This window comes from Parambassis ranga, chromosome 14 (assembly GCF_900634625.1).
Source record: "Parambassis ranga chromosome 14, fParRan2.1, whole genome shotgun sequence".
Taxonomy (NCBI): domain Eukaryota; kingdom Metazoa; phylum Chordata; class Actinopteri; family Ambassidae; genus Parambassis; species Parambassis ranga.
This window is the reverse complement of record NC_041034.1, coordinates 18547002-18615534: the sequence shown is the minus strand read 5'-3', so window position 1 is coordinate 18615534 and position 68533 is coordinate 18547002. Positions and strand designations below refer to the sequence as shown.

Below are 68533 nucleotides of genomic sequence, written 5' to 3'. Positions count from 1 at the left end.
GCATCTCCACCAGACTGCAAACTGTCTGGTTGCCTATCCTGCTCCGATCCCTCGCTGTCAGGGTATCTACTGTCCAGTAGGGGTCACTCTGGAAGCAGAAGTAAGGAGAGGCTGAGTACAGAACAACTCATTATTTCAATATTTTTTGCAGTTCTTTCTGCAGTACATGTGTGCTTTTCTTAAACTGATGACATGTATGTGGTGTGGTTTGAAGTGGATCTTTGGTACCTCCAGAAACCACTGGCCTGCGTTTAGAGAGCGGATCTCTGTCCAGTTGAAGAAAGAGGCATCTTCATACTGTCTGCCTGGAAACACCTTACTGACATCTGTGGTCCGCCTCAAGGTGCGGTCCCGCATGAGGAAGGGAATCCCGTCCACACTAGTAGAAAAACATACAAACCTCAATCACTCAAAACACATATTTCACTACACCTACCCAACGACCTGCATCCCCCCCTCAAGATCTATATGTGGAACCACAGAGCAGACTCAATCTATTAATTATCCACATAGATTAAACCATTATTAATGAGTGATTTATGACCTGATGGCAACGTCAGCCTCCAGGGAGCTGGCTCCATGCTGCAGAGCTCTGTTAAAGGACACCATGGTGTTTTCTGGAGCCAGCTGTGGCACAGAGGAGACAGACAGTCAGTCACTGACAGAAGACACACGTCAGGGGGAAGAAGCATTATTAACGAATGATACAGCCTGATGAAAATACAAAAAAAAAACTCGTTATCTCATGTGTATTTGGTCTTAATTGACTTTACTATTTTATTGCTGAATCTATAAATTGCATTTTGTGAATGGAATGATCACCAGTGTGCTAATAGCATCATCCAAAAGCACAGTAAGCAGTAAGTATATTCTCCTGACATCTATTTTTTTTTAAACAATGCTCCTTTATGAAGCAATATTTTTGTTTGGTATATAAAATGACTAATTTAGACAAAAGCTGAATCTCATTTTAGCCACCTGATGACTCTCAGAGTCTATGTGATGGGCCCATGAATAGAGAGAAAGTATAGAAACAAAATATATATATTGACCACATTTACTCATTTAACTAGTACACACAACTGGTGTGAATGTGATGAATGTAGGGTAACTGGGGCAGATTTTGAATTTCTGCCATGTGTAGGCTTCTAACAAAACTGTAATACTGAAGATGTTGATCAGTATTAATAATAGAAACTTGATATTGATGATTTTTTCGTGTATTTTAATACATGATATAATTCCTCAACTTCCTGTTTGAGCCCTGCCCAGTCCATCAAAGAAATAGAATAGAATAGTTTAGTTTTGATACACACATGTTCAATGAATAAATGCATGTTTCTGCTCTTTCATGTGTTGTCAGTGTTGTGTAAGCTTTTTTCAGTATTTCTAATAAATGGTTTATTTCTAATAAACTGCTGCTATGATACACCACAGCAGCACACTCTGTGTGTGAACGTGTATGTGCACACGGTGTGTGTACCTTCAGAGGAGGGGAAAACACTGCTCTCAACATCACTGTACATTTGTTTATAGCTAGTCCTCTGGAACAGTTGTTGCTTGGCCAGCTGTGAAATGACAATGTGTTGTTGACTCTCACGCTCACTGAGCCAGACAACAGTCGGCTCATGTACTGCAGCTATACACCACTCTGCTGCAGATTTATTCAACTGTATGCAATACAGGACTCATCCATCAGTGTGGAACATTTACATACATTAAAAACAAGCTGTTGTTGCATTTCCTTACATTTTAATGTACCAGCAGGAAAGAAGTAAAGACCTGACAGGTCCTGGCAGCACCATACTCTCCCTGCATCGCCAGTTTGTAAAATGAACTGGATCAAACTGTGGCATTTGGAGGAGCACCAACTCACCATAGGAGCTCCCCGTCGGCCAATGATGTCTGGTCGTGGTTTGAGGCTGTGCCGGTCCATGATGCAGGGGCAGGTGAATGACAGCGGTGCCAAATACAGAGCCAGGAGGATTATGATGTACATGACCAGCACAGTCACCTGAAGAGCTAAGAGAGAGGAAAGGAATTATTAATCGTTAACCCAGGTGTGCCAGACGTTCCTTTACAGAGGAAAGCAATCACTGTAACAGGAAAGTTCAGATAATTTGAGGAAATGCTGGAAAATCTATTAAGCTGCTAACATAATAAATGATGCAAGCAGGAGTTAGTCTGTATAACTGAGGACAAGGGATCATTATACTCACTGGATCTCTCTTTGCGGACCACATATCCTGCTACCAACCAGCTCAAAGCTGTGAATGTTGCCAGGGCTCCAATGTGCAGGAAAGGTGCTGTGGACTGGGAACAAAGGACAAATGTAGAACACTTAATGATGGTCATTCACCAGAAGAGGACTTGGTGCCATAGAAAAGCAGCAGTAATAGGGGTTGATCAGTGTGCAGACCTGCAGAGAGACAAGCAGGATGTCCCACTCATCTCCCCATATGTCATCAACAGAAACGACACCGGAGATGGTGGTGAGCAGCGTAGCCAGCACTCCTATCTGCGGAGGCAAGATGAGGAAGTGAATTAATGTGTGTCTGCGGAGACAATACGTGACTTTATTCAAGCTGGTATTTCACAGCACCTTGTGAACCCAGTAAAGATTCAGCTGCTGGCCCAAGGATATGTGGAAAAGAGCTAATATCTGTAAAAGAAATAAGATTCAGTTGTGTCTAAAGAGATCAATGAGAAAGTCTGCTAACATTTGGGGCTTTAATTAAACTGTTACCAGTAAGAATGTGACGTAGCTGAATCCCACGGTGGTGGACGCGAGGATGGGGATGGTCTCATCACTCCACTCTCCAGAGCGATTGTACACCGACCTGAAGAATGAACCAATAAGGGTTGACTCATACGCTCCATGGCAACAACAAACAGCCCCTCTGTAATGCCATTAGGTGTCAGTACATTCTTAAAATACACGCTGCCTCCCTGCTGAGGTAAGGTCACCATCCTGCTGTTCAAGACCTCATCTGTAACAAATCTTTATCAAATGTGTCCATCTTCACTGATTCATGATAAAAAAAAAATAAACGCACCAGTTGAAGTCGTTGAAATCATTTTGAGCCACCAACCAGAAGTAGATCCAGAAGAGAAGCAAGAGGAAAGAACCGCACAGGATGATGAACCATGTGCACTCCCACTGTGAAGAAAACACAACACCATTTACTTGACTTTTACCCGACTCTACTGAACTATGGAGCATTTAAGTGTCTTTCATCCTTTAGAAATACTGAGGTCCAAAAAAAAAGACTTTCCTATGACAAAACTAAATATGCAAAAATCTCCTTTAACTTTCTCCAGATCTGAAAAGTGGTAAAATTGTCAGAATTATAGTTAATACCACGAGGAACAGTAATCCATTCAAAGCTTTTATTGCCACAGTTTAATCATTTAGTGTACAATATATAGCACAGTGTGACCTGACATCAAAAGTTATTAGGATTTTATATGTTTTATATGTTAGTATATGTTGATAAGTTTTTCTGTTTTATTAAAGATGAAAAATAATTAGTGACACCTGGACCTTTCTACAGCTTTCTGGACTGCTCTGAGCACCCGTACCGTAAAGCCTTGTATAAATGCACACCTACAATCTTGACCAAGGTTTTTTAAATACTCTCACCCAAGCAATGACACCAGCTACTTGCAGCAATTATTATATAATTTAATTCTATTCACCTGGAAAACAATGCTGACAGCGATGCTTTTAGCTATTCTTACTCTCTGTTGCGCTGTGGTAGAAAATCCCAAACAAATCTGAAAGGGGCTAAAACAGTGGCCTCTATGCATAGTGGCTGGAGATGTGTTACTTTGTTTCATTTTTTTCAAATTTACATAACTCATACTTCTCAGCTCCTATTATATAAGAGCCCACAGAGACATGTTTACATTCAACTGTTTTACATATTATAATGACTAATATAAATAGATAAGGAGCAAGCAGTGTTTACAGCAGGATGGTTTGATGGTGTTATCTTTGCTTTGAACTCTTGACTCTTGACTCTTTAGTCAGTTCAAATCAAATATTTCTTTTGGTTTTAGATACTTTGGCTTCTCAGTTGCACTATTTTCTCAAAACTATCTGCCTAAATCAGCTCCCTATCATTTTTTGCAGGCTTTAATCTAGATATGTGAATACATAAGGTTTTGTTTTTGCCTGTTACTGTTCAGTCTTCTTTATGTGGGCCAAAGGTATAGAGGATAGCCTGTGCATCACTCAAGGACTCTTCCCTTCAGTAGTTAACAGGATTAGACACTAATACCATGTAAGGGGAGGTGTAGACTATGATAGGCCAGTCAACATATCCTGTTGAGCATTGATCAGCTTTGCAACACGCCGTGCCTGGAATCACCATTTCCAGTGACTTATATAAGAGGATGGGGGATAATTAGAAGTGTGAGCAGGTAAAGAGCAAATGGCCACACTGATGAGTGCACCCTGAAAGGCTTGGAAAGGTACCACGCCGTTAACAGTGTGCGCAGTATCTTCTAACCTGATGTGAATAGTAAAAAGATGACAGTCCAGGTAGAAATATGATGAGTGCCAGAGGCTGTTTTTAATTGGTTTAGCTGCTGCCTGCAGCTCAGTGTGACTAAAAGGCACTGAGCCAGTCACGTTGTCAATTTACCTCAGCGGCAGTCCTCATGTCACTTTTATTGACTTCACTCAATCACACAAATACAGACTTTACCCCGTGCCCCACATGTAAAGTTCTAGATGTGGTTGACTCATGTCAACAGATGTCATGGTGTCTACACAGCAGTGAAATCAATTTATAGCAAAGTATTTCTCAAACGGCAATCATTTATTTTCTAGATGCTTTAAAACCTTCTTTTTCTGTGTCCCCTGTAGAGACTGGTTGCTTGAACAGATTAGGTGAAAAGAGGGTTAACCAGTGATGTTGTGACCAACAGATCAAGTAATCCCAGCCTGAGAAAATGTGCTGGGTGAAGAAAATAGTGATGAAGACAATCCTATCAGAGAACTCCTTTGTATGTGATAAAATATTTGTCAATCAGATAATCCTTTATTAGTCCCAAAGAGGGGAAATTTCTCCATATTTCTTGTCAATAATCCACACAGAAAGACCTTCTAACATTCCATTCCAAACCGATCAATAATTGTTTTCCATCCTTCTATCCCAGATCCTCCACATCACTACTATTAATCAAAAAAAGTTCTCGTAGAAACTGCTGCCTGGTACCCAACTCCTGATACACTCATAAATCATGATCTCTGTGCTGACTTCACCGAATGACAAACCTCTCTCTGCTGATAAATACTGCACAGACAGGTGTGCATCAGACAAGGTCAGTGTCAGCTGAACGTGGACACTGACGAAGCAAGTGCATAGTACTGTATATATGATGAATACAGCACAATAAGACAGAGTCTCTTCAATCACTTCATTTCCCAACCTTTTTATTGATCATGTGATAACAATGTGACGAATGTGAAGCTACTCCCCCCAAGTGGCTATGTGACCTTGAGTTGCCTCGATTTAAACTCTTGGACATGACTATAACCTGGATGAATGAGAGCATCCACAGACATATTCAGCTACTCTGAGATAATGCCAGGCCCGCGGCTAAATTCTAAATGTTCCATCTGTCACGCCAACCAGTTTCTAATATTAGCTTCATTCACATTGCCTGTACTGGAGCTGTACCTAATGCAAAGGCAGAGTGATAAAGTGGAACACTCCATAGAAAACAATGAACACACTGTCTGTGTCAATGAAAGGTTTTTGTTAAACTGACGCTGATGACAACAGTGTGATTAAACCAGAAACCAAAGCCAAAAATGAGAGCTGAAAGACTCAGACAGCTTATGCCCCACAATTTGCTGTGGCCCAGGACCTCTCTGCATTGCTTTTGTGCAGGGTAGTCCTTCCCCATTCTCTACTGCCTGTCTCCACAGACCACTCTGGGTTCCTCCCTACAAAAAAATGGTCATCCATCCATCCATCCATCCATCCATCCATCCATCCATCCATCCATCCATCATGGAGGGGGACCTCCCTCTCCTTGGCCACCTCCTCCAGCTCATACAGAGGGATACTGAAGAGAGATATAATCAACCACATCCTGGGTCCACCTCAGGGTCTCCTCCCAGAGGCGCTCAGGGGGCATCTTAACCAGATGCCTGAACCACCTCAACTGACTCCTCTCAACATAGAGAAGCAGCAACTCTACACCAAGCTCCTGTCAGATCATTGAGCTCCTCACCCTATCACTGAAGCAGAGACCAGCCCTCCTGTGAAGGAAACCCATTTTGGCCACTTGTATTAACAATCTCAGTCTTTCTGTCTCTAACCACAGCTTGTGACCATAAAAAAGAGTAGGAATATAGATCAACTGGCAAAGTACAAACTTTGCCTTTTGGCTCAGCTCTTTCTTTACCTATATTGACCTGAACTAAGCCCCATATAAGTGCAGGCCAGCAGGACCATATCATCTGCAAAAGCAGGCCCCTTCCACCCCCTGGCTTAGCCAAGAAAATCCATCTCTATACCTTATGCACACTATTGGTGACAAACGACGGAGACCTGACAGAGTCTAACCTTCATTGGAAATGAGTCTGACTTACTCCTAGCAATACGAACCTGCATCCTGCTCCGCCTGTATAGGGACTGAATGACCACAATCCCAGTATCCCATACTCCCAGAGCACAGGATACCCAGAGAGACACAGTCAACACAAGAGAGTTTTTTAAAAAACAACTTTTAAGTATAACACCATGACTTTCACTAACACTAAGTGAGAGACAAGAGAACATTGATCCCATTGAATCAAACCTGTGTCGCAGTGTGAACAGGCAGCATTTAACTGCATGAAAGCTAGCCTCTCTGCTTGTGTTTACTGTGTGTGTGTGTTTGTGTGGGTGGGGGTGGGGGGGGGGTGTTATATGCGGCTTTGTAAATGAAACAGAGAAAGGGGAGAGAGAGGCAGCTGTGGGTTTGTATTTTTTTCCTCTTGGTCAGCACATCATCAGTGCCCGGCTCACACATTCAGTAAAAAGGACTAATTTATGGCCGAGCCACTGGCTCTTTGTGATAAAGAAGACATCCAGCAGCAGGAGCTGTGGTGGGCCAGTGGGTATCCAACACAGCTGGGCGTCTGGCTCTGCTTTACACATCCCAACACTGCACTGATTCTATTAATGGCTTTACTGTGAGGATCGTTTTCCTTGGTTACTGGGGCCTGCTCAACAAGTCTCTGGGGAATTTAGGAGGAAAAATGGATGACATCAACATCTAGCCGATTAGTTTTAGATCTCCACAAAGGTGAGGCAGCTTAAAGTCATGCAGCTACATACCATAAAAACACAGAAGAACATAAACTCATTTTTCATCAGTTTCATCCATGCAACACCTTCTATATAAAGACCACACCCATAGATGAGCTCCATTATCATAGCAGCTTAGATATAGATGTTTGCTCTTAACCCCATGAAAAGCACCACTATTTTCTGACAATTACCGCCACCACCTGACAAAAACACTAAGGAGGCTACTATTATGACACAACACTACAATTACTGGATGTGCATTATGTTGCTGTTGTGTCCTTGCCTCTCACAAAGCCTGACCTACATTTTTGGCCTTCAGAATCACAAAATGGAAAATAGTCTGTTTATTTCTGAGGTGCTCTCAGGTTTCAGTGCAGCCTCAGCAGGATGGCGTAGTGTCATTTTCATCCTATTTTGTTCTGCTGCATGCTATGTGCAGTATGAGCCACTGTATACTGTATCTGCCTTTCTTTGTCTAGACATATATCACAGAGCTGCATCTCTACACACAAGTATAATAAACATGGAAAAAGAGACAAGAATCCCTGTTTAGAACACTTTTGTGTAGGACAACAGGATGTATGTACACACACACACACACACACACACACGTTTCTATTATAACAATGTGTATATATATGATATAGCATTTTAGAGTATAATAGCATTACAGTAGCATTAAGCAGCTACTGTAAACATTGTGAAACATGCTCTGAGTATATAAACCTTAATTATCCACCATCACCACTACATGTTCATTCAAGTGAATGAATGAATGAATGAATGAATGAAGCAGACTTGTGAAGACTTGGTCCCTCAGGATAAACATGCCAGACATATCATGGACAAACATACAGTAGATGAATTAGTACAGATAATATAATAAATGAACCTTTGAGTTCATTTTAAAATTACAATTACTAGATTGGACAGTGGTCCTCCCCATGATCAGAACCACAACCATTGTTTGAGTCTGTTCAGTCTGCCTACCCAACCTATGACCCAGGCTGTCAAAACATTCATGCAGTGGGTTGGAAATAATACTTAAAAATGAGGCCTTATTACTTTTGTAGTCTGCCATTTTTACTCAGATGGCTATGAGACATTCAACTTCTATGAGGGTGTAAAAAGAAAACAGTTGGGTAAACTATAAGGATTGCAACATAATGCAATAACACATATTACTGTTAACCTGAGCTAAAAATATAAAGACACCTGTAGCCCAGCCGCATTAAAATGCTTAAAATGCAGCAATAAGTTACTAAAACAACCAAAACTGGGTTATGTTCACCCCCAGATTTTAAAGTGATTATACATAGCAGAGTGCTGCAATAATCCAGCTTAATCAGTGTAAGCTGTAAACACTTACAAAAATCCATCTACATTCAATAGTACTGCAGCAATTCACTAAGGTTGAACTCATAATAGTAACTATTAAGCCTCCAAATTAACCCCTAAACTTAACATTTAGAGGTATCAGCTTACCCTGGAGCTGTCGTCTTGGGAACGCTGGTAGCGTTTCCAGCGGCAACCATAGATCCCAGTGACAAAGGACACAAAGACCTGCTTCTCATAGACCTGTAAGGGTTGGTGTTTCACCATGCTCCTTCAGCCTCAACGCGCCACCAGTCCGTTAACATCCCACACACAACTGGAAACCCTAAAGAAGAACAGCAAAAAAAAAAAAAAAATCTGCTGAGTCGGCGCACAAACAATTACACTCTGCATCAACATGCCATGTCATGTCATATGTTCACAAAACAGCATGAATATGTTGACAGCCCTGGGCCTTGTTTGGATCATCACACAAGTCAATAGTAAGTCTTGTTTAAGGCAGACATAATAACATGGTTTATGTTTTACAGTCTCTTGAGTCAGCCGTGTGAGGATTTACGATAGAGGAAACAACATCTGCACAGAAAGAGAAGGAGACGGCATGCAAGCCTTCAATCTCAATTCTGCATCAGAGAAAAGCTTGTTGCCCTGGTGTCGGGTAAAAATGTCTTGGCAGGCAGACTAATGCTTTTCATGGATCTCTGGAGGAGATGGTGTCTTTTTAAAAACAATTTTACGTCTTTGTTTTGCTTTTCTATTAGCATTTTAGAGGACTTCTGAGTGGAGCCACAAACTGACGTGTGTTGTTGCATAATTTTAACACAGTCCTGGTACTAGGAACAGGCTGACCTTCAGGGCCCTCTGTTTATTAAACACATTGTTGTTTGATTCCATGATTCAGTTTCCAATGAAGACATGGGCCTGTTTGTTCTGCACACACCAGAAATACATAGTAAATTTTGTTATGCTTACATCAACAGCTAAAATGGTAAACCCGCTATATGTTAGACATTTTAGCATTGTCTTTAATTACATTGTAGGATGCTAGCCCCTTTCACACTGGACAAAAAAAACAGCTCAGATCCACAATATTTGTCTGTTATGCGCAGTGACAAAGATTGGAAATCAACATTTGTTTCCAGGTCACATGACTCACCAACAGTCATGGGTATTTATTAGCTCCATATCACATCAGCAGTGTGCCCCCATTTCCAGCATGACGCTATTCAGTTCAAAGCTGTGGACAAACACAATTCCAGCCTTGGTGCTTGAATATTTTGATTGTTTGAAGAGACTGAAACTAAAACATATCAAAAAAATTCCCATAACTCAACGTGGCGTGCTGTTTACAATGTGTTCTGGCATTGTCCTGGCAGTGAACATCACACACCTGTAGAGGCCTGAGTAACCTAATAGTGCCTTGAGATAAACTGCGTTTCAAAGCTTCCATTTATCTCAGTTCTTCATGATGTAATAATTTAATGCAATATAATCTCCCAATTGAAGCAGCATTTCAGCACATATTAAACTAGAATTACCACACATGTATTATTTACTTCCACCGTCCACTTTGGCAGTTTTATATTTGGCCATAGTGCATGAATTATTGCCACAAATTTGTAGTTTGTTTTTGGTCAACCTTGGTCTTATCACCTCACCCTGAATGTTTGTGCCAAATATGAGGAAATTCTTTCAAGGTGTTACTGAGATATTGATCATTTTCGGCAGATAGGGATGAACAACAACTCACAGTAATCCTAACCTTTGAGCACTAAAATATAATCAGGTCGCAGCTATCTGACAGACAGATCCTTGACTGTCATGTCATTGTAACAGTTAGCAGTGTTGCTGGCCTATTAGGATTATGTTTTCTAGATTAATATAACCCCCCCTAACCCCACTGACATGTGAGCTGAAATGCTTTCTTGTATTACATTGCTTATCTTATTTTTTTTTTGTTTTTTTTTAAAAAAGAAAGTGATAGTAAACGGCAACTCTCTACAGATAAGGACCTGTTTCCTGGTCACCAATCCTCAACAAAACAAACTGCTCCTTTGTCCTTATCTCTGACAAGAGACAACATGGCAGAGGACCAGTCAAAATCTGTCTGGCTGTCCAGCCCCTTTCAGACGTGGACACAGCTGGGGATTTTTCCAGGCATCACCTAGAGATTTTGCATTTGAGAAAGCAAAGCCAATGCAAATATTTGATACAGTCTACACATGGTGTGAGACAGAACAACTGTAGTACCACAGGTTTTTCAGGTTGAGATGTTGTTGAGATGCAAGTTAAAAAGTAAGGAGATAACCATCAACATCGGGCTTCTTTACTCACTTTTTTACACACTATGGTATCACTCTGTGTGAATGTTAGTGTAGGATTCAAACAGGATCCACCTTACAGATCGCTGTCCTTCCACTGCTGGCTGGTTATTATATGTGAACTCCCAAGCCTGAGAGAGGAGAGACCTGGCAAATTCCCAGCATTCACATTCTGACCCCGTCCTCAAACAAGGGCCAACTGGAGCTGAAATCACAGGGGCCTTATTCCAGCCAGGTTGTCCTATTGTCTCTCTCTTTCACCATGGTGCTATTCATGGCAGAGCTGTGGTCGTCATGAGGTAAGCTAGGGATGGTCACAGACGAGACACTTTGATTGCTGGGTGACTTTGACTTAAGCAGCAACTTCTAGGGCTGAGGACCAAAAGCCTATGTAGGGTTAAAAACTGCAGTTTACCTCGTAGCCTCTAGGTGCTGGCTTTAAAAACAAGTCTATCCCCATTGACTGTCATGTTAATATGTCTTGACTTTACAGCAGAAATCAGCCGTTTACAGCCTGAAGCTTGTGCTGACTCACAGCACAAACTTCCTGCTTCTGCAACTACCCACCCACCCTCTACACTCACCCCGCCTCTTTGCCTGTATTGGGAGTTTAGGCAGACTGTGATGGAGTTGGAGCCTCCCACCAAGACTCAAAGCGGCTCTTCAGAAACCTATGGGTGTTACTTCCTCATCACGTAACAGCCCATCTCTATAGCAAAGCATGTTGGTGGTGGTTCACTAGCAAATCAACCTGTAGCACTGTGCCACAGATCAGGGTCGTTGTGTTCGATGGAGCTAAAGAACAAAAGAAATGTCTGTCGCAACTCAAAACACTGTAAAGATCTCAGACAGAGGTTCCAGGAAAATGAGAGCTGTATCTCTGATCGAGTGCGACCATAGTGATTCTGAGAAGACTTGACAGTAAAGAGGCCTCAGAAGCTTAAATGAAAATAGCATGTATGTAGGAAATGTGCAGGAGTCAGCTGTAATCAGTCAGCGGGGTTGGCTGACTTGATGGTGTACTTACAGCAGCAGGAGCTCTGCTGTTGATTGAACTCCCAGGTCTAACATGCTTTGAATTTTTAATGTATTTTCTATTGTTTCTTTTAGTGTCTGTTACATACTGTCTGCTGGTTGTTTTAGGACAACCTGAAGGTTCCTCATTCAGAATCTATTTTGTTATATTTACAGCTGGCACAAGAGATATCCAAATATTCCTCAATCACCTGTCCTCTGCCAGAAACAAAGCTCTGTCTCATGAGCTTTCAGTTAGCTTCTCATTCAGCTGGCTGCAGGCCAGCTTCCTCTCATGAACCTGTAATTTACCTGGGAGGACTTACTACACTCCTCACTTCCCTGCCAGCTTCTATAGAAGTAACCTGGTTACTGTCAGCAGGCCTCTGAGGCTGCAGGAAGCTGCGTGTGAAGATAGAAGCATGTTCTCAAGGAACAATAACAAAATAATCCAGTAAGTCTCAGCCAGCCAACTGCCAGTGAGCCGCTGCCATATCTGTCTATTATTAGCCTTTTATCTCGGTCACTGTCGCCTCTTTCCAGGCTTTCATCATTCACTCCTTCATAAAATTTATATATGCATGCATTAATAATATCCCTAATCATTCAGTGGATTTAACCTAAAATAGACTTTCCATTAAGGCCACGTGCTCATCATCCACACACTGTGGGGCTTGAAACAAAGCTGCTCCAGGGGCCAAGAAGTGTACAGAAAGCTCATCAGGTGGTCAGCAGGCATGAGACCATCTCCTGCAGGTTAGAGCGAGGCCCTGTTCTCCCATCAGCCAAGCAGCACCTGCCAGTCTCTGACTCATTAAAGATGATTTAAGCCTGACAGATAATGGAGGCCATAAGGCAGGAAGGCCACATAGAGATGAAAATAGGTGGTCAGATGTGTCCTTTACTAATTACATTTGGGAGGACAAAAAGACAGAGCAATGCAATTAAAGGTTGATTTATTCTCTCTGCGGTGATAATGATGACATCACCAATCAGATATCATCTACAGTTAATCATCACATTAACCTCTAAGCATTCATTTATAAACCAGAAGTGTACTGTTGTTTTATATAATACCAACTTTGCCCTCATTTGCAAGGACTGAATGCTTCATGGGAAATGGAGTCCATACTGAGGTCGCAATTGAATATTTCTTAGATTTTCATTCACATTCCATTCATCATTTTACTCATATCAACTAATCTGTCAATTTCCTTTTAGCTATGAAAGGTCAAATGAAAACGTGTGATGCCTTTCAGTGTTTTTGTGCAAACATACACAAAAAATCAAGCATCAAATCATTTTATCTGAGTAGATGGAATCATTATTTTTAACTGGATGGTGATTATCCAACTATCCAAATCGTGACTGATTGATTTTCTTTGGATTAAAAACGTCCACACTGTTCTAGCCTGTTGAATTCAAGGTTCAATTTCTTATTTTGAGTGTACTTCCAGATCTGCTGAGTCTTACGTCTTCACTTTAATCTGTCATATTGTGACATTAAATTGACCATGAGATCGCTGAAATGTGGCCAGATCACTCAGCTCAATTCCACCATCTCATCTAATGACACAACAAACACACCGCGGGCCAAGTGACAGTTCCTCAGATTATGATAATCCGATAAAGTGCGCACAATCACTTACCTCCGCTACACTGCAGCCTTTTTTTATGCCGGACAGTCTTGAAAAATCCAGAAGCTCCACGTTAATCACTGCTTTTTCATAAATGTTAACATAACGACCCTTTCTACGCAGTTTACAGAATTATACAGGACTTTAAAGTTACTTTGAGACGAAGCAGCGGCGCACATCAGCCGACTCTGCGCACTCACAGTGGACACCTGCTGTGACGCTGCGCCCGACGCCTGAAAACTGCGAGACAAGTAATAAATTGTAGAAGTGTTTCTCCTTGAAATAAAGAGGCACCCACACCAGCGTTCATACAAGAGTTACAAACTGTAATCCGTGGGACACGGTGTGGGAGGAGCTGCAGGCCACACTGCAAAAAATATCCTCTCTCAGTAGTTTAAAGACAACCACAGCACACAAGGACGCGCTGGGCTGGATATTTTTTATAGTGTAGAGCATTTCTCTGTCAGGTAAATAGACCTGCTGTGGACTGGGACACTACACTACAAAGAGGCCACAACAAGACGCAAAAGACACAAAACGACAACAAAAAGACACAAAACATTTAGAAAGTGACACATATTTGCTGGTCAGAAGAATTGTGTTGTAACTCATTGTATGTGTCTTGACACATAATGTGTACATTCAGTGGTTTTAACACGCACCTGGTAGCAGGCAATCCTAACTACCAAAAAAAAAACTGAGAATAGTACCACAAAGTCACAAAAATACAACAACTAGACATGTTACAGAGAGACAAAAGTACCACAACACACACAAAACAACCACAGACAGACAGGTGTCTGATGCTCAGAGGACAAAATGCAGCAAAAATAGTTTAGTGGTTTGAATGCACATCTGCCAGTAGTGGTCAAACAAAAGAAACACTTCACTCTGTACCTATATTATATAGGAAAAACTCAGTGTCTCTTATTCAGAGGACGGAGCACAGCACATTTACTGTGTGTCATGCCTGTGAAACAGGTGACTGTAGGTTCAATCATGTTCTTTATGACAAATTTCAAATGATACATCTATTCTTGCATAAATAAATACATTACATTACATTTTAATTCTAAATGTGACCTCTTGAAACACAAATCCACCACAGAAAGATGAAAGTATCAAAAACCACAAATACACATACAAATGCGAACAGACACAAAGAGGCACAAAACAACCACAAAGAAATGTCACCAACCCTAGAGACATAAAATGACCAAACACACACACACACAACCACCACGAAGAGACATCAGACACTAAGGAGACGCAACATTCACACTGACAAAACTAACCAAAAAGAGACACAAAAACAACAGACACAAAACAACCAGACCTAAAAAACATTAGACACACAAAACAACCACAAAGACACACAAAACCAGTAGCTTTAAAAGCAGTGATAATTCTACGCATAATGCTGTATAAGTCAACAAAGGCCACAAACATCAACCTCCTTATTTCTACAGACAAACTTCATATCTATCCTGAACTTAATTGTAAAAAATGTCATAAATTTGGAAATAAAAGTGCAAAGGATGACACGCAGAGGAGAGGAGAGGTCATCAGGAGTCAGTAATCTGTCTCTTCTCCCTCTCTTAGCGCTCTCTGACCTTTGTCTGCCTCATTTTTATAACTCAGACACATGTGTATAGGGATTCTGAGGAGCTCAGACATGAGTGCTCAGTGACTTGGTTGACATTTTCAGGGCTGAGTCAGATATGTTGCAGCTCTTCAGTGTGGGTGGAGGTGTCAGGATGGAGACATCAAAGGGGTTTAAGAGGGAAATAATTTCATTAAAGCTCTCTGTGGGGGGTGGACTGAAGTCGCCAAGGCGGAAGGGACGGACGGGAGCACTGGGCCCCATCTCTAGGAAATGTTTCCATGGAGCAGGCATGAGCTGGAAGACTTACAGGAGTAATTACTTTTTGGTAAAAAGATAAGAAGAATATTTAGATTGTACAGTTACATTTGTGTTATTTTAATAGCTACTCTGTTCCTGCTTGTAACCTTGTGTGTGTCTTTACATGTTACTCAATTTTCAAGGCTTTTATAAGTCAGAAACTGCTCTCAGCACACACACACACACACACACACACACACACACACATTCTCTGCTTATTTGCTTCACTACAGTGGCATCTGGCCACTCAGACCTTTACCTGAGTGTTGTATAAATTATATATTACTCCATGAGGCTGTGTGCTGCACCAACCCCTGGCACAGAGTTAAAGCAGAGGAGCACCGTCTTGTTAGAGATCTATTCCAGGTCCAGCAGTCAGAGATTAAGCCTTGGCTTGGGATAATTACGTCACATCCCTTTTAATCCCAAACAATTTAGCAGCAGCAGTGACTGTCCCTTACCTAGATCTCCTCATGCAGATGACATGCAACTACTGCTCCACAGTCTAAAAGCAAAATAATGGCTGTCATTGATATGTGGAAACATTACAGGTTGTTTCAGTGAAACCACATTTTTAAAAAAAAAATGTAACTAACATTCACTATGTGATGCAGAATGGCATATATATATGGCATATATCTGTGTTAAGTGCATATATGGGTGTTGAAGATGTAGCAAGGGTCCTCCCTATGTGTGTTATACGTGACGTGTCCTTTTGACCTAAGTCTAAAGAAAGATGGAGCTTGTGCTCCTGTGACCTCTGACATGAATATGTAATGCATGTTCCTTAGTTAAGGATGGAACAAGAGGCCTCACTATGTGCATGTGACACATGCTCCTATGACCTAACATATGACATGTTACCTTGATATACGATTATGTTCATGTCTATTCTAAGGAGAAAGCATCTGTTAGATAACAGAGGGTATGAGAAGTGAACTGATCATGAGAGACCTTGAGCATTCCTTCAGAGACTTCTGAGTGAATAACAGTTGTTATCTTGAGTTTACTCCGAACACAGAGCTTTGTGTATTTATAGCTGGCTGCTTGTTGGCCTCTAGTGGTCACAGGAAGTACTTCACTTGAAGGTTACAATTGTGCCACCAGATGGCACCTACATCCCTTGCACTGTGGTATAATTTGTCTCTGTCCCCTCCATGCACTCCATTTGGAGGTGTTCCCAATAAAATGCTTGTTGGGGCAGTTTCAGAATCATTTTCCTGTCTGTATTTAAAGAAGCACGAGACAGAGACAGAGACAGACAATGAGACAGACAATAGACAATATTATTAGCCTGCTATGAATATGTCATTCATTTTTAAGTATTGTTTAATGGAGCAAAAAGGACATTTGAACACATTTTATTATAATATTTCCCTTAATTAAGTTGCACAGAAAATCTGTGGAGTGTACTTAAAACTAGGGTCCATGCCAGGAAACCAGAAAAGGACTCAGATCCTTCTTCAGGTTCAACACTATAATTAGACTTCCTGCTACCTTACCTTCTATGTTTATTATTATCATGCTCACTTATGCGGTATATTATATTTAGTGATCTGAAGGCTCTGTTATAAGTGTCAACAATTTACTGACAGAGGCACCAGGGGGATTAAGCCTGGGTTTAAAATGAGGGTGGTTCTGCCTATAATAATCAGGCAGTTCCAATATTTTAAAGTGGAAATAAGAGGCAAGAGGTTTTTTTTTAAATCATAATAAATATCACTTTATGCTAATCATATTTACCAGAATGAACCTTTAGTGTCTCTTTAAATCTTCTCCATGCACATTATGAATGGATGTTTTCCCCACTGAATGAAAAATGTATAAAAACAGCTGCTGAGAACAGGGGCCGGACATACATCCGCCTCTCCTGTAACTTCCTGCAGCTTGATCCACTTTCAAACACAGAGGGACTCTCAAACAGGGGGAGGGAACAAATGACATCAGGGGGAAGAGTGGGAGGCATTCATGGGAAAAATGCAGCCAGAGATTCACAGACAGATATATTCTGTGATCTTATTTATCTTTTGAAGCTTTCTTCAATGTTCATGTATCTGATCAGAAAACTAAAAATCTACCAGCATTTATATGTATGTATCAGTATCAGTATCTGTAGCATTTGCTCCTGCTTGTTGTGTAATGCATAGCCCGAGGTTATGTCTAGCTTTACATTCCACTGATCACAGAGTTGTGTAGCATAAAGTCCCAGGGCCCCAGAGGTCCCTTATTTAAAGTGCCATTGTCATTAGCAGGATCCAGTGGTTGGGCTCATTGTAGAGTCAAAACTAAAAACTAAAAACAACTTCAAGATTTATAATTCTGTTTAATCTTGTTCTATACAGTCTTGTGGGTTTATCATAAATATTGTGACTGTTACTGGCTAACAAGTGGAGCCACCATGGCTGTACCCAAAGTGTCATCATCAACAGTGACTCTAAGACAAGGAAGAACCAGCAAGAAATAAAACTCCTTCAGCTTTAAAAGGCCTCCAGTAGCCTCCTGTTGAGTTTCAGATCAGGCAATGGAAGCACAATTAAAGGATGAGGGAGGAAGGGATAGAGGAAGTCAAAGCACTGAGGCAACAATAAGGATCATGTATTAACACCATGTGTGAGGAGCGCCTTTTGGTGCAGGTCTAAAATAAAAGTACCCCAAAGGATAGGCTGAGTAGCTAATGGTTAATTCCATGCATTTTTCATGCCCCGGTGACCTTAGAAAACTTGTTTTGTTGTGCATGATTGAAGCCATCATAAAGTGGAATTCTTTGTGAAGAATGTACAGTATGATGGTTTCAGATAACACATACTGAGCAGCAGCAGAAGCTGTTATCGTGCTAAGTAAAGATGAAAACTGGTGTTTTATGTTGAGAATGGGAGGTTCCAATGAGACAATAATCAGTAGGTAATGAGGGCCAACTTTATTATGGGTCACTGGATGGAAAGTTCCCACCCAGGTTCAGGCTTTAGGACCTGGGGGGCGAGCTAGGATTCTTCTCCTTGCTGCCCATGGATTCCAGGGCGGGACTGGCCAGAAATAAGATTCCAGGGCAGAGATTTTCCCACTCTGGCAATTGTCTCATACATTTCTGTCTGCTATTTGATACACTGACTTCACACAGAGCTGACGGATCTATTTGTTTGCAGGCTGAAGACAAACTTGCTGAATTATTAATAGGGCCTAATAAGGTAAGATAAAAGTGCTGCATGAGAGCAGGGGGGGAGGGGAGGGAGAGAATCCTGAGCTGCAGTCAACTGGTGGAAAATGCCCAGGCATGTGTGAAAGGGCCATAAAGTCTGTTTACCTCTGCTATGCAGTTAAAGATTCCAATGTAGATCTGAAATGTGTGGTTCATACAAGTTTGTGGAGAGATTAAACAAAGCTGTATGTGGACTGGGACGTGAACTACACGAGAGGGGGGTGGCTGTTAACTTTTGACCTGATTTCATCTGTGACAAAGGATGTCTGTCATTCCTTTGTCTGCACATTACACTGTCTGTCATAGAGTTATTTCCACAGATGATCAAATGATATTGATGATCTGGACATGTATGCAATTTGCTGTAAAACTGCACACGACAGCCTTCCATTCATTCAAAGTTGAGTCTCATGTCCAATGTGATGAGTATTATTAGGATCTAAACACTGATAGAAATCTAAGCACAAACAGCACGATCACTGAGTCACTGGACATTTAAAGAACAGTTTAGTTTCAGTGCTATTTTTCGTAGACTCACACTATGTTGAGGAAAAAAAGACTGAACTTTAACAGTGACCTGTTGTAGTCATTCAGGAGTCGTGCTATCGCTCCATCTCTGTGTGTTGGCTCTGTGGTTTAGGGAATCTGCACAAACATGTCTGGGAGGCTACTGAAAGAAAACCCTGAATATATAATCCTTAAGTGTCTGTTCTTTACTTTGTGTGAATGATGTATCTTCAGTTTATTTACCTCAATGTTTTATTATTACAGCAGATGAATATATCTGTCCACATGCACAAAGCCACGGCGTGTACGTGGACTGACCCTGGCTGCATGTTTGTCAGCACATGCACACTTTTCTTACTTTAAGGCAATAATCTGAATCCATTTCACTCTTTACTCTTTAAGAAAATTCCAAATCTCTGAACACAGATCAAGTATACCACTGTCTTGGCTTAGAATACATCCAAACGCTGCCTACGTGGCTGTTATGTAAGTCTTGCCCTGAGATCTGCTCTACATGGTTAACCTCCCATCCTGCGATAGGCTGCAGAGGAAACCCGTAAATGTGCCACAATGTGTGCTTCCTGAGTGAAGATATAACTATTGATGTTCATCTTCATGTCCTCTCGCAGCTTTTTATCTCACTAACACCATGTGGGTAACAAACCTGGTATCCCTGCTCTTTCTGGCCACAGCAGCCTCAGCTGCCACCTCTGCATCAGCTGACAAAGTCCTCAGTAACCATGCCACCATCCTGGCTGACAACAGCGCCAACTTAGCCTTCACTCTCTACCAAAACATGGCAAAGGAGAAAAATGTTGAGAACATCCTCATTTCCCCAGTTGTAGTGGCCTCCTCTCTTGGTCTGGTGGCTCTTGGTGGAAAGGACTCCACTGCCTCTCAGGTAAAAACCCTCTTGAAAGCAGATAAAGTTAAAGATGAGCAGCTGCATTCTGGTCTGGCTGAACTCCTAACGGAGGTGAGCGACCCCAAGACTCGCAACGTCACCTGGAAGATAAGCAACCGCCTGTACGGACCCAGCTCTGTTACCTTTGTGGATGATTTTGTTAAGAGGAGCAAGAAGCACTACAACTGTGACCACTCCAAGATAAACTTCAGAGACAAGAAGACCGCTCTGAACTCCATCAACGAGTGGGCGGCAAAGTCTACCGATGGCAAACTGCCCGAGGTCCTCAAGGATGTGGAGAACACAGACGGGGCAATGATCATAAATGCAATGTTTTTCAAACGTGAGTGTGATGCATTAATATGTGTAGTATCATTCAAATTCATCCCACATGAACTGAATGTTTTCTCACAGCTCATTGGGACGAGCAGTTCCATCATCAGATGGTGGACAGCCGTGGATTCATGGTGTCCCACAGCTACACTGTTTCAGTGCAGATGATGCACCGCACAGGTAGGTGGAGATGGATGGAGGATTTAATATTCTTGGAGATATAACTGTTACAACAACGTTTATAGTTTATGGTTGTGAGTAATGAACATCATTTCCCATAAGCCCCAGACCAATATAGGTAAGACACAAACTCCAGACAGACAAATAAAGCCAATGTGACAAAAGTACAGTTCCTTGACTGGCCACATGAGGCTGTCAATCCCCATGTTTACAGCAGAAATAACATTTACACCGTGATACCAAGAACAGTTTTGATCTCTCAGAATTCCATTCATGACAACCGTGAATCAGGTAGATTTAAACTCAGTTTAAACAGTTTAGATCAAAGTTAGGATGTAGATGTGGCCATTTTAGGCGGCTGTCAAGTTTCCATCCATCCATCATCTGAACCCGCTTTGTCCTGCACTGCAGGGTCACAAGAGGCTGGAGCCTATCCCAGCTATCTACGGGTGAGAGGCAGTCCATCACAGGGCAACATACACAGACAAACTACCATTCACACTCACACACACACCTACAGGCAATTTAGAGTTACCAATTGACCTAACAAGCACATCTTTCTGGAATGTGAGAGGAAGCCAGAGTACCCGGACACAATATCAGATGAAAAGGTTACTTTTGAGTTTTGGTAACAATGTAATATCCTCATGCATAAATAGCTGTTTGGATCAATTAACTTCACTTTACTTCCAGGTTGAGGCCCTCATAGGCCTATTACTGAATACAATACTACTTCTAGGGTTAATGCAACAAAACTTGGTTAGGTTAAGGTAAGCAAAGCTAGGGCATATCCATTCAAAACGTTATATTTCTTTAAATGTTGTTTATGTTCATGTGTGGCACAATTTTACATAATTTAAAGTTTAAAGGCTAACCTTTGAAATCATATGTGTACTCAGGTCTGTTTGGCTTCTATGAGGACGCCAGCAATAAGCTGACCATCCTAAGCATGCCCCTGGCTCATAAGAAGTCTACTGTGGTGTTCCTGATGCCCTACCATGTGGAGCCTCTTGAAAGAGTGGAGAAGATGCTGACCAAGACGCAACTGAACACATGGATGGGCAAGCTGAAGCAGACAGCAGTAGCTGTGTCTCTGCCCAAAGTCAGCATGGAAGTTAGTCACAACCTGCAGGTAAAAGACGACTAAAGTGGTTCTAAATGACCAGAACTCAGTCAGTATTTTGCCTTACGAGCATCGTTCTGCTCCTCCTCCTCAGAAACACCTCCAGGAGCTGGGCCTGACCGAGGCAGTGGACAAATCCAAAGCCGACTTGTCCAACATCTCTGGTAAGAAGGACCTGTACCTGTCCAGTGTGTTCCACGCCTCTGCTATAGAATGGGACACTGAAGGAAATGAAATGGACACCAGCGTCTTTGGCACTGACAAGCTGAAAAACCCCAAACTCTTCTACGCTGACCATCCTTTCATCTTCCTCGTGAAGGACCAGAAAACAAACTCCATCCTGTTCATTGGCAGGATGGTCAGGCCAAAGGGTGAAAAGATGAGAGATGAATTGTAACCACATGCTGACCTGGATTTCTGACTTATATGTCTGTGAGTGTGGATTTTCTACTGCAATATGCTGAGAAAAAAAAAGATTTTGACGTGCATTCCTTCACATGTCCACAGCATTCCACAATATGAGATGTGTTTAAGCATTTTGGCCTGTGTCTGTGTGGATTTAAAAAAAATGTTACTAAAATGTGTTCAACAGTCTTACTTTTGGAGAGATTTTAAGTCACACACTTTATTTTTGTCTTGGATGTTTTTTTGTGCTCATCCTCTGCACTGCTACTTTGCTATTTGTCTTGGTATTGATGTTCCCTGAATGCACTGGTCCACACAGACTAAACTAAGGTGGAATTTATAAGAATATATATGTGTGCACATGTGGTTTTATCATACAAATTCACAAATTTACTGTTACAAATTTTCAGTTTTTGCATTAAAAGTGTGAAAAAAACACCTTGACTTTAGGTGCTGGTCCTTTCCTTTGTGTACAGAAGACCCTAAATGTGCCTGTTTGGCTTGAGCAGGGGGGCTGCAATCAGGCCTCTTCTGAGAGTTCCAGCTGAGAGAGTTCCGGCTGTTTGTTCATGGTATGTAGAACTGCAGACGCATACATTGTGTCTTGTCTATAAATATACTACTCTAAAAACAGAATTCAAATTAAATAGTAACTGAATTGGCTGTCATTTTTTTAAACTTCTCCTTTGTTTGAGTGGGGGCTTTTCTTTGAGTGTATCACCACCACAGGGCATTTGCATGAGAACAATTTTTTAATTTGACACATTTCTCAAATTATTGCTGAGGTAGTGATTAAATATTGAACTGAAACTTCTTATTTGTTGCTAAAATCTAAATTCTGTAATTTATGTGTGACTCAGTAAGGATGTATGGGGATGTGATGAGCATCCTCCCTGCAGGAGATGATGTCATTTAGCAGTTTAGCTCCCCTCCGCCTTAAAAAAAAAACAAAAAACAAAACAATTGCTATGGTTTTGTGGATTGCAGAAGTGCCCCCAGAAGAGGGCGCTGTGCATCTTGTGGTTGCAATGTCCATACTGTTAGACTTTTGATACACAGATTCCCTTATAAAAAATGTCACGCACTATTGCATGCAATTTGCATACACTTGAGACACTGTGACGTCACTGCACAACGCCTAGACCTTCTTGCTTACATAATTTACAAAAGTTTGAATAAAATGTGGTCTATTGAATAATATTAAATAAGTATGGCTTAAAATGTTGGGAGTATGTCATAAAAATGTTGTTACGACCCTGGCTCAGGGGGTAGAAACATAATAATAATAATAATAATAATGAAGAACAATAGTTTGATTGCCTAGTAACGGCAATCAAACTAATAATAATAATATAAGAGGCATTTAAATTCAGCACGATATTCGTTTAATAACTTAATGATTAAACAAGCATTTAATATTTACTTTTGCTGATATCTCGCGCTCCATCGCGCGTGAGGAGGAGGAGGAGGAGGAGGAGGGCTCGCGCTGTGATGGGACTACAAACCCGTTAGCACCCACAGCCTCCTCCTTTTCCATCATGGCTCCCTCGTTAGACAGGCAAGGATACTGGGGGCGGCCGACCTCAACGCTGGACTGGTGTGAAGAAAATTATGTGGTGTCTTACTACATCGCGGAATTTTGTAAGTAACACGTAACTGCGTGGTTTACTGTGGAAACGGAGCGTTTGTGTTGTGTGTGTGTGTGTGTAAGGAAGCGTTCGGGTTGTGTACGTACAGTCGCCCCTGTCACGTAAACGTGAAGTAGAGACAGAGGCTGTGTCCACGGAGGGTTTGTGTTGTTGTTTTATTTTAACTACTGAACCAAACGTAGGTTCAATACAGTGTTTCACAGCAGCAGCGCTGTGAGTTGATGAATAGACGCCGTTGGTCGCGGAGATACTGTCACACTGTCGAGCTGCTTTGCATGAAGCTTCACTGTAGGGTGCTTTGCAGCGAGTGTTAGCTAACGTCATCAGAAAACACTCAACTCTCAGTTCCACATTGTTCCTCGCTGCACATAACACTTCTGTCTGTGGGATGTAGTTTTCCGTGTAGGACTACATGGTGCGTTCAAGGGCAATACCTGGAAGTTAAAATGCATTTTCTTCATACTGTCAGGGCGCCTCAGTGTTTTGTCTAACGATAGGAAACTGGTTCCTCAAGAACCACCATCTGAGATGTAAACGATATTTTCTGAGCTGCTGTGTCTGCTGACCCAGTGCAGACATGACAGCTTCACTCACGTGCAGTGACACCACGATGGAAGAAAAAATAAAACTTATTATTGTGCAAGATTCAGCTAGATTCTGCATGTAATGATTAGTCAGACAAGGAAAGCTTCTGTTCTAGTGTCTATGTGTCGTTTAACTTTATTTTAGACTTATTAGATCATTAAAGGGTGCTCATCACATTTGTGTGGGAATCAGTCCAGTTCCAGTCCGGAGTACTAAGTGATGCAACAGTTAGTCCAAAGTGAAGACAAGCCAAGTGTGTCAGAGTTTAATCAGACTCCTGCTTTACGATCTTTAGCAGTGATACTTTTATCGTTATTCTCCTGAAAGGTCTACCTGTAGGCTATATTTCATCAATATTTATGTTTTGGTGGCCTAGCTCGGTAGTTGTTTTGAGCTGCAGATGAATTGTTTGGCATTTAAACTTTTATTCAGGTTACAAAGGCTGGAATGTGGCATTGTTCTTTCAGTAAAGCGACACCGCTGCAACTTTAATCCTCATTTGATGTGTGCTTTTGTGCGATATCATGCCAGTTTTTTGTTGTTTTTTTTTTAACATCAGCACATGGTGACAGAGGAAAGCAAATAGTGTCACCCACAGACTCACTTTCAAATATTTGCAGTTAATACACCCAAAACACATCACCCATGCACTCATGCTGTTTTATTCTTGGCATGTGTGCATTTATTATCAGTATCCAAAGTCCACACGTTCTAAAATGGTCACTCTTAAGGCCTGCAGGGAAACTCCTTGGCTTTTATCAGACACCTGTAGAAAAAGGGAAAAAGTGACGTGCTGGTCGTGAGGATCAGTTTACTCTAGTGCAGTATTAGTTTTCAAACTAGTTAACATCCTGGTGAACCTCATTGTTTTCCACGCCTGAATTTGTACATTACCACACCCAGAAAGAGCAAGGTTGTGATCAGTGTTAAGGCAAGTTCCCTGTGGGAATTCAAGCGGTACAGTAAGTACACAAATGCGGCCTAGGGGAGGGATTTCATTAATTAAACCAACATTGGGCAGTATTCTACTGCAGCACTGCACTAACTACCTTCTGAAACCTCTTTCAGGGCTGTTTACAGTTATAGTCCTGCTACATTCTAACCATTGATCTGTAATAAAGGCCATGTAGCTTAGGCACGCCTGCTTTACTCTACCACTTCAGTCCTGTAATAAGACACCATTCATGTTAGTGTTACAGTATATGATCACAGCTGTCTCCCTGAACTTTCGCTGCTGTCACAGAGCTAATCAAAGATATTCAGAAAGGTCGTTCTGTGTGGCAGAAAACATACCTCCATTGTCTTTTTTTGAACAGGGAACACCGTCAGCAACCTGATTATGATTCTTCCTCCCATTTGTGGGGCCATCCAGACGTTTCGTGATGGTCTTGAGACCCGCTACATCTGCTCCTTCATTGGGCTGGCAGGTGGGCGCATTGTAGCAGTGACACAACTGTAGCAAACAGTTAAAGTTGCACGGTTTTTACTGTATGTGTGAGATTTATTTTTATTTGTCTTCTAGCGGTTGGTGTCGGCTCCTGGTGCTTCCACATGACGCTGCTATATGAGATGCAGGTGGGTCACAGTGACTCTGAATGTATTCATACATGAATGAGACTCATTATGATTATTACTAAACCTCTGCAGCGTAATAAAATGCTTCTTTATGCTGATGCATTGCAGTGACGTACAAAATGTTTGTTTCTTTATATTGTCATTTTCAGTTACTGGACGAGTTGCCAATGATTTACAGTACCTGTGTGTTTGTCTACTGTCTGTAAGTAGCTCAGCATTTGGGGTGTGTTACTTTTAAAGCGCTCTGTGGTTGTAAAATGAACCAGTGGATTCAATGATAACTTGATCCAATCCAGGAAGCACAGTGAGGCATGGTTTTTTTGGTTGTAGCATTGATTCTGAACTAGACTTGTGTTTCTTTGATTTTAGCTCAGCCTGTTGTCTGCTCTTCATTATTCGATCCCAAAATAAAAGCATCCATGTCCTTTTTCAGATATGAGTGCTTCAAGCAAGAGAACAACATCAGTTTTTTTCCTATTATATTATTATTAATCTTCAGTGTGTCAGTCACTGTGGTGAGTGTCCACGTCCATTAACTTTGAATTGTAAAAGAGGCATAACATCAGTCTTTTCCCTTTGACTAGTTGACTTTGCATTTATGTTGCACAGGTGTACTTACAGTGGAAGGAGCCGGTGTTTCACCAGGTAAGGCAGTGCTCACCCTCACATTCACCTGGCTCATATTGGCCATTGTTTGCTGTTAGTGCTCAGTGTGTCTAAGGTCATCTTTACCTTGTGTAAACAATGAGCTTGCCAACAGCACACAAACTCAGTACTGGTAGCATTTTGTATCAAAGGAGATTGATGGAGTGTTGAAAAAATGAAAGGTATTAAGTCACAAAACTCTTTGCTGAATCTTAATATGGGATCACACCACTGTTACTAAGTGTTTCCTCTTCTTGGTCTTAACTAAACAAACCTTTAAAGATAAGCTTCAGTTATACCCAGAGTTTGTCTGTGCCGCAGAGTCGTACATTGTGTGTATTCCATTACAACGGTAAGGACACTGTGACAAGCTGCCTTTGTTTAGTCTTGGGAGCTGACTTTGTTTACTAATCACACTGCTCCATAGTGGTTATGATAACGCTGTCCCTGCAGTGATCCAGCAACAACACTGTTGTGAATGTTGCATTCAGCAGGTTTTGAGAAGAAAAAAGAAAACACGTTGGCAGAGAGAAGTTAAATGATGTTGTTTGGTTCTGTACTATTCTTGGGAATGCGATGTCTCAGTTGCTTCAGATTTCGTACAAACTTTGACACAGACTTACAGATGGACTGATTAGAATTTTGATGGTCAAAGGTCATGCTAACTCCGACCACACCTGTAGCTTGATACACATCAGTTGAACAAACTGTATGAACACTAACATTAAAATTAGTGGCACCAGATATTAAGCAGACTTTAACCCAGCAGCTCTTTAGTACAAAGTCTGTGTAATGTTAGATTGACTTCACATGGGAGTAGAACTGCTACTTAGCAAGCAAAGGTGTGCTGATGTGCATGTCCTGTCCATGCTCTAACTCTAAAGCTAAAGAATAGCAAGTACTTCAGTAGTGAAAGTCAGAATCAAAATTCCTGTATTTATCCCTAAGGGGAAATTGTTTCTGTTCAAACATGCAGGTTTCCTGACCAAGAAAATAAAGATAGGTATAGAATTAAAATATAACAAATATATAAACTTATATGAAACATACTTACATATGTATACACAGTAACATGGTAAAAAAGCATGATATACTAAGAATAACTTTGTATATAGGTATTTAGGCAGTTGGACAGTTAAAGTACAGAGTTCAGAAGTCAGATGGGGACAGCAGGAATGATTTCCTGTGTGTCTCTGTGGTGCAGGGCGGGAGTAAGAGTAAAATGTGTCTGACAATCTTCTGTGAGTGGATACTTATCATACAGCCAAAAACAAAAGGAAAGTTGTTAATGTTCATTACATATGTGTTCCTTTGTCATATGTGTTACAATCACATACCTGCCCCTTTCTTCAGGTCATGTATGGTGCTCTAGTGGCTTGCCTGGTGATGCGTTCCATCTTCATTGTTACATGGTAAGTTTGAAAATGCGAAAGTTGTAAAATTAGATATACTATCCTATCAAAAGTATAATATCCAGTAAGGTATCAACATGCTGAAGCATCTTTTACGTGTTTGTTTTAGGGTGTACCCATGGCTCAGGCCATTGTGTTACACCTCCTTAGGTATCTTTATGTTAGGGTTCCTGCTGTGGAACATTGACAATATCTTCTGTGACTCTTTAAGGTAAGTAAGTTGAAAAATACTAAAGATTTTTGTTCGGATGTAAGCGCAGAAATGTTTTGAAGTGTTGGCTCCTCACTCTCTCATCTCAGAGCCAGTAGACAAACGCTGCCCCCTGGTGTTGGAGTGGTAACACAGTTCCACGCCTGGTGGCACATCTTCACAGGCCTGGGATCCTACCTGCACATACTTCTCAGGTAAGCTGTCCCAGGATACAGCTGGGGGAGGTTATATTGTGATATCACTAGTTCATATGTAAATTCAAGAAATATTTTTGTTCTTTTCAGCTTGCAGATCAGATCAACCTACCTCAAGTACAGACCAAAAGTTAAGGTATTTATATTGCTTCTTATCTTTCTCAGCCTTTGCTTGTTTTTTTTTATTATCGGCTGTATTATCCCTTCTGACTCATTGTCATCCTAACTTTGCTCAGTTTCTCTGTGGAGTCTGGCCCACACTGCACATTGAACCACAGAAGATGAGCTGAAGTGAAGGGATGGGGACCAGCTGACAGATGGTGACACATCCAGACACCATCAGCACAGGGACCGGTGCCCCCTCCTTGCCACTGCTGGGAATCGCAGCTTACAGCTAGGCGGCATGTGGACCCCAAGGCACCACCCCAGGAACCCTTTGGTTCTCATTGCGGGGACAGTACAGTATAGCATTAAATCCTAAGAAATTGATTTTTTTTATCAATCATAATTTATTAGATTAGCTTTCCTGTAATTTTATTGACATCTAGATTTTTAATTTACTCATACGTTTTTGATTTGATGAGTAAATGATGCAGTTGTAAAATGCAGATGTTAGCTTGAATAGGGTCTGGGAAAGGAATTTCACTCCACATTATGTGTGTATATTTAGTCCTGTGAATATTTGAATCACCTCAGCCTAAATATACATTTAAATAGACCTTCATTATCAATAAGTATCGATAAGACTATTAGTGGTAGATTTAAAAATTGAGGGAGCTCTATGTACAACAGTGAGGCAGCATCATACCGAGTCTGGTGTAGAAGGTGAATGTGATACCGTTACTGTGGCTCAGCTTTCACTTTCAATTCATCAGAACATACCACAATTAGATTTATTACTTTAAATCATGGTTATTTTATGTTGCCAAAGTTACACCTGAATTTTAATTAGTTGTGTAACATGGGTCATGTAATGGTTTACCTGGTTATACACAAGCAAGAAATGCCTCTTTCTTAAAGTTTTGTTAACAGAGTTAAAATGTTCCCATAGCAAAGTGAGCTACACCTCAAGCTTCTGTGGACAAAGTGATACTCCAAAACACTACTCCCACAGGGAGAGAGGGGAGAAAAAGAGTCTTGCTCAGGGTGTGTTATGTTAGCAAACACCTTTGTTGGAGTTTGATTAGCAACTAGAGGGTCCAGTCAGGCAGACATAATGCAAGCAATGCAGGAACGTCACTGGGAATGCCCATCATCTATCTCAAGCTGTTATTACTCACTAGATCAATGTGGCTTCAGCGGACTGAGTGTAAATGCTGATATTAAAACCAGCTAAGTCTGTTATAAACAACATTTCATAACTGTAATAGTTAAACTCAAAGGACCAAGGAATGAATGGAACATGTCTAAATGTTTGTGTCTTCATTAGCTGCAGGAACCTGAGTACCAGACACAGCCAGTTCTGGGAAGCTTCATTACATCATCCTAACACAAAATTCCCTCCACAGTCATGCTAAAGATCAATAATGCAGTTGAGTGCAGAAAAATGCTTTTAAAGGTACTTGAGACATCTCTTACTACACTAGTTCATTTTATTTAACCTTTATTTATTAGTCCTTTATCCTCATTTATTAATGCCATGGCATCATGGTGATGAGTCAAAAGGCTCATATGTTAGTGACCACTAGATGGCGCCTATTTCTAGCGTTTTTCAGACATTGCCAATCATTCCACAGTGCATCGAAAAACTACCTACGTCTCCACTTCTGGATTTGTGTTATGAAAGGGCTTTTTATTTACAACGTTTATTTGGCTACTGTGAAACAGTGAATAGAGCTGGAGCTTGAAGTAACTGAAACTGGAACATACACTACGTGATGATCACGTAGAGATATTTGTATTTGTGTGGCCTCCTAAAGTGTTGGATTATCTCCTGAGACAACATTCATTTCTCATGATGCTTAAACGCTTTGTCTCATGCTTGGGTATGTGAGTTCATAAACCCAGTGTTACAAACAGTCATAAGCACAATGTATGAAAGATAAGTATTACTTTGGCTGTTTGTTATTATCTTGAAATCGCTGCTCATTAGTAGTGGTGAGCAGAGGGTGCCTTATCATAATCCTTGCGGTGTAATCCAAGTTGCCTTGTGATAAACCATTCAATTTGTCCCTTGTGTTTTGCAGTGTGACCTGATAATTAGGAGAACAAACAGTAACAGCTTCTAATGTGGTCTGTGCCTGATTCTCTGGCCTTTCACTCATTTCATGTGTCCAACAAGTAGTTACAGTGATATTAACTGTAGATGTAAGAGATAATACACTGAGGCCAGAAGAAAAAACTTCTGCCACCGTTTTTTTGTTGAATTTAAATCGTGTGCCAGTCTTTTATGATGTCCTAAATTGTCAAATAAAATGTGTCAAAGTCACTTGAATGTGTGTCAGATGTCATTTGAATAGGCTTCACAACCTCTTATCACCATCATCTGACCGATTCTAGAGAGGTTGACCCACTCAAAACACTGCAATCCATCTGAAGCTGTGCAGGCAAGTTTTGACATGATTTTTTTGTATCAGTGAAGATTGTAAAGGAAACCACACTGTGTACAGAAGGCTGGTTTATTTATGTTGAACACAACTCCGAACTATGTGTCAGGGTGATTACCCAAAGATTCAGTCCTTCCACACACACAAATCTGTCAAACAGCTGCCCACAGGTTCCACAAAATTAAGGCGTGTATGTGTGTGCTTCAACCTTGATGCTGTGGGGACCCAAAATGACAAAGGTCACATTATGGGGACATGTAAATGTCTGAATTGGAAGGTAACTACAAGTTAATGTAATGAGTGTTGCAACTGTACATGCTGGCAGCTGCGGTTTTTAAAATAAAGTTTGAGGTTCGAGTCTCCTGGGCAACCATGAATGACCGTGAGTAACTTTTTTTTTCTATTTTGAGTCATATCCTGTATAATACAAATGCACTGTACATATTGTGAAGTCACCGACGAGGAGGTTTGTAGCTCAGTGTGGGAAGATGTGAACATCGCCATCTTGGCAGCTTTGAGACGTGCAGCTATCATAACTATTATTTACTGCAACAAGGCAGAGTCAAAAATATGTTTAATAGCCAGAGCTGAAGGTCCCTCTTGTTTGTGTTTACAGCTGTTACACTGCTTCCTCTGCTTTGCCCCCAGCACATCCGAACCCAACTTTTTAACCATTTGACATTCCACCAAATCATTAAGTATGATTAAAACAAATAAGTTACATAAAAATGTACAGCTTGTTCAGAACAGTGGTCTTTTCAGGCTGCTGAAGTTAGGCATTTTAACATGGAGGTTTATGGGGATTGACTCACTGTAGAAGCCAGTAGCTGGGGCTACTGAGGTCATACATGGAAAAAAGTTATTTTTTGTGTTTCCTCATGTTCATGTTTTGTGTATGTTGATCTTATGATGCTGCAAACACTGACTGGTGCAACCCATTATTAGCAGTCCTGCTTCTCACGTGCATGTATAGAGTATGAATTGTTTCTTTACATCATTCAGCGCACTGTCAGGGGGGCAAGTTTCAACACAGAATAATTATAACATCCATATCTTACACTGCATTCCTCTTTGTGTGTCATACTGTAAAAGTAGCCTGTGTGTACAGTATGTTCCTGCCGGTCCACTCACTGCTCATTCACATAACGTTGTTTCTCCTGCACATGTCAAGCTTAGCAGGAAAACGCAGCGTGAATGTTACAGATTTTATTGGAAACATCAGATCCAGTTTTTTTGGCCTGCGGGGACAGCATTATGAATTATGAATCACTGTGTTGAGTGTGTAATACAGTCCTAATGACTCTATTACTACGCACTAACATGTACAGGTTTTTCCCGATGCCCACTTCCTTTGACTCAGGATAGTGTTTGCTGAGAAAAGCACAGGTGGGTGTCACAGCCTCTCAAACACAGCGCACTGGGTGAGGCCACAGATGACTCATGCTGGGATTGCCTGAGTTACTGAAGAGGCTGATCAGCTAAATGCAAACACCTGTGAAAGGTTTCACATCATCATTTTTTGGCACATGGTGTTTCTGTGGACGTTTTTTTCCTGACATATTTTTTTTTGTAATTGAGGAATTGTTGAACTATTTGTCTGCGGTCTTTCATGGTGGTCAAACACTCCACTTTTTAACTTCTGAAAGACTCGGCCTCTATGAATCTCGTTTATGTTGCTGCCATGTTGGAAACAGACTTGTGATAAATATCAACATGTCAGTGTGACAAAGACAAAAGAAGCAGCATCAGTGGTAATGTGGACATTGCAGACACACATTACAAGTCCCTGGGTGTCCACATTGACAACGCTCGGTGGTTTCCAGCATCATCTTGTATGCTGTTGTGTGCTGGGGCAGCAGGATGGAGGCGGCCGACACCAACAGACTAGACAAGCTCATCAGGGAGGCTGGCTCAGTCGAGCTTGAGGTGACAGAGAGAATACTGAGGTACCTCCTCAGTATTCTTAACACCCTTTCACCCTCTGCATGGCACACTGCTGTCCTACAGAAGCACATTCACTGGTAGACTGAGACTTCCAAAGATGTGGACCCCTTGAGCAGCAGGTAACAGACTCAGGTCAAACACATGTGAGTGGTTTTTGAATCATTTAGAATTTTGAATCAATTACATCAATGGGAAAGTTATTGGACTGCACTGTTTTATAGAGAGTGGAAACCAACCAAGCCAACATGGTCGCATACACATGATCCCATGTCCTCTCGACAATGTCGAGAGGACATGGGATATCCGAGGACATGAAGAAGAGGGTAGTGATAGCCCATCAGCCTGGGGAGGGATATAAGACCATCGCAAAAAGATTCCAGCTCCATCCATCAACTGTAAGACAAATCATTTACAAATGGAGGGCCTTCAACATGACAGCAACACTGCCTAGAAGTGGGCGCCCATCAAAACTATCACCCAGAGCCACCAGACAAATAACAAGTCAGGTAAAGGCCAACCCACACATCACCTCTACAGAGTTGCAGACCTCTCTGGCAGCATCTGGGACCAATGTGCATGCGTCTATGATCACACGAAAATTGAACACCCATGGCATTCATATGAGGGTTGCTAGAAGGAAGCCTCTGCTCTCAAAAAAAAAACAAAGCTGCCTGTTTCAACTTTGCCAGAGAGCAGCTCAGATCTGAGATTTTATACATAAAAACTGGTGATGATAAAATGAGAAAATCATGGTAAAACAACAGAAACATCCAAACATCCTCTATGATTGTGTTGTTTCTGTAAAACTGCAGGACAATGAGCCCACACTTTCTTTGCTGCATCACAACGATGTATTACTGCATCCTGGTGCCCTCCAGTTCATCTGCTTTGTTATCTTTATCCTTGACATCATTAATAATTCTTTAAAGAAAGTTTTCATTTTGCTGGATTATTGCCTGAGAGGATGCTGTGAAATAAATCAGACATTTGATCTCAAGATAAACACTGTAATTAATGTATGTCTGCCGGCAAGAGTGCTCAGCTCAGCAGTTAACCCTTCAATTATCCGCCAACATGCACTACAAGGCACTTGGCCAATTTGCAAATCCATGAAATAACAGAGTTTGTTTTGAGCAGTGGTGGATGACACACATGTAGGTCTTTGTCAGACCCTGTGCAGAGCTGTTTACTACACACAGTTTGGTAGATTCAATAATAAGATTATCCCTGACGGCATCATTCAAAAGAAATCTGAATTTCATCTTTGTAGCACTCTTGTCTTCCATCTTTCTCATTGAGCACTGACACATCGGCCTGCTGGTTAGAGCTATGATACAGTTCCCATGAATCACAGATATGGTCTGTTAAAGGAATGTTGATAAAACATCTAAAAGCATCAGTGAAAATATTTCACAGAATTTTGGGCTAAGTTTGGACTAACTTCCTGCTTCCTGCATGAGATGCTTTATATAAATACTGGGTCTGGCATCTCTTTGAAGAGACATTAAAGCAGACCCTGTTATGCACTGAGACACCTTGCAGTTCTTGTTGGGACAGGAGCACTTGCACATAATTAACAGGTGGTCCCTGCTGCAGCTCTGCATACAGCTCCGTGTCAGCAGCAGCAGCAGACACAGACAGCCTGTGGGGACTCAAAGATGCTCTGGTTCAGTCTTGTGACCCTGCTGATGCCCATCCGCATGCTTGTGACAGCCATACCTGTGCGAACACCACGCCAGCCTGCCGAACGTGCTGCTGGACCGTCTGAAGCTGACACGGAGTTTGCAGAGGTGAGCTATTGATCACTTTATTCGTAGGGTTCCATAGTGTTAGTTTATTCATGGGGCTGGACAGCTTTATAGCTAGAACAGAACAGTGATGTACTGCTAAATTTGCCTAAAATCTTCTTTGATAATGTCACTGATAGCAAAATAATAATAATAATAATAATAATAATAATAATAATGCATGTGGCCTGTTCCAAATTTATGGCTACATAAAAGTGTTCATCTGAAAAGGCAGCAATAATAATTTCACATTTTTTGTCTTTGTCGTTTTCTATGATTATTTTTGGTTTTTAATTAGTTTTGCATTGTGTACCCTCTCTTTTAGAACTACTCCATCGGGGCAGTCTTTGTTTATTCAGTCAAAATCAGGAGTATGCTTTTCAAAATAAAAGTGGTTCGCTCTGTAAAATGAACCCCCCCTAAGCCTATCATGGTTTCACCTTCTGCATCACAGGTCAACTTAATTATCCTGTTGTCCTAAAATGCGAACGCTGCACAGATACAATCTTGATGCCACAGCGTAATTGGATAACGAATTTCTTTCTGAACTGAAGCATCGCCTGCAGCAAAAAAAGTGGTTTGCTGATAAAGCCTTTTAATGAGCTTTGCCACTGGTTCCACTTTCAATCTGACTCGACTTGCTTCTGGAGAATGCAGGGAGAGCGATGTGTGATGTGATATGATGTGAGGCGCTGCTTTGAAAGTGGTGTTATCTTGTGGTGTTGACAAAATGCACTTGGGGGATTGCATAATCAAAACTGTCAGAGCCACATGCAGCATCACAATAGTATCAGTATAATTCATTGTTCTTTAAGGATTTCTTTTTCTTAATCATGAGGCCCCTGATGTTATGATAATAATAATGCTGTATAAATATATAACTTAACATGTACTCAGCTGCAGTGATCCCGTTAGTCTGAGGCTCATGTGTGGCTGTTGTTGACACCTGCAATTACACGAGTGCAGTGCTGTGCTATCATTACAGCTTAGGGAAAATGTTTGGAGTGTTTCCTCTAGCTTGTGTTGCTGTTAGTAGTCACACAAAACAAATGTTACCTACAAGAACATTGCTTGCAGTTATTTTAAGAATAAATTGTCTTCTTCAGGAATATCTACAGCACTACTATGGCTTCAAACCCAAGTCAGAAAGACAGAAGAGGGACGCAAACTCAGGCGTAGACGATGCCTGGACGACTGGCCTCTGTAAAGAGCTGAAAAAGATGCAGCGCTTCTTGGGTTTGCCTCCGAGTGGAGAACTCACCAAGGAGACGCTGGCGGTTATGAAGAGGCCGCGCTGTGGTCTGTCGGATGTGGAGATGGTTAAAAACAGAATTCGCTGGAAGAGGAACAAGCTCAGCTACAGGTCAGAAATCTGGGGGCGGAGCAGTGAACAAAACACCATAAGACTACATCATAATGAGAATTAGAGTTAGAATTAGCGGTGAAAGGAGAACAGCATGCACACATGGTGCAGTCACGCTGAAAAAATGTGTAATAGCTACCTTGGTCCACAGCTCCAAACATAAGATTGGAACCCTACACTTTGGGGCGCCTAATGTTTCTGCAGGGCTCGTGACCCTAACAACCTAAAATAAACATTTCGGTGCTCGATGTTGTGTCATCTCCTCCTAAAAACAAAAATAAACATACCAAAAGTCTCCAAAGTCATGTGGCCACATAGCTGAAGTACATGTGTAAACAGATCACCAAAATGTTTCATCCAATAAATCTGTATCTTCAGGATCATCTACAACAAACTGTCCATCCCAAAATCAAAGATTTACAAAGTCTTCAAAGAGGCTTGGAGGATCTGGTCCACTGTTGCGCCTATTAAAGTGGAAAAACGAAAACGGGGAGAAGCTGACATTGCCATCTCCTTCCACAGCGGTGGTGAGCTCTAAAGCGACTACATCTCCCCAGTCGAATTCCACTTATGCATGTGGCATGAAGGGTTTACTGTACATACTGCTATTATTAATTACAGATCACAAGGACGGCTCACCTTTTGACGGCAAAGGAGGAATCCTGGCTCACGCCTTCCAGCCTGGGCTTGGCATTGGTGGAGATGTGCACTTCGATGCTGATGAAGAATGGACCTTTAACAGTACTGGTACTGGAGCTGTAATATAATCTTTTGCTTCCCTGACAGTGCTCACTACTCCTTCTGCGCTGTAATGTGGTTTGCTTACGTTTTTGCTGCAGGGTTCAACTTATATGCTGTGGCAGTCCACGAGTTTGGCCATGCGCTGGGCCTGCACCACTCATCTGACCCCGGAGCGATCATGTACCCAACATACAACCCCCCCCCCAATTTTGAGCTCCAGCTTTCTTTCAGAGATGTCAAAGATATTCAGCATCTTTATGGTGAGATAAAATTGGTAGCATTAAAACCCAAACATCCAGTAAATTTGATGTTTCACACACATATATCGTAGTTCTTGTAGGCATGATTCTTTGCAGATGATAGGTTTTTCTCCGTCTGAACCATTTTGTTTGGTTCTTTTTGTTGTCTGCAGGAATCAGTCATGACTACCCTTCACTGTATTCCAAAAACCCTCCTCCAAGAACGCCTGACAAATGTGATGTAGATCTGTCCTTTGATGCTGTTACAGAGTTACAACAGGAGGTAGTGTTTTTCAAAGACAGGTTTGTACAGTAAATAATAAACAATGACAGATGCTGTTTGGTGTCTGTGGGTCCCACTGAAATGGTCTTTCTGCCTTTGCAGATTCATGTGGCGCAAACACCCTCAGTTTACAGAAACAGGGATCACCCTGATCAGCAGTCTGTGGCCAGACAGTGTACCCTCATACCTGGATGCTGTGTATCAGAATGTAGAGAAGAATGTCCTTCTGTTTTTTAAAGGTAAAATAAATACCATCAAAGAAAATGAATGGGGAAAATGCAGCTATCACTGAATGGGCAGTGGATGTGAAATATATGTGCGATTTTGGTTTCAGGTGATCAGTACTGGATGCTTAGTCAGTTGAAAGTAGAAGAAGGTTATCCGAAAAACATCTCGGCCCTGGGATTCCCCCCCAGAATCCAATCTGTGGATGCTGCTCTTCACTTTAAAAAGGACCGCTACACTGTGTTCTTCACTGGACATGAGTGCTGGAGGTAAATGAGGTCTTATTATGGACATTATGTTCCGTTAGCAGTGTCGATCTGGTGGGTGTATTATCAATTGCATGTTTTTTCTTTTCTGAGGACGTGCTGGTACACACTGTAGCTTCTCATCTAACACAAAACAAATAAGAACATTTTTTTTAAACAGAGGCTGAATGTGGCATCACACAAATGCAATAAATGGCACAATAGTCTTTTGCAACTCACTGCAATACTCTGTGGTAAAAGAGTAATTGCCTTATACCTGAGGCGATACATGACATGTACATTGTTTTAATCAGATATAGAAACAAGTCTCCAGTATGATCTATGAATGGCAAAAATAACAAAACATCTATAATGACAAAACACATTTTTGGCTTATCATTGTGTGCCTTCAGTGCAGGTTTGAGATTACAGAGATGTCTGAAGAATGTTTAAAGGCAGGGTTCCACAGAAGACTGATATAAATAAGGATATATATGGACAGATGTGTGGCACACAACAAGAGGACCAAGAGCAGAACGCTGTGGTACCCTGTCAGACAATATGTACGTCCATAAGTGTTGCAGGACCTACATTAAATGAAGCACTAGATTTAGCTTGTATCCTGTTAATCGTTTTATTCAACATTTCATCATGCAAACACAGACAGATGCAGTTTCATCATTTTCTATGAAGGATGTCACTGCATCCTTTTCTGAGACAATGCCACAGTTCTTCAATGCTCTTGCAATTGTTGCATCAGCACCATGACTAACTCTGTCACTGTGTACAGTGTAAACCAGTCTTAACCAGACAGACTGCCTCAATCCAGGTTTTGATGTAATACTGGTTTAAATTTCCTACAGGTACACAGCACTGCATACTGCCATCAGCCTGATGTTTCTCACCTGAAGGGAATTTCTTCCAATTTATCATAGATAAATAGAAAACTTTATTCATCTTAAACTGGGAAATTTTGCAGCAGCAATGTACAATAATACATTAATATACATAGATCTAAAGGTACAAATTATTTACAAAAATAAAGATATAGGTATAAGGTATGTACAAAATACATTAACTTTTGCAAGCACTGTAATGTTCAAGTGTCTGTCATGTTTTCACTCAGGTATGATGAGAATCTGAAAACGATGGAATCACCAGTGCTTATAGAGGAGCAGTGGCCAGGAGTCCCATTTCCCATAGATGCAGCCATCTTCTATGAGGGTAGGTATACATCTGTTTTCTGGTTTTGCTTTTCAGGGTGAACAATTTATCCCAACCAACAGCTTTACTCTGGATGTTTGGCCATAAAATAAATGTGAGAAAACAAAACTCATTTGTTTTAATATATAATATTTAATATATTAACTCAGCACGTCTGCTACCTGGATGTTGACGACATTCCAGTTTTAAAGATGTTTGAAGTCTGTCTTGCACCACAGCTGTGTGTGAAAGGAATGTAATATGACCTGTGTATCAGATTGGTATGAAATATATCCAGATAATTGTCAAGAAGCTCAGAACCCTGAGGTGCCACTGACCCTGGAAATGTGCCTGTATAAAACATTCAAAATGTTTTAACATTCACACATTATAATAATGAATCGTGATTCTCCCACAGGGTTAGTGCACTTCTTCAAGAATAACCTCCACTTTGAATATGATGCAGACCTGAGACGCCTGGTCTCCGTCGGTCATGCCAACCAGATGCTTGACTGTGAGAAACAGAAAGATAATGAAACACTTGCAGAGAACAGATGATAAAAAAATTCTTTCCCTGGACTGTGATGATGTTAGAGTGTGTGTGTGTGTAGGTGTGTGTGTGTGTGTGTGTGTGTGTGTGTGGGCACTTGATCATACACTCTTACAAAACTGGACATTTGGCAATAACCACAATGTATCAAATACAAAACTGGGAAGTGAATGATGATGCAAGGAAGTGGTTAAAAGTGTTACCTCAATGCTTAATACAGTGTTGTAATAACGGCATTTGTACCTTGTATCAAAGTACTGTTTGTAAATGTGTTTTTAATTTGTATTTTTATCTATTTTGCCTACTGTTTTTAATGTACTGCATTATATCTATGTTTGAACTGTTTTCTATTCTGTTCTGTATTCTAACTAAAAACAAAATGAGAAACACATGTCAGGATTCTGGCTTTGCATCACTGCTTGCATCCTGAAAATTCATTGGGCGTGTGTGTCTGCATTTACTGCTGTTGATCCATTTATGTGAGACAATACATTGCACAACAAAGTCTCTACTGTGTCCTGAATAAGCTAACGGTGGCCAAAATGTAGCTTTCCATTGATTACTAAAGAGCCTGTAAATCATAATATACACATAGAAATGGAAAAAATACAACCTGCACTCAACTTCCAATGAAGTTGTCAGTTGTTCGTTATTGTGACTCAGATGTGTTCATAGCTTTTTAAAATGTTTCGCTTTATGTTTTTTGACATCTTCCTATGACACATCCTGCATTAAACTTCTCCCTTATCTATTATTTGGAATCTAGAGTTGCAGCAGGTAACTTATTTTATTAATAAAAGATTTTTGTTCTAATGTCTTCTTTATTTTTAATCTCAACTCTCATAGCCTAACTCTTTACAACTCTTTACAATTTACCCAAGGGAATAATGTAGCAAGTAAGTAAGTAAGTAAGTAAGTAGCCTATATCTATCTATAAATCTAATAACTCAGACCTTTTGTTGAACTGATGATAAATGTAAAAAACTATATGACATAAAATAATATACATAATTATTCAATCAGGGTTAAAAATGCAACTGACTCATTCCCAGTAACCAGCATTTTGCCCATGGCCACAAACAAGTAACATATTAAATTATTAAATATTTTTCTGTAAGTTAGGTTATTCAAAACTATATACATCTTTTATCCAAATAATTAACACACACCCACAGTAAACACTGCTGTAACTCAGTAACTTGTGATGGGAGCGGTCAGCAGTGTGTTTTTTTTTTTTGGGGGGGGGGGGGGGGGGGGGGGGGGCACCACTGCCTATAGGGCACCACAATGGCTAGAGCTGCCTCTGCATGTACTCACTTCACACACTCATCCTCAACATTGTCAATCATTGCTAGATCCATGTATATCCTTAATGGTTTAAGTTGCACAGGGATGTAGATATACATTAAGAAAATGAAAAAATATATCTCAATGCTATGTAATGTTCTATCACTGTTTTATCTAAACTTTTACTTAATAAATGTCAGTTTTTCCCCACGCCCTGTTAACTGCAACATAAAACACTGAAGTCACACAAAAGACACATCAGTTTGTTTTATATTTTAAACATGATTGTTAAGATTGTTTTAGTTATTTGTTTTTAAAAAAAACTTCCCATCCATATTCTCATTACATTTAACAACTCCAAACGTGTCATATTTGGGGAAACTTTTCCGCTGGATGAGCAATCACAGCTAGACTTCCTTTCAGCTCCATAAAAGGACTTGTCCTGCGTCATTGACTCAGACAGGTAATTTCTCAACACACCCAGTCCCCAGCATATAAACACTGCCTGCAGTGCACATAGACATTGCAGCATTCAGCAAGGAAACATGAAGACTTTGAATCTGAGCATTGTCCTGAGCCTAGCAGTTGCAGTTTACTGCCTGCCCATAGCACAGGTCACTGAGCAAGATGAAAGTTTTGCAGAGGTATGTTTGTTTTTGATTTCTTTGCCTATTTATCTGCTCTCTGTGTGGAATCTTACATGTTATCTATTAAACACCCTTTGGCATCTACAGACTATATATATATATCTTTTTCTCTCCTGCAGAGCTACCTGAAGAAGTTTTTCAACCTCACAGAGGAGACCGGTCCAACTGTCAGACGTGGGATCAGCCCAGTGACCAGGAAGCTGATGGAGATGCAGAAATTCTTCGGCCTCCAGATCACTGGAAACCTGGATGTCGATACCCTGGCTATGATGAAGAAGCCACGCTGTGGTGTTCCAGACACACCAGTTGGCGACTATTCCACTTTTGGAAACAACCTCAAGTGGGACAAAAACAGCCTCACATTCAGGATTGAGAACTACACACCTGACATGTCTGTGCCAGAGGTGGACGACTCCATCGAGAAAGCCCTGCAGGTCTGGGCCAAGGTCACTCCTCTGAGGTTCACAAGAATCTACAGCGGCACTGCTGACATCATGATCTCCTTTGGTCGCCAGGGTGAGTATGCTTTTGGAGCAGTCCTTTGAGAGTCATAAATCAGAATGATTTATTTTAGCACAGTGCTAGGTGTCATTTTTTTCTTTTAAATCTAACACGAACATGTTCCTGCTGACAGCACATGGGGATTACTACCCCTTTGATGGTCCTGATGGCACACTGGCCCATGCCTTTGCTCCATCTCCCGGCATTGGAGGAGATGCTCATTTTGATGATGATGAGACCTTCACTTTCCGCAGAGGAGCAGGTACTTCTTTTTTCCCCACATGCATCTTTTGACCTGACGAAGCTGTAGCTCACCTGTCACTCTGTGTCTTCCTCATCAGGCTACGTCCTCTTCCTGGTCGCTGCCCATGAGTTTGGTCACTCTCTGGGCTTGTCCCACTCTGATGATCCCGGTGCTCTCATGTACCCTGTGTACTCATACAGTAACCCAGAAACCTTCGCTCTGCACCGTGATGACATCGCTGGCATCCAGTCTCTCTATGGTTAGTACCAATTCTGGCAATTTGAACAGAACATCTGTACACATGCTGAAATCTGACATGCATTTTTCTTTATTTGCAGGTCCAAACCCAGACCCTGTGCAGCCTGGACCCACAGCTCCCACCACCCCTGATGCCTGCGATTCAACCATGGTCCTAGATGCTGTGGCCACCCTGCGAGGAGAGATGCTCTTCTTCAAGAATAGGTATTTTAAATGCTGAATTTTTATGTTTTACTTTCACTGTAGAGATGGTTCTTTAACTAATTCACCTTCTTCTGCAGCTTCTTCTGGCGCAGCTACCCTCAGAGCAACACACCTCAGCAGACTCTCATCACAAACTTCTGGCCTAATGCCCCCGTCAACATTGATGCTGCCTATGAGAGCCAGCAGTCCGACCATGTCTTACTCTTTAAAGGTGTGTGCTCTTGTGTTGTTACACCATTTTCTGCCTTATATGCCTTCACATAGATTCACTGCATCTCTTCATTTCTCCACAGACCGCAGCGTGTATGCTTTCAGCGGCTATGACCTGGTGCGTGGTTATCCTAAATCCATTTCCAGTTTTGGTCTGCCCAAATCTGTGAAGAAGGTGGATGCAGCCCTCTATGACCCTGAATCTGGCAAGACCCTGTTCTTTGTAGACAGCAGCTACTACAGGTGTGTTGAAGTGAGGCCATGTGTCTGATTTTGCTGGTCTATGGGATGTATTATGTGTGATCTAACCCTTGTATCTTTCTTTAGTTATGATGAGGCCAGAAAGACAATGGATGCAGGATTCCCCAAACGGGTGGATGAGAAATTCAATGGAATGACCGGCAAGGTGACGGCAGCTCTGCACTACAGAGGTAAGGAAAAGTCCAGGAGTACAAATGAGGACATTTACATCCAAGCAGCATGTAACATTGTCTGTCCTCTGTGCAGGTTATACTTACCTCTACAGTGGACCTTACATGTTTGAGTACAGCCTGCAGAGTGGAAGGATGTTGCGTGTGCTGAGGAACAGCTACTTCCTGCAATGCACCAACTTCTAAAGCAGCCGGCCTGTTTGTGTCATGATCTACGTTTTAATGTCTAACTGCCTTGTTACACAGGCATATACTGGATATATGCCTTGTTAGCACCTTATAGAACGTTTTACAGTATTTTTGCGATGTCAGCGGTGTCTTATTAAATTAATTAACTTAAACTTTTATTGTGTTTTGTTTATACTGTTATAATTTAAACTTTAATTATTATGGCTTCTATTTAATGTTTGTCTTTTTAATGAAGTGAAGTTGTTTCATTTTTATTGATAGAACTGTGATTCATCATCTGAATGTATGTATCACAAATGTGATTGATAATAAAGACATGAATAAGTACATTTTGAGTATCTGTCTTGTGTTACAATTTTACAGCTGGTAATGTAACAGGTTGATGAAGATTCTCAGTCATCCAGGTCATCATACGTAGATCCATCCATTCCCAGGAAGTTTGCACATACTCACAGCAAGAGGGCTGTCAACCAGTCCCCCTCATTAGCCAGTCGTTAGACACACCTGGCCCAGTCAGCCAGATCATCACAGGTAAGTATGGAAACATTTAGTACTATTGTTTTTTAAGTTTTACCCAGACCCACCCACTGAGGTCTGTAACCACATATAAACCATGTTTCCCCACCAAACAGTTAGAACTGATGAAGCTGCCTGGATGAGCAGTGAAATGTCTTCAAGAAAACTCTACAAGTCCAGATGCCTTGCTTCAATCTTGTCTACGTAATGTAACAGTAAAAACAGCTGAAAGACTATACTATTACACAAATGGCATGCAGTGGTTGATACAATTGGATTCAATTCCATTTTATTGATATAGTGCTTTTTTACAATCAGAATTGTCTCAAAGCGCATCACAGATACCCAGAGCCTGAACCCCTTTAAGAGCAACAGTAGCAAGAAAAACTTCCTTTTCACAGGAAGAAACCATGATTAGGACCCGCCTCATAGGGAGAACCTTTCTGCTGACTGGGTAGAGGAGGAGAAGAAGAGGACAGAGAGGATGAAGGAGAGAGAGGAACAAACATCATACATGACAGGCTGTTGATGTCATGCTATTGTGTTTATATTATAGCTGATGTATATGTCATAAGTTAAGTAGTTCAATCATGAGAGACTCAGCGAACTGAATGAGAAATATTTATTAAGTACAAAGTCTGAATGTGCATTGGCGTCCTAGACCCCGTTTTGAAGACCACATCCGAAAAGGGGGAAAAACACAAGAGGAGAGGCCGCTGGATGAGAAGATCCCCCCGGGGTCTAGACCTGGTGGTGGTGGAGAGCTGGAGGGCAGGAGATAGGAGGCCTGAACTGGCGTGGATCTGGTGGTGCTTGGGGTGGAGGAGGGTTGCCGGGTTCGATCAGAAGACAGCTGGAGAGGAGATGGAGACTTTTAAATTTCATGCTAAGCTGTGATTGATCAGGAGAGGGATGGAAAGTGACAGCTGATTGGTGAGGGAGGTGCTTTCTATTAAGCACCTGACTAAGAGAGCGGAAGAGAGGGGGAGCAGAGGAGTGAGGGATAGAAGGAGAGAGATTAGGAAGTGGATAGGGATAAATGGTGGATGATGGGAAACAGAGTCTTCCTGATTGAACTTACGCTAAGAGCTACATAACTGGAACACCACAGCAAGGCTTCTTCATCTTAGCCAGGGTATCGACATCCACCTATCCAGTGACCTTGAGGCCAAAGAATTTCTGCATCTCCTTCAGCTTCCTGGTCACTGGGCTGATCCCACGTCTGACAGTTGGACCGGTCTCCTCTGTGAGGTTAAAAAACTTCTTCAGATAGCTCTGCAGGAGAGAAAAAGATATATATATATACATATATTCTGTAGACGCCAAAGGGTGTTTAATAGATAACATGTAAGATTCCACACAGAAGGCAGATAAATAGGCAAAGAAATCAAAAACAAACATACCTCTGCAAAACTTTCATCTTGCTCAGTGACCTGTGCTATGGGCAGGCAGTAAACTGCAACTGCTAGGCTCAGGACAATGCTCAGATTCAAAGTCTTCATGTTTCCTTGCTGAATGCTGCAATGTCTATGTGCACTGCAGGCAGTGTTTATATGCTGGGGACTGGGTGTGTTGAGAAATTACCTGTCTGAGTCAATGACGCAGGACAATTCCTTTTATGGAGCTGAAAGGAAGTCTAGCTGTGATTGCTCATCCAGCGAAAAAGTTCACACATTTGGAGTTGTTATATGTAATGAGAATATAGATGGGAAGATTTTTAAAAACAAATAACTAAAATAATCAGCTGAAAGATGCGAAAACTCCATGGAGATGGAGATTAGAATTTGTACATGAGCCTAACGTAGGTCACAGTTTGTGACAACAGCTGACAGACAGCTGTGGCTGATGGGAACAGAATTCCCCCAAAAACATATGATAAAAAAACAACTAAATGTAGTAGTTGTACTATGTCTTCTCTTATTATGCTGCATTCTTTACAGTTTAGAGATTTAATAATGAAATTTGTTTTTCTTGTTGCTATTGACAAATGAGGAAGTGACTTTATTGACTTGGATTTGTTTATGGTGTATTGCAGTGATAATGGAATAACTGATTTTCCTGCCTGTAATGACAGCATATCCCAATGCATTTGTAGCATGGTTCAATCACTGTTAACCCTTTTGAAAGGCACACCTTGACCCAATTCTTTGCACTAACGAGAAACTAGCTCAGAGAGAGCCACATTGTCAGTGTTGTTGGAAACTTTTGACTGTAGTGTCCTGAGCCAACAATACTGTCTGCTAACATATAATAATGGTCTGGATTCATCATGTTGATGAAGATTCTTAGTCATCCAGGTCAACATACGTAGACAAGATTGAAGCAAGGCGTCTGGACTTGTAGAGTTTTCTTGAAGACGTTTCTCTGCTCCTCCAAGCAGCTTCATCAGTTCTAACTGTTTGGTGGGGAAACATGGTTTATCAGAATCAGAATCAGAATTACTTTATTGATCCCAGGGGGAAATTGCTTTCATTCCAGGTGCTCCATGTATGCTCAAAAAAGACAGTTTAGAAATATAAATAAGGTAAGTAATAAGCGTCAAATAAAAATAAAACCTAATAAATTTTAAACATTAATAAACATTCAAGTTAAATCCAGGCAAGTGAAGACTGAAGTCATATATAATACAACACAACTTGTACTGTGTGCAGTAAGATCTTGTCTAAATAAATCCAATATGGATATGATTACAAGACAGTGTGTTAGATCTGATATGTGGTTGTAGCAGCTTCATCAGTTCTAACTGTTTGGTGGGGAAACATGGTTTATATGTGGTTACAGACCTATGTGGGTGGGTCTGGGTAAAACACTCCTTTGAGGACAACAATGTTCACATTTTAGACAGGGAGGAAAGGTGGTATGAAAGAGGAGTCAGGGAAGTCATCTATGTTAAGCTGGAAAAACCTTCCCTTAACAGAGGTGGTGGCCTCAGACATCATCTTTCTACCACATACAATGCAGTGATTCCATCCATTCCCAGGAAGTTTGCACATACTCACAGCAAGAACAAAGGGCTGTCAACCAGTCCCCCTCCGCCAGTTTCATAGTCGTTAGCCAGTCGTTAGACACACCTAGCCCAGTCAGCCAGAACATCACAGGTAAGTATGGAAACATTTAGTGCTATTGTTTTTAAGTTTTACCCAGACCCACCCACATAGGTCTGTAACCACATATAAACCATGTTTCCCCACCAAACAGAACTGATGAAGCTGCTTGGATGAGCAGTGAAACGTCTCCAAGAAAACTCTACAAGTCCAGACGCCTTGCTTCAATCTTCTCTACGTATGATGACCTGGATGACTGAGAATCTTCATCAACAGACTGACTAACGCCGGAGGTGGACTGGTGCCCTTTGTTTTTGCTGTATGTGCAAACTTCCTGGGAATGGATGGAATCACTGCATTGTATGTGGTAGAAAGATGATGTCTGAGGCCACCACCTCTGTTAAGGGAAGGTTTTTCCAGCTTAACATAGATGCTTCCTTGACTCCTCTTTCATACCACCTTTCCTCTCTGTCTAAAATGTAAACATTGTTGTCCTCAAAGGAGTGTCCTTTGTCTTTGAGGTGGAGGTGAACAGCTGAGTCTTGTCCTGGGGAGGTGGCTCTCCTGTGCTGAGCCATTCTTCTGTGGAGTGGTTGTTTAGTTTCTCCACATTTTAGACAGGGAGGAAAGGTGGTTTGAAAGAGGAGTCAAGGAAGCCATCTATGTGTCAGGGATTGTGCAGGGTGAGTGGACACAGGTGCAAACACTGAGCGGTTCAAAAATCAAAAGTCTTTATTTTAAGCCAGGAGGGCAAACAGTCCAAAACTGAAAATCACGCTAATAGTGGAAAAACCTCATGGCAAAGCAAAACCCAGAAAAACTAGGCAAGGCAAGGTCCAAAGTTCAACACAAGCCAAAACAAGGTCAAAACACATGGCAAGGTAAAAACCTGGGTTACGTGGCTGTGGCAAGGCAGAGGCGAAGACGAGAGACACACACACACACACACACAGTCCCCATGGGTGACGACAAGACAAACTGGCAGAGAGTGCGGGGAAGACAAAGACTAAATACACAAGGGTCAGGGAAGACAACGAGACACAGGTGACACACATGAGGGCAGGGCAGGTAATCAACAAGGCGAGAAAACACAGGAAGTAAAACACAAGACTGTCATGGTTTCAGCCAGGTCTTTTATTTTGTAGTTCATTTTCTGTTTGTATTAGTTCTAGTTTTACTAGTCACTTCCTGTTTTATTTTGAAACTCGATCTTCCCCCTGTGTTTCAGTTCTGTTTTCCTCATGTGTGCTCCCTTCCCCCACCTGTGATTACCTGCTCCGCCCTAATGTGCTTCACCTGTGTCCAATTGTCTTCCCGCCCTCCTGTGTATAAAGCCTGTGTGTTTCCTGCCCCTTGTTGCCAGTTCGTTTTGTGAGTTATCCTGCGACACAGCCGTCCAAGTAGCCTTCCGCTCTTGTGATTTCCCCAGTGAGTTTTCCGAGTGAGTTTTGGAGTTTCTGAGTGAGTTTTGGAGTCCCTTGTGAATGAACTATTTTGGATCTGACTACTGTTCGTTGCCTTCGCCCCTTTGTGATACCTTTGCCTCATGGACTGTACTCCTGTGTACTGATTACTGCTTTGGACTTTGACCACTGGTTTTTGCCTGTGCCCTTTTGGATACCTCTGCCTCGCGGACTGAACTTCTGTGTACCGAACCTTGCCTGTATTAAAACACTGAGAATTGCCTGATACCTCCGGCTCAGCTGCATTTGTGTCCTCCACCTTATATTAACCCTGACATTACGAACTGGCCATAACTGGACGCAGCAGACTGAGCAGCTATGGAGGATCCAGTGGAGGTAATATTTTTATGGGAAGGAATTTCTGAAGAGAAAGCCCAGCTCCAACAGGCTGTGGACTGCATAGACCACATGTCCTCTCCTCCTCTGGAAAAGACAGAGGTTCGGCGGTTGTGTTCCCACCGCGTCTCACTGCTGCAAAAGCTAGGGGCCCTTTGGAACACGACACAGAAGCTACAGGCTCGTATGAAGGAAATTCTGGTCGAAGAGCCGTGGATGAGAATTGACTATGAACCCGTGTTCGAAGAGATGGACAATTTCCATTCTCCGGTGGCTCCGGTGCTCCCTGCCTGGGCCGTTCGTACCGCACCAGCTCCGTTCACGGCTTCACCACGGTTATCACCACTCACTTCCGGTCCCGCCGGGAGGCGGGCTCCCGACGACGTCGCCACTTCCGGTTCCGCCCGGAGGCGGGCTTCCGGTTCCGCCCGGAGGCGGGCTCCCGACGACGTCACCACTTCCGGTTCCGCCCGGAGGCGGGCTCCCGACGACGTCGCCACTTCCGGTTCCGCCCGGAGGCGGGATCCCGACGACGTCGCTCCTCCCGTTTCGGCCAGAAGGCGGGCTCCAGACGGCGTCCCTTTTCCTCCCAAGAACACGCCCCAGACTACACCACCTGTTCTGGGGCCTGCCTGTGTTACTCCTGATGGAATATCTGTCATGGCGAAGGACTTGATATCTGTTGGGACCAAAGAAACGCAGACTGAGACTTTGGGGAAAGCCTGTTTGGACTATGGGGGGTCTTCTGTTCTGGGCTCCAGTCCTGACCCAGATGGACCCTCAGCTCTAGTGACCAGCTCTGTCACTAGAGAATATCTGGCTCCGGGTTCCAGCCCTGATCCCGCAGAGTTGGCTACCCGTTCTGACCCAGAAGGACCCTTAACCATAGTGACTGAGCCTGACACTGAAGGGTCCTCAGTTCTGGGTTCCAGTTTTGGCCCTGGAGGGCTTCCGCTTCCTGTTTCGAGTTTTGGCCCTGGAGGGCTTCCGTTTCCTGTTTCGAGTTTTGGCCCTGGAGGGCTTCCGTCTCCTGTCTCCTGTTCCGACTCCGGTGGTCCACCGCTCCCGAGCCCCTGTTCCGACCACGGTGGTCCACCGCTCCCGAGCCCCAGTCCCGACGCTGGTGGTCCATCCCCTACTGTGATCTTCAGTCCTGACCCCAGTGGTCCTTCGCCTCTGGTCTCCAGCCCCGACACCAGGGGCGGACTCCAGACGACGTCACTCCTCCCCGCTCCGTCAGAGGGCGGACTCCAGATGACGTCGCCTTCTCCTGCACCACCCGAGGGTGGGTGTTTCTGTGCTGCCTCCAAGGATTTATCTGCTGAGCTTGTGGATTTTTTATTCTTTGGTGTGTTTGCGGCACTGACACTGACTGTGGGGGTGCCTTTCCTCAACACTAGAGGGTCTTCGACCCTGGGTTCCAGCCCAGGCCCTGATGAACCCTCAGCTCCGGGTCCCAGTCCTGATCCTAGTGGGGTTCCGTCTCCGAGTTCCACTCCTCATGGGGTTCCGTCCCCAGTCTCCTGTCCTAGTCCTGGTGGGGTTCCGTCCCCAGCTTCCTGTCCTGACCTTAGGGGTCCACCGCTCCCAAGCCTCTGCTCCGGTCCTGGTGGGCCTCCTCTCTTGAGCCCTCGTCCTGACCCCGGTGGTCCACCGCTCCCGAGTCCCTGTTCCGACCCCGGTGGTCCACCGCTCCCGAGTCCCTGTTCCGACCCCGGTGGTCCACCGCTCCCGAGTCCCTGTTCCGACCCCGGTGGTCCACCGCTCCCGAGTCCCTGTTCCGACCCCGGTGGTCCACCGCTCCCGAGTCCCAGTCCTGACGCCGGTGGTCCTTCGCCTCTGGTCTTCAGTTCCGACGCCGGTGGTCCTTCGCCTCTGGTCTTCAGTTCCGACGCCGGTGGTCCTTCACCTCTGGTCTTAAGTTCCAACGCCGGTGGTCCTTCGCCTCTGGTCTTCAGTCCCGACGCCGGTGGTCCTCCCTCAGTTCTGGCTTCCTGTCCGGTCCCCGGAGGGTCCTCGGCTCTGGTTTCCTGTCGGGACCCCGGAGGGTCCCCTGCTCTGGTTTCCTGTCCGGACCCCGGAGGGTCCCCTGCTATGGTTTCCTGTCTGGACCCTGGAGGGTCTTGTGCCTCGTCTTCGGCTATGGCTTCCTGTCTGGACCCTGGAGGGTCTTCTGCTCCAGCGCCGGTCTCCAGTCTGGACCCTGGAGGGTCTTCTGCCTCGTCTTCGGCTCTGGCTTCCTGTCCGGACCATGGAGGGTCCTCTGCCTCGTCTTCGGCTCTGGCTTCCTGTCCGGACCCTGGAGGGTCCGCAGCCTCGTCTCCGCCGACCTTCTGCCCTGACCCTGGTGGGTCATCCTCATCGTCTCCGCCGACCTTCTGCCCTGACCCTGGTGGGTCAGCCTCATCGTCTCCGCTGACCTTCTGCCCGGACCCGGGAGGGTCCACAGCCTCGTCTCCACCAACCTTCTGCCCTGACCCTGGAGGGTCAGCCTCCTCGTCTGGTGGGTCAGCCTCCTCATCTCCGCCGACCTTCTGCCCTGATCCTGGTGGGTCAGTCCCATCGTCTTCGCTGGTCTTCTGCCCGGACCCAGGAGGGTCCGCCTCGCCTTCCTCGCTGGTCTTCAGCCCGGACCCAGGAGGGTCCGTCGTCTCGTCCTCGCTGGTCTTCTGCCCGGACCCAGGAGGGTCCGCCTCGCCTTCCTCGCTGGTCTTCAGCCCGGACCCAGGAGGGTCCGTCGTCTCGTCCTCGCTGGTCTTCTGCCCGGACCCAGGAGGGTCCGCCTCGCCTTCCTCGCTGGTCTTCTGCCCGGACCCAGGAGGGTCCGCCTCGCCTTCCTCGCTGGTCTTCAGCCCGGACCCAGGAGGGTCCGTCATCTCGTCCTCGCTGGTCTTCTGCCCGGACCCAGGAGGGTCCGCCTCGCCTTCCTCGCTGGTCTTCAGCCCGGACCCAGGAGGGTCCGTCGTCTCGTCCTCGCTGGTCTTCAGCCCGGACCCAGGAGGGTCCGTCGTCTCGTCCTCGTTGGTCTTCCGCCCGGACCCAGGAGGGTCCGCGTCTCCATCGCTGGTGGTCTTCCGCCCGGACCCAGGAGGGTCCGTCGTCTCGTCATCGCTGGTGGTCTTCCGCCCGGACCCAGGAGGGTCCGTCGTCTCGTCATCGCTGGTGGTCTTCCGCCCGGACCCTGGAGGGTCCGCGTCTCCATCGCTGGTGGTCTTCCGCCCGGACTCTGGAGGGTCCGCGTCTCCATCTCTGTTGTTTTTCCGCCCGGACCCTGGAGGGTCCGCGTCTCCATCTCTGTTGTTTTTCCGCCCGGACCCTGGAGGGGCCGCGTCTCTATCTCTGTTGTTCTTCCGCCCAGACCCTGGAGGGTCTGCAACCTCGTCTCTGGTGTTCCCCCGCCGTTTCTCTCGACCCTGGGAAATCTCGGCCTTCTCAGCCTCTGGCCTTGCTCTCTGAGCCCCCCCAGACTTCGTCACGCTGGGTCTCTACCCAGTTTTCTGAGTTTTTGTTTTCTGGACCCTTATTAGACTGATTTTTTGCTCCCTGTATTTTTGTTCAGACTCATGGTTTCTAGTGGAACGTCTGGGAGCCGTTCCTTGAGGGGGGGGTACTGTCATGGTTTCAGCCAGGTCTTTTATTTTGTAGTTCATTTTCTGTTTGTATTAGTTCTAGTTTTACTAGTCACTTCCTGTTTTATTTTGAAACTCGATCTTCCCCCTGTGTTTCAGTTCTGTTTTCCTCATGTGTGCTCCCTTCCCCCACCTGTGATTACCTGCTCCGCCCTAATGTGCTTCACCTGTGTCCAATTGTCTTCCCGCCCTCCTGTGTATAAAGCCTGTGTGTTTCCTGCCCCTTGTTGCCAGTTCGTTTTGTGAGTTATCCTGCGACACAGCCGTCCAAGTAGCCTTCCGCTCTTGTGATTTCCCCAGTGAGTTTTCCGAGTGAGTTTTGGAGTTTCTGAGTGAGTTTTGGAGTCCCTTGTGAATGAACTATTTTGGATCTGACTACTGTTCGTTGCCTTCGCCCCTTTGTGATACCTTTGCCTCATGGACTGTACTCCTGTGTACTGATTACTGCTTTGGACTTTGACCACTGGTTTTTGCCTGTGCCCTTTTGGATACCTCTGCCTCGCGGACTGAACTTCTGTGTACCGAACCTTGCCTGTATTAAAACACTGAGAATTGCCTGATACCTCCGGCTCAGCTGCATTTGTGTCCTCCACCTTATATTAACCCTGACAAAGACAATACACAAGGAGGGCATGACTATCAAAATAAAACAGGAAGCACAAGACAAGACACAAGAACTAAACAAAAAACCCAGAGAAACAAAACACTAGAACTACAGGAAAATAACAATAACTAAACAGAAACAGAAAGCTAAAAACCCAAAACAATGAAAACAAAACCATAAATGAACACCAGGTCGTGACACTATGTTAAGCTGGAAAAACCTTCCCTTAACAGAGGTGGTGGCCTCAGACATCATCTTTCTACCACATACAATGCAGTGATTCCATCCATTCCCAGGAAGTTTGCACATAATCACAGTAAGAACAAAGGGCTGTCAACCAGTCCTCCTCTGGCAGTTTCATAGTCGTTAGCCAGTCGTTAGACACACCTGGCCCAGTCAGCCAGATCATCACAGGTAAGTATGGAAACATTTAGTGCTATTGTTTTTTTAAGTTTTACCCAGACCCACCCACTGAGGTCTGTAACCACATATAAACCATGTTTCCCCACCAAACAGTTAGAACCGATGAAGCTGCTTGGATGAGCAGCGAAACGTCTTCAAGAAAACTCTACAAGTCCAGACGCCTTGCTTCAATCTTCTCTATGTCACGATTCATCGTGCCGCATCAGTTTCAGGGTGTGGACCATTGTTTATCATTATCTTTTATTAATGCTGCTGACTCACTGACTTGTAGCACACATGACACATCTGTCCACATGTCATATTTGTCTTTGTCATGTGAGTAACCTAATTACTCAGCAAGAGCTTAAAACATTATTCTCTTAGTCTGAAAATAATAAGTGATTTCACAACTTATACAGAGGCGCTGTAGAGAGCATCCTGTCCAGCTGCATCAGTGTGTGGTACTGTTCCTGCACCGCCACCTGCAGGCAGACACTTCATCGCCTACTACCACCCTCCCTCCAAAACCCATCTCACACGCCCTTGCATTGCAGGAGACCCCACCCACCCTTTACACCGCTTCTTCAGTCTGCTGCCATCAGGAAAGAGACTACGAAGCCTCCGGGCCAGTGTTAATTTTGGCAGCAATTTCGGATTTAGTTTTTATTTTAGTCTTGTGACTAAAATGTCATTTGATTTTAGTCACATTTTAGTCATCAACATTTTTTAACTTTTAGTCTAGTTTTAGTCGACTAAATATCAAAGAGTTTTAGTCGACTAAATCTGCCGTGGATTTAGTCGACTAAAATTCTGATATATATTTTTTCATTAAATATTTAAAGTTTGAAGTGCAATAAAAACAGGCACAGCTTTAACTTTTGTTGTTTTAATCAAACACCTCTTTATTTAATTGCTATGACCTTTTCATTAAAGAACCGTGAACAGTGAGCTGCTCTCCCTGAACACACTGTTCAGTCATGACCTTCTTCATGAATACTCCATAACTACAGCAAAACACTTCAGTGACAACTTAGAAACAGGTCGCATGCTGTAAAACCATCAGCAGCGGGGTCTTCATTTATAGATTTTGTCACGTGTATGAGCGGAAGTTAAGATGATTCGTCTGCAAATGTCGCTTCAGGTTTATTGTGTTTTTACCGCTGATAGTCGCTCCACACGGTTTGCAAACCGTCTTGTTTGTCTTGACATCAAACGTGTCCGTGTGTGTGTTCTTCTCCTGTGTTGTTACCATGCATGAGGACGCCTTCTTCCAGCATCGCGGGGTAACGTCCTTACGCAGAGAGAGCACTTCTGATTGGCTCTCTGCCGCCGTCTCCTGATTCGTCCCTCCCTTTCCACAAACAAATTTTGCTCTGATTGGATCTCGTCTCCATCAATAATTTCGTCTCGTTTTTATTCGTTGACGAAAGTGTCAATACATTTCGTCTTCGTTTTTGGCACCGTGCGTTAGTTTTTATTTAATTATCATCTCATTTTTATCAGCAAAAAAAGGTCGTTAACGAAAACTATGACGAAAATGATTCGTCAAGCAGGACCAGCAGAAGGAGGGACAGCTTCATTCATCATTCATCTGCCAGCACTTTACCATTATTTTACAGTACTCATGTGTTATAATATTTAACAGTCTGTTACAGTGAAATGCAGTATAATACACCTAATAAACTGCATTTTTCCTCTCCCTGCACCTTTGTCCTCTCATCCACAAATGCTGAAACCAGCCCATGTATACCTATTAAACACCTTCAAAGAGCCAATACACCTCTTGAACTGCATTTTCCACCTGCCAAAGGATTAAGGCCTCTACAGAGTGCCTAAAAATGACTTGAGCCTTGATTTTTGACTCTAAATGACATCTTTCTCTGTGTCTTTTGTTTCTTGTCATGTACCTTGTCTTCAGCCCCTTCATCTAATTCTTTATCAGCTGGATTAAACTGCCTTTTTGGATGGGATAGATTGTCCATGGCAGAGAGCCGCTGTTTAGTGACTTCCTGTCTCTCACTGACTGAAATTAAATTTAAAAAAAAAATCATGTAGTTTGTAACATTAGCATACTGTTGTTGGCTGTGTGCTGTAGCTTCACGTTAAACATCCCATAATACATTGCAAACTACAATACAAAACCATATTATATTAATACAGTATACTGCTGTTGGATTATGGCCATAAATGAACCATAAATGAATTTTTCTTTATGTTATTATAATTATATGTTGAGGGTAATGCAGTTTTGATTCTCTGTATGTCCAGTGCATACCGCAGTTTTGACAATAAAGCTGACTTTGACTTTTGTCTCAGGAGTCTGGGGAGTTCCAGCAGTGTCATCTCCTGTGTGAGATGTTTTTTCCTGCCAGTAACAGCTGAAGTGATTCATGTGCAATCAAACTGTCCCAACATAACATTAGTGATGGTTTTATTTGTATTGACATGCATGGAGAGCCGGAGTCATAACACTGAAGTCATGTGCAGGCAGGACTTTGAACCAGCATTTCTTGTAATAAATGTGAAACTCTCGGTCAGTAGGAATAACCAGAGCTGGGAGATCTGTCTGTGATATGCAGCGTAGCGTGTGATGAGGCTCCGACCTAAATAAATAGTGCCGTGGGAGGTAAAAAGTGTCAACATCATCATTACGTTGTATTATAAAGTGTTGTAACACTGACCTAAATAGACTTCCCTAAAATAGATGGAGACACATCGGAAGTGCTCATCACACATTGTGTGATTGTTTTGCAGTGATTTGTTTTACAGGATTGCATAAAATGATATTTAAAGTGAATTAAGTGAATTAAGTGCTCCTTTTCCATTGCCGTACTGCAGCTACTCGCATGTCAGGTGTTAGGAAACAGCAACCACAGTGTAACCTGCTACAAACAATAATGTACAAATGATCTGGATAGTGATGCACAAATACATACCTGAACAGATTCATATAAGTGTAAGGATGGAAAACATGTGCCACTCTGACATGAGGGAACACTCATCATCACCTATACAGTGTGGACGTTTGACTGAAGCCAGTGAAGTGTAGAGTGGTCCTGACAGAAGGAGTTTGTCTCAGATATATATGTTGACGTCTGGTTGCAGATGTGGCATGGCCTGACTTGTTTGCTCACAAAGCTGCATTGTTCTCTTATCAGTGTAGAAACAGTAGCCTGAGGCTTGAGGAGTCAGCTAAGTGCAGATGTTTGGATGTCACACAATGACAACACAGCCTTAAAATCCTGCACAGATAACCTCTTACTGGAACATTGAGCAACACAATCTTACATAAGTTAACTCAAATTATACGTTTTATGATGGATGATTTTAATACTTTATGTACAGCGTGTGTTCAGTGTCACTACATCTATGTATCAGTGTATGCAAAACAATCATGTTTCTATATATAGTATCATACATCTTGTCATCATAATTACACAATTGTTTTGGGAATTTTTTCTTGTCTGACCCTCATCTCCTGTCATCCATAAATGGCATAGTGCCTGAGTCAGAAGGTAGTTGCTCAACACGCCCACTCCCCTGCACATCCACTCTGCATCCTATATAACAGCTGAGTCCAGTGCAGACACGCAAGCCGAAAACAACAAGGAAAGCATGAGGTCCCTCAACCTGTGTGTTCTACTGAGTCTGGCAACTGCAGCTTGCTGTGTGCCTGTATCAGAGGTCACGGTGCAAGATGAAAGTTTTGCAGAGGTATGTGTGTTTGATTTCTTCATCATTGATTCTAATTAAAAATGATGATTATTAAATTCTGCTCCTTTTGCAGAACTACCTGAAGAATTTCTTCAATATGACAGAACAGAAGGGCCCGTCAACCAGGCGGGGGATCAGCCCTCTGAGCAAGAAGCTTAGTGAGATGCAGAGATTCTTCGGTCTTCACATCACCGGTGCTCTTGATGGCGAAACTCTGGAGATGATGAAGAAGCCTCGCTGTGGCGTTCCTGATGGAAAAATTGCTCGGTTCTCCACATTCGGAAACAGCCTGAAGTGGGAGAAAAACAGCCTGACATACAGGTGAGGGAACACAGAAAGTGTAAAACAAGGAGCTGCATTAAGTATGAGATAATAATATGTTTGATAATTCTTCTGTCCCCCAGGATTGAGAACTACACGCCTGACATGTCCGTGGCAGAGGTGGACGACTCCATTAACAGAGCCCTGCAGGTCTGGGCCAAGGTCACTCCTCTGAGGTTCACAAGAATCTACAGCGGCACTGCTGACATCATGGTCTCCTTTGGTCGCCAATGTGAGTACCAATTATATTATATTATCATTCTCAGGAATATTATACTTCATATGATAATATATTGTATTATTTGGTGGGGTTTCTGTAGCAAACATTTTAGTATGTGTTGGATAAACTTTTTTTGTTTTGATTGTCTACACATGATATGATATGATATGATATGATATGATATGATATGATATGATATGATATGATATGATATGATATGATATGATATGATATGATATGATAGTTTTAAAAACCTTTGAATTATATGTAGACATTCAGTGGAGAAGAAAGGTGCATTAAATGAAATATTAACATTTAAGTACCTCAAACATGCCGTTGTTCATGTCTGAGTGTGGTTTATCTCTGTTAATGACTGTCAGTGGACTGCTTGGGCCGTCACAGTGCAGTTACATAATGTGTTGTAATGTTTTTCTATACGCAACACCATCATTCCACTGCTGACACGTCCATGCTTGCACCTTCCGTGCTTTTGTCACCGCTGTTTAGAAAATGTTGTAGTGTCTGTGTTTACCTTAGCCTAACTTGGAAGCTGTGATATCTCACAGTGTATCTTATTTATCAAACATTACTTTATGTTGTGAAGTAAAGAGGCCCATTTTTTTAACATCACTTTGTAACATGAACATGGTCCTGCTTACAGCACATGGTGATTACTACCCCTTTGATGGCCCGTCCGGCACTCTGGCCCATGCCTTCGCTCCAGGATCAGGTATCGGAGGAGATGCTCATTTTGACGAAGATGAAATGTTCACATTCAGCTCAAACAGAGGTGAGTTTATTGTCTGTGTGATATATTTACCTTAGTAAGTGTGCTATGAGAGGATATTTTTGGAATGACCCACCTGTCACTCTGTGTCTTCCTCATCAGGCTACGTCCTCTTCCTGGTCGCTGCCCATGAGTTTGGTCACTCTCTGGGCTTGTCCCACTCTGATGATCCTGGGGCTCTCATGTACCCTGTGTACTCATACAGGGACCCCTCTACCTTCGTTCTGCCTCGTGATGATGTAAACGGCATCCAGTCCCTCTATGGTTAGTACTAAGTTGCTCTCTTGTCCATCACTGTGCCCTTGTTGTAGTTTGATGTAGGACTTTTTAAATTTTATTTCACCTCCAGGTTCAAACCCTTCCAAAGATCCATCTGTGCCTGAACCTCCACCCCCTACCACCCCTGACGCCTGTGATTCAACCATGGTTTTGGATGCTGTCACCACCCTGAGGGGGGAGATGCTCTTCTTCAAAGACAGGTAGAACACAGTACAGCTTCTGAATAGTCTACATAGGATCGTTCCTGGCTCATGTATAAAATGGCTGTTTGTTCTGCAGCTTCTTCTGGCGCAGCTACCCTCAGAGCAACACACCCCAGCAGACTCTCATCACAAACTTTTGGCCTAATGCCCCCGTCAACATTGATGCTGCCTATGAGAACCCACAGTCAGACACAATCTTCTTCTTTAAAGGTATGTGTTCTGCCGATCTGTTTACAGCCTCAGTGTCACACCAAGTCTAACTTATGGTTTGTAATTTTCATCCACAGGTAGCAGAGTGTGGGCATTCACTGGCTACAGGCCTGTGCAGGGCTATCCTAAAACAATGAACAGCTTTGGTTTGCCAAGAGCTGTGAGGAAAATCGATGCTGCCCTCCATGATGTGGCATCTGGCAAAACGCTCTTCTTTGTAGGCAACTATTACTTCAGGTGTGTATATGTGTCAATGTTCATCATCGCCTTCGTTAAAATCCTGATTGAGTGTATCTAATTACTCTATATGTTTCTTTAGTTATGATGAATCCAGACAGACAATGGATCGAGGATTCCCTAAACGGGTGGATCAGACCTTTTCAGGCCTGACCAACAAGGTGACGGCAGCTTTCCAGAACAGAGGTGAGCAGCATTCATGAAAGTGTCTCAGTCTGCTGAAAGCTTCTCTTAGCTAAGAGAGTCATATCACTATCATGTCTATTTTAAATTAGATGCTACAACCAGCAGTGAGGTAGCTTAGCTTAGCATAAAGACCGGCAACAGGCAGTATTTTGCCTCCATTTGTTGCATATAAAAAAAAAAGCGTATTCCTTTGACCAGACACTGATGTTGAGTCTCCTGTGCAGGTTTTACTTACATCTACAGTGGGCCCTACATGTTTGAGTACGACCTGAGGACCAAGTGGCTGTACCGTGTGCTGAGGAACAGCTACTTCCTGCGCTGCACCAACTTCTAGAGCGTACAGCCACTGGCAGAGAATAAAAGTGAATGTACAACCCTACACTGTTTTAAATACATGTTCTTCTATATGCGCTATTTAAAATTATCACTGTAAACAAATGTTTAAAGACTTGTGAATAAAGTTTGATATCATTTTTTTATACTTGCATACATTTTATTTGATTACAGCAGGATATAACAAATACATACTAGTGTACACAAAGAGGACACAGTACTACACCATCAATAGAAGTAACAGTGTAGAAATCATCCAACCAACCAACCTGTGCGATGATCAGTTGGACAAGCTATATGGTCTCTGCTGGCTGCAGGAACAGGGCCTGCAGTCTTTAGACTTTCTGTTATAGGTTTCACAAGTCCATATAATTATAAAAACAAACCCCAGCCAGCCGGTCTGCTCATACACCCTGCTCTCCAAGATGTGATCATTAGACAATAAAGGTGTCCCCTGCTTGCTGAGAAGGTGCCGTGCACCGGGGAGTAATTCAATGTAGAACCGCCACTGATGGGAGATCAGATGGTTGGTTTTCACAGCATCAAAGTGAAAGGAATGCTGAGAATCTGCTCACCTTGTGTATGCTGACAAAAGTGCTACTTCGCTCATGTTATTGGCAGGTGTGTTTACAGTACATCAGCTCAGTACTAGTGGATCTGCTGGCTCAGCACAACAGTTTATCTTTGTACTTTACATGATAACAAAACACTTACATTTACACATTATTGTTTCTTACTTTGCTTTGATTACTCATAGCACATGATGATGAAAATATCTTTAAATAATAAGGACCTTTTATCTTATAAACACTTTATAAATTGCCTTAGTGATCTTGTGTTTTTTTTTCCATTGGACTGTTTGCTTAAAGGTTTATAAATGAGTTCTGCATTATAGAAACAGAATCTCATGCTTGTTATACAGTATGAGATTTAGTTTGCTCCACTGGCTCCCTCTCCTGGTGACTCTATGTACTACACCCTGAATCCCTAAAAAGACCTCATTGACACAACAAAGTGTCCCAAAAATACATTTTCATCTAATAACTTGTAGGTAGTTTCACTTTATCAGATTTTATGACAGTCGACTCGCTAATAACATTAACATGAACCTAGAAAAGCTGCGACACACCCCATATGCCTGTTAATGTTCAAGCAGGTCCAAGCCCTTCCAGCTGTTGACCTCAAATCACATTTGTTATCCCCCAATCCCGGCCCCTGAATCTCTCTCTCTCTCTTTCTTGCTGTCTCTCTCTCCCGTTGTTCTAAAGGGGCCTGTTCAGACTCTAGCAGGAATGTATTATTGCCCAATCACGCATCCTCTGCTGCTCTTCTTCACATTCAAAACATTGACAAACCTTCAGGAGACTAGTTTATCACAGCACTCTAGCCGAGCAGCAACCAGAGAGAGAAAATACATCACATAAAGAGCATATTGGAGTTATTCATTCCTATTTAAAAACAGAAAATCATGGAAGGTGCACTGGCTGCTAAAACTCTTATTGTTGTTGTGTTTGCAGCATTGTGTGGAGCTGTGCCCACCACTGCACCCAGCCAAGAGGACATCTCAAAAGCACAGGTAAACATGCATGTTTGCTGCAGATGGAGGAGGAGAAGACAGCCAGATTACCTAACCAACTCTTTCTGTCTTCTTTGCCCAGGACTACCTGTCTAAGTTTTTCTCTGATGTTGGGGTCAGTGCTCCCAACTCTGCAACTGTGTTTCGCAGCTCACTGGAGTCTTTTGAAGACACTCTCAAAAAAATGCAGGAATTCTTTCACCTGGAGGTGACGGGGAAGCTGGACTCAAACACGCTGGAAGTGATGTCTCGCCCCCGCTGTGGTGTTACAGACGTGGTCAGATACAGCCACTTTGACGGCACGCCAAAATGGGACAAACCTGTGCTCACATACAGGTACTACACTGACCATTTAGCCTCCTGCATGTACGTTCATGCACAATTAAGCTCGTGTTGAAGACATATTTTCACTCTCATTGCTAAAGGATTACAGACTACACTGCAGGCTTGAGTCAGAGTGAGGTGGACACCACCTTAGCCAAGGCTCTGAAGCTCTACAGTGACGTCATTCCTCTAGATTTCAAGCAGAGCGACAGCAGCGCGGCTGACATCATGATAATGTTCAGAGCTCGAGGTAAAGCTGATCATGTTAACTCTGAGAGAGCATGTGATTGAGTAATAACCTTTTTAATCCACAGAACATGGAGACTTTTCTCCGTTCGATGGTAAAAATGGGGTCTTGGCACATGCGTATTCCCCTGGAGAAGGCCACGGAGGTGACACCCACTTTGATGAAGATGAAACCTGGACTCTTGACTCTACAGGTACAATCTATACACATTGACGATGTAACACTATTTATACCCACAGTAACTTACAAGTGTGTATTTGCAGGGTCCAACCTGTTCTTGGTGGCAGCCCATGAGTTTGGTCATGCGCTGGGATTAGCCCATTCTCAGGTGCAGTCAGCCCTGATGCATCCCACCTACGTGTATGTGAACACAGAGGGGTACAAGCTGCCAGATGACGACAGAAAGGGAATACAAGCTATCTATGGTGCTGATATCCTGCAACACTGATCATAACTCAAGTGACACACCATCTTACTCAGGGCCTCCCGCTTGTTCCCTCTTTTCCCTCACACAGGGGTCCGTCAAACATCAAATCAACCCAATCCTAACCCAACACCACGACCCATGCCTGAATCTGCTCCAGACAGGTGTGACAGGAACCTGAATTTTGATGCCATTACCTCCATTCATAGGAGACTGTACTTCTTTAAAGATAGGTGAGACTCTTATACGTCAGAGCTTAAGTTTTGAAGGTTAAACACACACAGTTAAAAAATGTGTTCTTTTTCTTGTAAGCTATGTCTGGAGAAGGGGCAGCTTCTGGAGTGGCATCAGAGTGAATAAAATTCAGTCTGTCTGGTCTGGAATAAACAAAGTCGATGCTGCTTATGAGAATAAAAAGGACAATATTGCAATTTTCTTTGAAGGTAAAATACTTCTGACAAAAACATGAGCTTGACTAGGGACCATACTGTAACATACTGTACTCTTTCATGACACAGGGGATCATTACTGGGGGATCAGAGGAAAAACTGTCCTGCCCGGATACCCCAAACCTCTCAGTGCCTTTGGCTTCCCCTCATCTGTCGCTAAGGTAGACGCTGCTGTTCATGTGTCATTTACAGGCAGAACCCTGCTCTTTGTTGGCCGCAGATTCTGGAGGTATGTAATGTAGGCAGATTACACCTATCAGCTGAATGTCCTGCTCTAATGAACACTGCCCTTTATGTCATGCATGCAGCTATAATGAGAGGTGGGGCAGAATGGATCGTGGGTATCCAAAGTACATTTCTAGAGAGTTCCCAGGGATTGGCCATGAGGTGGATGCTGTTTTTGAGAACAGAGGTAAGGCCCGGTGCTGTTAGCGTTACACAGTTTGACCGTTTTGTAGTTAATAATGTGTCATGCTTTTTCAGGTTACCTGTACTTTTCATATGGGTCCACACAAAAAGAGTACCACTACCAAAGAAGAAGAGCAGTTCGCACTCTGTCTAACTACGAGTGGATGGCTTGCTGAAGGAACCAGCTTATTGCAGAAAGAGGAAACGATGCACCTTGGATCTTTTTTTTTTTTTTTTATATTGTTGCTTATAAAGGAAACAAGTTGAGTGGAGACATGTTTTTACTTTGCTGCTTTGATTGTGCTAAGTGAGCAGATCTTTTAGTTAGGGAAGCACGGGAAACTTAAAATGATCATTTTCTTTATTTCCACACAGCCTTTCTAAATTGTCCATGTAAAAACTAGATTTCTAAATTAGCCATTAGCATGTCATCATGATTTCTGCTCTAATAAAGAAAAATGAAAAGCTTCTGTATGGTGTTAGAATGTGTTTATACCATTGAATGTGTATCAGAGGCTCACATGATCTATAGAACAACCATGGAAAAGCTCAGTTTTTTTGGTCTTAGAGATGCGGCTTCACAGTATTAGGTCAAAGTAAGAAAAAAAATACATATTTGATGACAACTGAGGAAGAGGATCAACAAATCCTCGACCGGTCAACCTTCCACCAACATTGCACGCCTTTCTTCCTGCCTGGTAAGATAAAGGTCTGGATGAGTCAAAACTTCCTGCAGCTGCAAAACCTCAGCCAGTCAAATGGGTTTCCCTCACCAGCTTTTCTCCTCCCATATCTCCTCCATCTCACGTTACATTTCTGACCTGGGGGTCAAATTTGATCCCTAACTCACTTTTGACAATAATATAAATCACATTTGCAAAACTTTGTTTTTTAACCTCCATAACGTCGCCAAACTCCCCCCTACCCTCCCCGCTCCAGGCTGATTTACACACTTCTCATTGGGATTCCTGGCAAAACAGTGCTGCTGGATCCTAATGAGGGTGCGGAAATACAAGCATATCTCCCCCATCCTTCGCATACTCCACTGGCTCCCCATTCACCTCCGTATTGAAGATAAACTCCTCCTCCACTTATCTCTGTCTTCGTGGAAATGTGCCCGATTATGTCACTAAACTCCTAACCCCACACACCAGTCCCAACACCCGGTCAGGCCAGCTGCACAGACTGCGGCCTCCCAGGACTCATCTTAAGACCGTGGGTGACAGGGCCTTTGAAGCCGCTGCTCTTCATCTGTGGAATGCCCTGCTAGACCACCTAAGGGCACCACAGACACTGGCATGCTTTTTTAAAAAAAGTTTAAAGACCCTTCTCTTCAGGAAAACATATATGACCTAGCCTATTTTACACTGTTGTTGATTTTTTCATTTTTATTACCTTGCCATGTTCTGATTTCATTGCCTTTTTATTGTTTTATCCTACTATAACTGATTCCTCTGTTTTTAAACCTCATATGTTGCACTGAGATTTGGTGCCAAATGTAAAGTGTACTACAAATAAAACTTATTATTATTATCATTATTAACCCTTATGCACTGTTTGGGACATTTTTGTCCTCTGAGAGTAATTTTTCTGTTTATTTTGGCCATAACTTTGTCAATATGTGGACAAATTGAATCATTTTTGCTCAACAAGCTTAATTTTACATTTTGTTAATATGATTTTAAAATGTTTCATAGGTCAACAGTACACTGTGGGCAAATTTTACCCCCTTTCGTGTTGTTCGGGACAAAAACGTCCTCTAACTTTAACGGTTTTAAAAATATATCAGATAAATATTTTTTGGAAATTTTTTTGCATACACCTTTTAATTAACTTCAGTTCTAATCAACAGTAGTGAAAAAATCATTTTCCCCCAAGATTTTTAACCCTTTAATTACTAATTTCATAAGGGGTGGTGCTGAAAATTGGAAAAAAAAAAAACCACACAAAATGGCTCATTTTTAATAGAAAAGGTGAATGTGGACTGGATTCCTTTTAACCTTTATTACAGTCTTGGTCATGTCACACATCAGTAACAACATTGACTTTATTGCATTATTAGTTTTTGCACAGCACTGGATTTTCTTTTTTTCTCCCTTGTGTGTTGTTCGTGGCCATTTTTGTCCCATAGACTTCCATTATAACCACATTTTTTGACTGCACAGCCATGGCTCTACATAATCATGCATTCTTGATTGTTGGTGGTTTACCCTGTTGGTAGGAGTTATGATTTTTACAGTTATGACCCTATTAATAACCCTTTACCTGCAGGCCTGTGCTTATGTAGAGTAGTTTCTGGCTTGTATATGGAGTTATAGGGAGTATTTTAGCACATAACTGTGTGTCTACACACTGTGTGTGCATGCTGACCTTGCTGTAGTTTAAAACTGTTAAAAAAAAGTTAGAGGACGTTTTTGTCCCGAACAACACGAAAGGGTAGTGTTTGCGAACGTTGCACAAGGGTTAAAAAGCAATAATGTTTCATTACCAGAACTACAATAACCATCATGCTCTGCAGCTGATGACGTCAGCGAGCACGCCTATCACTGCGATTGGCTGCTACATTTAACCCTCCGCTGCTGAAGGTGAAGCGGGTTTAAGCGTGCAGTCCTGTCTCTCGGTCCAAAATGCCTTCCACAGGACTTTTAAACATGCATGCTCACATCTGTAAACGCCTGGTAAGTATCCGTGTGTGTTATGAAGTTATGCTGTGTAGGAATGCTGGTTTCAGGTTAAAACCTGGCACCACAAGGCTTTCCCTGTGTAGCCTGGATCAGCTCTGCTAACCTTTTAGTGTGAGTGGACTGTCCTTGGCTAAAGTCCTGCAACAGTGTGAAAACACGATAACAGCAGCTTCTCTTAGCGCTGCTATTTAATTTCAGTGGCTACGTGTAGCAACGTTTTCGTGACAAAGCTAAAAGGAGGCTAACAACAACAATAACAGTAGCTAGCTAAGTGACAGTCTGAAAAGGGGTCATGTCAACACCTAGCGAAAACAGCAAATGTAGCTCCTGTTACGCACTTAGGTAGGTAATGTGTTAGCTACCATTTGTCATGCTAATGATAAATGAAACGAAACGAAGTAGGTGGAACACATATCGCTTAATTATGAATGAATTTATTATTTGTATTAATGATTATACTGCTGTTGTAGGCTCACAAGTACCTGTCTAGAACCTACACATCGCGCCCTTCACTCAATGTAAGTACACCAGCTTTATTTCAGATTCTCATCACAATCAAATGTTTGTACAGCTCATGACATACAGACTTGGACTGGTTTCAGGAAGTGGTCATTGTCAGTGCAGTGCGCACTCCAATGGGCTCCTTCAGAAGCAGCCTGGCCTCAGTTCCAGCCACCAAACTGGGCTCTGTTGCCATCAAGGGAGCTATTGACAAAGCAGGTATGTTTGTACTCCTTTTTTTGTTTCCTGGAAGATTGCTGCACCAAAAATATGTGTTGACATCATGTTTGTTGTGTTCAGGAATTGCTCCTGAGGAGGTGAAGGAAGTCTACATGGGCAACGTGCTTCAGGCAGGAGAAGGACAGGCTCCCACAAGACAGGCCTTACTCGGAGCAGGTATGTTATTGGTGAGGTCTCTCGGGATCTCTGATGCTTTCCGAGGGAAAACGGTGTTTTAAATGTTATTAAATATATTAAAACGGTAAATAAGCAGCAACAGTCTCAGTGAGCATCAATGGAGGTTTGTTTGCATTTGATTTAAAGGGTATGATGTCACTGGTTTTCCCTCCAGGCTTGACCCTCAGCACTCCAGCAACAACCGTCAATAAAGTGTGTGCCTCTGGAATGAAGTCTATCATGCTGGCAGCCCAGAGTCTAATGTGTGGGCACCAGGTAGGATTAAATAGGCATGCAGTGGCGTCATGTTTTCTCAATATTTGCACCACTTGTTCTCACAATGCAGCTGATCAATGATAAGATAATTCAGGATTTATTTTTGACCAAAAACAAACTTTGATTCTTAAAAAAAAGGTATTACAGATTCTGCCTTGCTGTCTTGCTAGAAAAGCTATTGTATGCACAGGATTGCAGCTCTTGTGTGTGTGACCTTAGGATGTGATGGTGGCAGGAGGCATGGAGAGCATGTCCAATGTACCTTATGTGATGACCAGAGAGACCCCGTCCTATGGAGGGGTGAAGATGGAAGACCTCATCGTCAAGGATGGGCTCACTGATGTCTACAACAAATTTCACATGGTAACTATCCTCGTTAGAAAAACGATATGTCTTATTTTGTTGCGCAGCATCAAAACCGTTTTGTGTTTATCTCCAACAGGGTAACTGTGCAGAGAACACAGCCAAGAAGAGCAACATCACCAGAGAGGAGCAGGACGCCTACGCCATCAGCTCATACAGCCGCAGCAAAGCCGCATATGAATCTGGCATACTGGCCAAGGAGATTGTACCAGTCAGCATTCCCCAGAGAGGTACAGGAACAGGCCGATGTTTATCTTGTCCCGGTTTCCTTAGTTACTTACAGAACAACATGTAGCTGATGTTGACCTGTTTTTGTAGGCAAACCTGATTTGGTCGTGTCTGAGGATGAGGAGTGGAGGCGCGTCGACTTCAGCAAAGTACCTAAACTGAAGGCAGTGTTCCAGAAAGAGAATGGTAATGATGCTGTTCTCATTCACTTTGTGTGACTTCAAAGAAATTTATTCTCTCTGTTATTTTTTTAACAGATGAAAACAGTATTGTACACCATACCTACACATTTATTGTCTGAGTCTTCTGCTCCATCAAAAAAAATACATTGTGAAAATATTTATGCTTATTTTACATATTTTTATTTTGCTGCTACTTATTTAGCTTTCTATATTGCTAACACTTATATCCTGCTTCTTACCAACTCTGAATACACATTTTGATATATGCCCCAGTCAGTCATTGGCTTCTTTTATTTATCAGAACACTTGATCAGTCAGTTTTCTTTTAATGTGAACATGATTTTGATTGGTCTCTTCTTTCTCAGGCACAGTGACAGCAGCTAATGCCAGCACACTGAACGATGGAGCTGCTGCTCTTGTTTTAATGACAGCAGATGCTGCAAAGAGACTCA

The 68533-nt window shown here is 42.7% G+C and overlaps 8 protein-coding genes and 1 long non-coding RNA gene across 11 annotated transcripts in view; 7 read left to right on the top strand and 2 right to left on the bottom strand.

Moving 5' to 3' along the window:
- Positions 1–13952, bottom strand: part of gdpd5a (glycerophosphodiester phosphodiesterase domain containing 5a) — a 17786-nt gene extending 3834 nt beyond the window's left edge. For 2 of the 3 annotated variants that reach the window (XM_028422438.1, XM_028422440.1), the window contains exons 1-11: positions 13633–13952; positions 8799–8973; positions 3057–3160; positions 2747–2840; positions 2603–2662; positions 2420–2518; positions 2220–2313; positions 1877–2022; positions 545–627; positions 229–379; positions 1–88 (exon numbers count right to left, since the gene is read on the bottom strand). The exon at positions 1–88 is cut by the window's left edge. In XM_028422438.1, the coding sequence (XP_028278239.1) occupies positions 1–88; positions 229–379; positions 545–627; positions 1877–2022; positions 2220–2313; positions 2420–2518; positions 2603–2662; positions 2747–2840; positions 3057–3160; positions 8799–8915 (1036 nt within the window). In that variant the 5' untranslated portion in view covers positions 8916–8973; positions 13633–13952. The remainder of the gene's footprint in view (positions 89–228; positions 380–544; positions 628–1876; positions 2023–2219; positions 2314–2419; positions 2519–2602; positions 2663–2746; positions 2841–3056; positions 3161–8798; positions 8974–13632) is intronic. The other variant, XM_028422439.1, reaches the window with a different exon arrangement.
- Positions 13953–18533: 4581 nt separating this feature from the next.
- Positions 18534–22705, top strand: serpinh1a (serpin peptidase inhibitor, clade H (heat shock protein 47), member 1a). The gene is made up of 5 exons (XM_028422481.1): positions 18534–18708; positions 19856–20473; positions 20545–20643; positions 21543–21775; positions 21861–22705. The coding sequence occupies exons 2-5, from the start codon at positions 19876–19878 to the stop codon at positions 22161–22163; spliced, it is 1233 nt and encodes a 410-aa protein (XP_028278282.1). The 5' UTR covers positions 18534–18708; positions 19856–19875; the 3' UTR covers positions 22164–22705.
- Positions 22706–23691: 986 nt separating this feature from the next.
- Positions 23692–30870, top strand: acer3 (alkaline ceramidase 3). Its single transcript, XM_028422329.1, has 11 exons — positions 23692–23812; positions 25722–25832; positions 25928–25980; positions 26130–26182; positions 26414–26495; positions 26590–26625; positions 27979–28037; positions 28147–28248; positions 28338–28442; positions 28533–28578; positions 28679–30870. Exons 1-11 carry the CDS (start codon positions 23710–23712, stop codon positions 28730–28732), a joined length of 804 nt encoding a protein of 267 aa, XP_028278130.1. The 5' UTR covers positions 23692–23709; the 3' UTR covers positions 28733–30870.
- A 3622-nt stretch (positions 30871–34492) lies between these two features.
- Positions 34493–39576, top strand: LOC114446577 (matrix metalloproteinase-18). The gene is made up of 10 exons (XM_028422229.1): positions 34493–34722; positions 35826–36082; positions 36461–36609; positions 36704–36829; positions 36922–37083; positions 37236–37365; positions 37448–37584; positions 37680–37839; positions 38942–39039; positions 39437–39576. Exons 1-10 carry the CDS (start codon positions 34591–34593, stop codon positions 39574–39576), a joined length of 1491 nt encoding a protein of 496 aa, XP_028278030.1. The 5' UTR covers positions 34493–34590.
- Positions 39577–41391: 1815 nt separating this feature from the next.
- LOC114445727 (collagenase 3-like) lies at positions 41392–43738 on the top strand. The gene is made up of 9 exons (XM_028420884.1): positions 41392–41499; positions 41622–42018; positions 42137–42265; positions 42345–42506; positions 42586–42709; positions 42787–42920; positions 43003–43162; positions 43247–43350; positions 43427–43738. The coding sequence occupies exons 1-9, from the start codon at positions 41401–41403 to the stop codon at positions 43534–43536; spliced, it is 1419 nt and encodes a 472-aa protein (XP_028276685.1). The 5' UTR covers positions 41392–41400; the 3' UTR covers positions 43537–43738.
- Positions 43739–44849: 1111 nt separating this feature from the next.
- LOC114445728 (uncharacterized) lies at positions 44850–45572 on the bottom strand. The gene is made up of 3 exons (XR_003671703.1): positions 45459–45572; positions 45137–45330; positions 44850–44908 (listed from the first exon to the last, which is right to left on the bottom strand). It is a non-coding gene; the product is annotated as an uncharacterized LOC114445728 (long non-coding RNA).
- An 11565-nt stretch (positions 45573–57137) lies between these two features.
- Positions 57138–60171, top strand: LOC114445726 (collagenase 3-like). Its single transcript, XM_028420883.1, has 10 exons — positions 57138–57247; positions 57321–57568; positions 57652–57800; positions 58450–58578; positions 58678–58839; positions 58925–59054; positions 59134–59267; positions 59345–59504; positions 59587–59690; positions 59915–60171. The coding sequence occupies exons 1-10, from the start codon at positions 57149–57151 to the stop codon at positions 60022–60024; spliced, it is 1425 nt and encodes a 474-aa protein (XP_028276684.1). The 5' UTR covers positions 57138–57148; the 3' UTR covers positions 60025–60171.
- A 1197-nt stretch (positions 60172–61368) lies between these two features.
- On the top strand, positions 61369–63819 carry mmp30 (matrix metallopeptidase 30). The gene is made up of 10 exons (XM_028420882.1): positions 61369–61599; positions 61682–61935; positions 62025–62173; positions 62238–62363; positions 62434–62595; positions 62686–62827; positions 62907–63037; positions 63113–63272; positions 63352–63455; positions 63527–63819. Exons 1-10 carry the CDS (start codon positions 61492–61494, stop codon positions 63625–63627), a joined length of 1437 nt encoding a protein of 478 aa, XP_028276683.1. The 5' UTR covers positions 61369–61491; the 3' UTR covers positions 63628–63819.
- Positions 63820–65994: 2175 nt separating this feature from the next.
- The window catches only part of acat1 (acetyl-CoA acetyltransferase 1), a 4005-nt gene continuing 1466 nt past the window's right edge, over positions 65995–68533 (top strand). The window contains exons 1-9 of the mRNA XM_028421315.1: positions 65995–66129; positions 66606–66653; positions 66738–66855; positions 66937–67032; positions 67208–67308; positions 67528–67671; positions 67751–67901; positions 67990–68085; positions 68447–68533. The exon at positions 68447–68533 is cut by the window's right edge and continues 27 nt beyond it. Coding sequence (XP_028277116.1) covers positions 66079–66129; positions 66606–66653; positions 66738–66855; positions 66937–67032; positions 67208–67308; positions 67528–67671; positions 67751–67901; positions 67990–68085; positions 68447–68533 — 892 coding nt within the window. The 5' untranslated portion in view covers positions 65995–66078. The remainder of the gene's footprint in view (positions 66130–66605; positions 66654–66737; positions 66856–66936; positions 67033–67207; positions 67309–67527; positions 67672–67750; positions 67902–67989; positions 68086–68446) is intronic.

What these genes read in the sequence shown, in the direction of transcription:
- serpinh1a (XM_028422481.1), top strand. Translation starts at nt 19,876, where the DNA reads ATGTGGGTAACAAACCTGGTATCCCTGCTCTTTCTGGCCACAGCAGCC. An exon ending in AAATGCAATGTTTTTCAAAC is followed by an intron (nt 20,474 to 20,544) that starts GTGAGTGTGATG and finishes GTTTTCTCACAG; the next exon opens with CTCATTGGGACGAGCAGTTC. An exon ending in GCAGATGATGCACCGCACAG is followed by an intron (nt 20,644 to 21,542) that starts GTAGGTGGAGAT and finishes ATGTGTACTCAG; the next exon opens with GTCTGTTTGGCTTCTATGAG.
- acer3 (XM_028422329.1), top strand. Translation starts at nt 23,710, where the DNA reads ATGGCTCCCTCGTTAGACAGGCAAGGATACTGGGGGCGGCCGACCTCA. An exon ending in TCCATCTTCATTGTTACATG is followed by an intron (nt 28,038 to 28,146) that starts GTAAGTTTGAAA and finishes TGTTTGTTTTAG; the next exon opens with GGTGTACCCATGGCTCAGGC. An exon ending in AGTACAGACCAAAAGTTAAG is followed by an intron (nt 28,579 to 28,678) that starts GTATTTATATTG and finishes AACTTTGCTCAG; the next exon opens with TTTCTCTGTGGAGTCTGGCC.
- LOC114446577 (XM_028422229.1), top strand. Translation starts at nt 34,591, where the DNA reads ATGCTCTGGTTCAGTCTTGTGACCCTGCTGATGCCCATCCGCATGCTT. An exon ending in CATCTCCTTCCACAGCGGTG is followed by an intron (nt 36,610 to 36,703) that starts GTGAGCTCTAAA and finishes TATTAATTACAG; the next exon opens with ATCACAAGGACGGCTCACCT. An exon ending in ACTGGACATGAGTGCTGGAG is followed by an intron (nt 37,840 to 38,941) that starts GTAAATGAGGTC and finishes GTTTTCACTCAG; the next exon opens with GTATGATGAGAATCTGAAAA.
- LOC114445727 (XM_028420884.1), top strand. Translation starts at nt 41,401, where the DNA reads ATGAAGACTTTGAATCTGAGCATTGTCCTGAGCCTAGCAGTTGCAGTT. An exon ending in GTAGACAGCAGCTACTACAG is followed by an intron (nt 43,163 to 43,246) that starts GTGTGTTGAAGT and finishes ATCTTTCTTTAG; the next exon opens with TTATGATGAGGCCAGAAAGA. An exon ending in GGCAGCTCTGCACTACAGAG is followed by an intron (nt 43,351 to 43,426) that starts GTAAGGAAAAGT and finishes TCCTCTGTGCAG; the next exon opens with GTTATACTTACCTCTACAGT.
- LOC114445726 (XM_028420883.1), top strand. Translation starts at nt 57,149, where the DNA reads ATGAGGTCCCTCAACCTGTGTGTTCTACTGAGTCTGGCAACTGCAGCT. An exon ending in CACAATCTTCTTCTTTAAAG is followed by an intron (nt 59,268 to 59,344) that starts GTATGTGTTCTG and finishes TTTCATCCACAG; the next exon opens with GTAGCAGAGTGTGGGCATTC. An exon ending in GGCAGCTTTCCAGAACAGAG is followed by an intron (nt 59,691 to 59,914) that starts GTGAGCAGCATT and finishes TCTCCTGTGCAG; the next exon opens with GTTTTACTTACATCTACAGT.
- mmp30 (XM_028420882.1), top strand. Translation starts at nt 61,492, where the DNA reads ATGGAAGGTGCACTGGCTGCTAAAACTCTTATTGTTGTTGTGTTTGCA. An exon ending in GATAATGTTCAGAGCTCGAG is followed by an intron (nt 62,174 to 62,237) that starts GTAAAGCTGATC and finishes TTTAATCCACAG; the next exon opens with AACATGGAGACTTTTCTCCG. An exon ending in GTTGGCCGCAGATTCTGGAG is followed by an intron (nt 63,273 to 63,351) that starts GTATGTAATGTA and finishes TCATGCATGCAG; the next exon opens with CTATAATGAGAGGTGGGGCA.